Source organism: Scylla paramamosain, chromosome 3 (assembly GCF_035594125.1).
Source record: "Scylla paramamosain isolate STU-SP2022 chromosome 3, ASM3559412v1, whole genome shotgun sequence".
Lineage (NCBI taxonomy): Eukaryota > Metazoa > Arthropoda > Malacostraca > Decapoda > Portunidae > Scylla > Scylla paramamosain.
In genome coordinates this window covers 18,320,001-18,387,500 of record NC_087153.1, presented here as the reverse complement: position 1 = coordinate 18,387,500, position 67,500 = coordinate 18,320,001, and the positions used below count along the sequence as shown (strand labels likewise).

The following is a 67,500-nucleotide window of genomic DNA, read 5'->3' as shown; positions in this document are numbered from 1 at the left end:
CTCTCATCCATAACGAGGGTGGCGCTGCACGTGTCGCCGCCCATAGCGTGCCGCAGACACTTTACAGACGCCACCTGCCGCCGCGCCACACCCATCTGCCTTGCAACAATAAAGTGAAAGGACTTTGAATGGAACAATGCTATAAACTTGATATTTTATGGGTATTTTAATGGATATACAGTACTGTAGCGCACGCCATTCTCGTGTCGCACGAGAGGAATGTACGTGCTGGTATAAGAAATGCATGAAAAAAAGACTGAAAACTGGTAAACTATTCTGACACCATAGAAAAGAGTTAATCCTCAGGTAAAAAGAACTCTAACACACACACAGTATTTATTACCTTTTCATCCCTCAGGCTTATAGAAGGTTAGTTTTCTCAGTCGTACATGAAAGATAATTTTCTCATGAAAATATTAGGCTCACAATTATGAACACATTATGTATTTGGTGGAAAGAGTGTGTGATGAGTGTGTGTCTATTAAGATAATGCTTCCTAAATGACTATAACTGCAAGAGTGGCTGCGTGTCTGAGAGATGTCTGGAGGTGACCACACGTCTTTGGCACTTAGTGGCCACCGGTGGCTGTGTGGCTGTGTGGCAGGCCAGCCCCAGCCACTGCTTCTCGGTAACTCAACCACAAAGGCCGAGGAGGAGGCTGGCGACCTTACGAGTGGCGCCTTGAGGGGAAACTGACCTTTACGTCATTGTGGTTTATCGTTACGGGGGGAGGAGGGGACACAGTGAGGAGTTGGGGCGGTGATGGGAAAGAGGGGAGGGCCACTGCACTTGCACGCCTGATGGTCAGTTGAGAAAAAAACGTAGTGTTTTCTCTCGTGAGTCACTCTCTTTGTCGACTCATGATATACTTACTGGTTATAAAGTACGGAAACAGTGCTTTGTGTCCCTCATTTCTGTGAATATTTAACTTTTTTTTTCATTGCTGTAATGTTTTATTCTTTTTTGGAATGGATAGGATTATATTTCCACGGCGCCTTTACTTCTTAGAGGCAAGTTTCTTTTGATTCGCAATACCAAGCCTTTTAAAAGCAACATTTCAATAAGTGTTAGGCACTGGTATCTTTTACTCGTGCACCTATTAATACCTACTATTGTGCGATGAGAGGCGGAGGTGAGATGTAGCGATAGGAAAGTGTGAGCCAGATGTGCCCGCCAAGAACAAGCTGAGTTTGTAATTGGTGAGAGCGTCATTGTCATCATAATCATTCTCAAAAGCCCCAAGTACTCGTCTAGAATTGCAGACTGAGGCGTGCACGTACAAGAGCCTGCCCTACATAACAATTGATCGAGCAGGTGAGGTCTGGCGCACCTGAGTGGCGGAGTGACAAGCGCCATTGATCAGCGTCACGGCGGGAAACTCTTGCAGACGCATGTGAATTTTTGATGAGTACCCGTGACTCACCTTGAGGGAGGGAGGGGGAGGAGAGGTGGTGGTGGCAAGCAGGCAGCCTCACAGACAGACATTCACGCACGCACTCACTCGCTACACGCACTCACTTTCCCACTCACTCACTACACCCACTTTTTTTTTTTTATGTAAGAAGAGTAAGAGAAGTAAAAGTAAATGAAAAAAAGAGCCATTGAAGGTGACAGTCTAATAATTCTCTTCCTTTGTTTTAACTTTCTTTCTCTTTCTCCTCTCTCCTCTTTTCTTTCTCCCACTCCCCTCTCTTCCTTCTCTCCTCCTCTCTTTTCCTTTCTTTCTCCTCTCTCTTATCTTTTCCTTTTTCTTCTCCTCCTCTCTCCTTTCTTTCTCCTTTTCTTCTCCTCCTCTCTCTTTTCTCTTTCTCCTTTCTTTCTCGTCTCTCCTCGTTATTCTTTTCCTTCTCCTTCTCTCTCCTCTCTTCTTCCTTTCCTTCTCCTCCTCTCTCCTCTCTTTCTCCTTTTCTTCTCCTCCTCTCTCTTTTCTCTTTCTCCTTTCTTTCTCGTCTCTCCTCGTTATTCTTTTCCTTCTCCTTCTCTCTCCTCTCTTCTTCCTTTCCTTCTCCTCCTCTTTCCTCTCTTTCTGAGTCTGAAGAGAGTCTGAAAGCAAGTTCAGATTACATTGTGAAATGTCATTCTAGTTTCACTCGTCCTCCATTTGGTTGCACTTTCCATCACCTCTTCCCTTCCCCATTCCCCCATTCCCCCTATTCCCACATTCACTTGTTTTCCTATTTTCTTTCTCCCTCCCAATTTTCTCCTCAAAACTTCTCCGCCTTGGTTGTTTCCATAGAATTTTGTAATTTATTCATGGCTTTACTCATATCCTGTCCTGACTCATGCCTGTCTAGTCTCTCTCTCTCTCTCTCATGTCCTTGTGTATACGAGTAAAGAACGGCGTGATTAAGCAATAAGAACACAAGAACTTCAGTTTTCTAAATTTCTGTAGTCTATGCCAGTGTCTTTACGTGAAAAAAAAAGTGTAGCGGTTGAATACTAATCCTACGGTACTCCTTTTTTCCACACTTTAGTCCTTTAAAACTATCTAATGGCTCAGCTCCAACAACCTGATTACTGAGTCTATTCTTATTTCAAGTAGCGGTTCAATGCTAAAGGTTGAATACTTACCTTCTTTTGTTCACATTTTAGTCACTTAAAGCTCCTTAATGACTCGGCACCAATTGAGTCTATCCCATTCATCTGTCTGAGAAACAGTTTCATGTAGCGGTGCAATACTAATGAATACTAGCTGTGCAGTTCTAACCTTCCTCTCCTTTTGTTCACAGAGGGAATGCATCAGCGTGCACATCGGGCAGGCCGGAATCCAGATGGGCAATGCCTGCTGGGAGCTGTACTGCCTGGAGCACGGCATCCAGCCTGACGGACACTTAGGTGAGCAGAAGTAGCTTTGTTGACTCATTTATTCAGGTAATGATTGGTATTATTATTATTATTATTATTATCATTATTATTATTATTATTATTATTATTGGTAGTAGTAATAGTAGTAGTAGTAGTTGTAGTAGTAGTAGTAGTAGTAGTAGTAGTAGTAGTAGCAGCAGCAGCAGCAGTGTAGTAGCAGCAACAACAGAAGTAACGAAATAATCAAAAAGCAAATAAACAAACCCTAAAACACACACACACACACACACACACACACACACACACACACACACAATAAAATCCATGTAATCCAACCATTTGTCGCTTCTTTTACCCTGAGACAACCTCATTAAACACCAATAACATCAAAAGCAGTGTTAAAGTAAATATCTCTAGAGTCTTAAGCTTGTGGTTTTAATTTTGCTCACTAAACTAAACTCGGATTACTCAAAAGAAACAACAAACTTTATAACATTTCGAAATAATCTACATACATCTCCATTTCACCTTCGCTCTTCTCCCCACAGCTGAGGACGCCCCTACTGAGGAGAACATGTACACCACCTTCTTCCAAGAGACTGGGCGAGGGAAGTACGTGCCCAGAGCGATCTACGTTGACCTGGAGCCCACGGTAGTCGGTGAGTGACGGCGCAAGGTTTAGGGTGGCGGAGAGGCAAGGAAGGAAGTGGGTAGCTTGATGGTGACGAGCGGAGAGGAATGAAGGGAGAAATAGTGAGGGAAGGGATATAGATGCAAGCTGGTAGGTCGAAAGAAAGTAGGATGGGATAGACAGGAGGTGAAAGGTCGAAAGGAAGAAATATTGAAGGAAAACGGATGGGTGGAAGATGATAGGTTGAAATGGAGAAATAATAAGAGGAAAAAAATAGGTTGGAGGGGAGAGATCGAAAGGAATGAGGAAGGCTACTATGGGGGTGGAAAAGGAAGTACAAAGAGAAGAGGAATAGTTGAAAATAGATGAAAAAAAAAAGAAAAGAACCTTGGAAGTAAGAGGTATAGTGAGGCATGCAAAGGAAGATCGACGGAAGTGAGATGAAGAAGAGGCGGTAAGAGGAAGGGGGACCATAGAAAAGAGAATAAAAAGTAGCGAGGAAAAACCTAGCCAATAGACAAAAGCAGGATAATGGTGTATTTCATTAAACTCTACGGAATATGCATATCAATATCTGATAAATAAGTACACTAGTATAGTTGTTTGTGTGACTTGAGTTAGGTTTGATAGACACCCTGGAGGTTCTGTGCGTTTAGTCAGAGAGGGTTAAGATGAATTAGTTTTGGATGAGTTTTCTGGAACTTCTAAGTTGAATGAGGTTGGGTGTATTCCTTTCCTGAACTTCTAGAGATGATTAGTCGCGTCCTCATGGTTTTATTTATTTTTTCCTGTTGTTAATGCAGAATCCTTTTTAAACTATCACCGGAATCATGAAAACACCCTTGAAAACACCAAATAACTTCCAGTACAAGCTTGTATTCTTAAATGCTTTTCAGAGATCACAGAGATGATTAATCGGGAACTCACGGCGGTTTTTTCTGTTGATGTAAAGTCCTTGCTAAACTATCACTGGAATCACTTGAAAACCGCAAATAACTTCCACTAGGGCCTATTATATTAAGGGTACATTACAGTCCATGATCCTAAACTCTTCCACTCCTCAGATGTTGTCCGCTCTGGGCCTTACCGCCAGCTGTTCCACCCCGAGCAGCTGATCAACGGCAAGGAGGACGCTGCCAACAACTACGCTCGCGGCCACTACACCATTGGCAAGGAACAAGTGGACCTCGTGCTGGACAAGATGCGCAAGATGGCTGACGCCTGTTCCGGTCTTCAGGTAAAGGCTCCCATTCTTAAACACCTTACTCTTTCATAAGGACTACTTTTCAAAAGGCCACAGAGATGATTAGCCAGGTTCTTATTGGTGTTCTTCCTGTTGGTAATATAGAAGTGCTTCGGTCTTCAGGTAAAGGCTCGCATTCACCTTACTCTTTCATTAGGACTATTTTCCAAAGGTTACAGAGATGGTTCGTCAAGCTCTTATGGGTTGTTAATATAAAAGTGCTCTGGTGTTCAGGTAAAGGGAAACTACAAACACTTGAATAGAAAATATTTGGACTACTACATCACTCCTGCTACCAGTATTGTCTTTAAAAAAACACGCTACACTTGCACGCTAACATCACATCAAGCTTGAGCAGAGGCCATAGCTGTAAAAGAATTAACTGCTCCTCCCTATAAGAATTAAGTCGAGTAGAACATTCCATTTGTTGCTAATGATAGTATGACACTTGCTACATCATTTGAGTAACCCTAGACGATTTTAAGGAGCAAATTAATCAAACTACAGACACTTAAATTAGCAATGTTTGTACTACTCCATCACTCTGTCAGTATTGCCTTTCAAAATTATACTCTACACTTAAATCCTAACATTTAATCAAACTTGAGCAGAAGATGTAGCTGTACAGAATGAATTGCTCCTCCCTAAGAAATTGAGTAGAAGAGTGTTCCAACTATTATTTTTTTTTTTCCCCGCAGGGCTTCCTCGTCTTCCACTCCTTCGGCGGCGGCACTGGTTCAGGCTTCACCTCCCTGCTGATGGAGCGCCTCTCTGTGGACTACGGCAAGAAGAGCAAGCTGCAGTTCACGGTGTACCCCGCCCCACAGGTACTACTCGTTTGCCGGGGTTGTATAGAGGTTCAGTATATTTTGTTTGTGTGAACTGAGGTGAATGATAGGTTAGTTTTCTTTAGTTCCTTCTTATCACAGGTTTTGTCTACAAGTTCATCTAATTTGTTCGTGTGCACTGAGGTGAATGATAGCTTAGTTTTCTTTAGCTCCTTCTTATCACCGGGTTGTCTAGAAGTTCAGTACATTTTGTCTGTGTACACTTAGGTGAATAATAGTTTAGTTCTCTTCAGTTATTACTTAATCTCACGGCAGGAAACACGACTTTTAGTTATTAGTATACTTTATTATTATTTCTTCTGTAGGGCAAAAAGAAACGCTTCATTATGATTCATGATTAAGGAAAAGTGTATCAAATACCAGCGAAAGAGTTAAATTGGACCTCCCTGTTATCTGACGTTGCCTTCCCCAGACCAGCACTGCCGAGAGACGCAGAACGAGAAGAAATGTTTCAGAATGGTTTATAATTGAGGGACTGTGTGTTTAGTAGCAGTGAAACGGTTAAACCAGACCTCTCATTTACCTACCTTTGCCCTCTTCAGATCTACGCTTCCGGGAACTTTAGAACAAGAAGAAGTGTTTCAGAATGGTTTATGATTTAAGAACTGTGTTTCGAGTAGCAATGAGAGTTAAACCAGACATCCCAGTTACCTGCCTTTACCCTCCCCAGATCTGTACTGCTGTGGTGGAGCCCTATAACTCCATCCTCACCACTCACACCACGCTCGAACACTCCGACTGCGCCTTCATGGTGGACAACGAAGCTATCTACGACATCTGCCGCAGGAATCTTGGTATCGAGAGACCCTCCTACGAGAACCTGAACCGCATGATTGGCCAGATCGTGTCCTCCATCACCGCCTCCCTCAGGTTGGTTGGGTTGAGTTGCCTTAGTGGGGGGCAGTGTGTGTTGGGCTGCGAGGGAAGATTCGTGTGGTGCTAGAATTACGAAAAATCTTCTAAAACTTAACTATAACTTTCTATGGTTTGTATTCTTAAACTCCTAAACACTTTATTCCCTCATTAGGATTGTTTTCAGATGCCACAGGGATGATTAATTGAGTTCTCATAGGTATTTTTCCAATTGAGGAAGCATAATCTTTCTTAAACTATCACTAGAATCACAAAAACACCATTGGAAACCCACAGTAACCTCCACTATAGCACAGGTTAAAGGTAGAGGTGATATGACGCTGGATCATTTGAGAGTATGAACCAATGCCTGAAGAAACACTTAGAAGGATGACAGTCATACTCACTCTCCTCTGAAAGTAGTGGTAATAGAGCCATGAGACGTTTGAAAGTATGAACCAATGTCTGAAGAAACACTTGGAGGAAGATGACAGTCACACTCACTCTCCTTTCTGTGTCCAGGTTTGATGGAGCACTCAATGTGGATCTGACGGAGTTCCAGACCAACTTGGTGCCCTACCCCAGGATACACTTCCCCCTGGTCACTTACGCCCCCGTCCTCAGCGTGGAGAAGGTCTGTACTAACGCTGGTCATCGAGTTAAAAGAGACAAGAAAAATTAACTACAATAATCTGGGAAAAAATTGACACTACTTACTGATAATAACTCAATTTCTCTGTATTTCACAATGGAAAACGTAGCTCTTTATCCAGTCATTACTCTTATGTTAGATCCAGAGGTTTAGATAATAGATGGATAAAGATTAATATGTTCTATACAGGGACTGCTACGTGTAGATCTGATGGCTACTAACATCTTCCCTTATTTTCCTATGTTCTCATTTTCTTCCTAGTTCAGAGACGCTCTTCACTATGGGACAAACTTTTAGACGATATGAATAAATGCTTCCTCATTAACACTACCCATTTTTCATGCACAATCCTTCTCGTTTCCCAAGAATCAGGGATTGGCGCATTGTACGCGTCTCCTCCAGTTGTTTCTGTCTCTTGCATCTTCCTCTGTTTTCATGCAGTCACATTCGCTAAAGCAAAACGGTATTTCAGGCTTACCACGAGCAGCTGTCAGTGGCAGAGATCACCAATGCCTGCTTCGAACCCAACAACCAGATGGTGAAGTGTGACCCGCGGCGAGGTAAGTCACCATTCTGAGGCCCAGTTTCTGAAACACTTTGCTCTCCCATCACGACTATTTTCAAAGGCCATTGGAATAATTAGCCGGGTTCTCAAGAGTGTTTCTCCTGTTAATAATGCAGAAATCTTGTTAATCTGTCACTCGAACCGTAAAAAGAACCCTTAAAAATCCGTGCAACCTTAACTAAAGCATTTTGAAAGTAGTGAAGGTGCTGCGTGGAAGTGTTTCAGAATATGGACCTCAGTCACATCTGCATCCTTGCCCAGTCACTTTCCTATGTACTCAACTGGTCAGGGTTTATGAGAGAATAGTAAGGTTATGCTTCAAATGTGTTGCTCCTTCCAAAGAAAACCAGTAAAAGGAAGAGTAGACTTTTGCATAAGTTATATATCTCGAATTATTATTATTTTCTTTCATCAGAACAATTATTATAAGATTTAGTGTATTAGATAGATTTGCTTAACTGTATAACTACGGGACTATAATGAAGAAATGTCTTTAAGGAAGCATCACCGAACTGTAAGCATGCAATTATATTCACAACCATAACTCTAAGACCTTATGGACTGAAGACATGTACAGAGAACCATATGTCCGTGAGTAACCATCCTTGTGTGTGTGCAGGGAAGTACATGGCGTGCTGTCTGTTGTACCGCGGCGACGTGGTGCCCAAGGACGTGAACTCAGCCATCGCGGCCATCAAGACCAAGCGCTCCATTCAGTTCGTCGACTGGTGCCCGACTGGCTTCAAGGTGTGCACTTCTCTTTTATGTATTTGGGAGGGCGGCCAAGGTAAAAAGAATAGATAAATAAATAATAAAGTCCTTTCATAATGCCGTTCCCAAGAAGAGACAAGTAGGAAATCCAAGAGGAAGGTCAAATTCATTCAGAGCCTTCTCTTAGTGTCCCAAAAGCATTCAGATCCTTCTCTTAGTCTCCCAGAAGCATTCCAGGCCTTTACCTGATGTTTTGCAAACATTAAAAAATCTTTTATCTACTTATACAACTATTCAAATCCCTTATCAAACTTCTTACAAGTATTCCAAACGTTTATTTAACGTTTTACAAATGTTCAAAGCCTTCATCTCGTTCTGCAGTTATTTAGAACCTTTATCTAACGCCTTACAAGAATTCTAACCCTTCTCCTAGCGCCTTATATGCATTCAGAACATTTCTTGGCTCCCAACAGGTCGGCATTAACTACCAGGCCCCGACAGTGATCCCGAATGGAGACATGGCGCCCACTCAGCGGGCCGTCTGTATGATCTCCAACACCACTGCCATCGTGGAGGCCTGGGCGAGGCTCAACCATAAGTTCGACCTTATGTACTCCAAGAGAGCCTTCGTCCACTGGTTAGTCTCTCTCTCTCTCTCTCTCTCTCTCTCTCTCTCTCTCTCTCTCTCTCTCTCTCTCTCTCTCTCTCTCTCTCTCTCTCTCTCTCTCTCTCTCTAACACAAATGTGTCAAAGATAAAGAAGTCGCTCAGTATACATAGGTAGAAAGATAAACTACCTCTCTCTCTCTCTCTCTCTCTCTCTCTCTCTCTCTCTCTCTCTCTCTCTCTCTCTCTCAGTACAGTAAGCTATGAGGTTTGTGCTAAAGAGTCTTCCCCCTCGCAGGTACGTCGGGGAGGGCATGGAGGAGGGTGAGTTCGCCGAGGCTCGAGAGGACCTTGCAGCACTTGAACACGACTACGAGGAGGTGGCTCTCGACTCCAACCAGGAGGAGGAGGACACCGAGTACTAGGAATCTTCAGAATTACGAGAACAGAGAAGAAAGAAGTGAATGCAAGAACACAACCACGAAGATAACGACACCAAAAACTAGGAGGGGGAAATGAATAAAATCGATAATGAACATCTGAAAAAAAAAAAAACACACTAATTGGTTGAATATTGTGTGCGTAGTATGCATGTGGTGTAAAGCATAATGAGCGTTAGTAGTTTAGGAATGTATGGAGAAGAAAACCAGACATTATTTTAGTCTTGTTATCCATCTTGAGGCGAGCAAAGGGCGTGAACTTGGCGATTTTATATAGTTACTTTTTTCTGGGTTGTTGTGGCAATTACTGACTTTCATTATAGTTAGAGACAATTCTTTAAAATAACAATCGTCACATAAATTAAAATCTTATATGGAAATATACTCAAATGAGATTATTAGTGTAAATGATGCATAGATTTAGTCATCTACAACTATTTACGTATGTACATCTTCTATTCCTTATGACAGACCCGTGTTTTGTGGTCATTACATTTGAGTCTCTATGACAGTGTGCTGGAATTGCGAAATTGTCAACAATGGGAAGTAACAGTAGTGAGCATATGACAGTAACATACTCGTGCGTGGTTCTCTACAGCCTTTTCCATTCAACAGTTTTTGAATCATGTACTTTGCTCGGCTCTAGAGAGGAAGCACGTTTTTCGAAGAGGATGTATGGCATCGAGAAATTACATCTAAAAGGAGGAAACAGGGTAACACTACATAACTAACTTGTTTATAGATTTAGCCAAAGAAATTATCATGTAATATCACATAAATACCAAAGATATTTTCCTGTATAGAGATTCATGAGGACTGAGCAATGAGTGTTAAGCATATCCAAAGACTAGAGAAATACTGACTGCATATTGGCACGTTAGTTTTGTTGACGAGTTCCAGTGTGAGTGGAAGTGTGTGGCTGGCGCTGGCGGTCTGCAAGTGTTCTAGTGTTCACAGCAGTTTGAAGACAATTGACTAGATGTAGGGAGTGCTGTGCTGAGGATTAGTGAGTGCTGAGCTAGTGGATACAGGAAGCAGGGTCTTGTGTGCCTCTGTTTGCCTCCTTTGGCCGCTATCAAATTATCAAGGCAGGGCGCGTAGCTGCGGGTTCATTTCTCCCACGGAACGAAGCTTTGTTTTCGAGAATCCTTGGCCTTACCGCAGCCTCGACGGTGATATTGTTACTGTAAGTATTAGAGCTTCATTCAGTCTTTCAGGAACACACACACACACACACACACACACACACTGACATCGCAAATTACACTTGGAGCCCGCCAGGATCAGCGCACTGGTTTGATTGGAGTAAACCAAAACCAGCAATTTATATTGTTAGCCTTTTTTACGATAATCACATGCTTCCTAATACTCTTAACTGCAGATAACCAATAATATTCATTGACCAATTAGATGTATAACCTGTACATGAGTAGAGTGAGAGTATTACATGAGTACTTCACGGTGACAAGCTGACGGGCGTGATGTGTTTCGAAGCGATCGCTCCGCCAAACGCTCTCTGCTTCGTCTGCCTCAAATATGTGTGGTTTGAATGGTTTGGCCACAAGTGCAGCACAGCAGTATGACTGATATTCACAGTTTTACAGATCTAAGCTTTATTTGTCTGGCGAAATGGTGTTAGCTTGCAAGTGGGAAGTATTCTCCAATAATGTTCCTTGTTGCTGCACAAAATCCACAGTGTCTTATATTAGAATAATTATCCAAGTTGACATAGGTTAAGGTCTGAAGCATTTCCGACATTTTTATTAAAGAAGAAAGTTTTCTATTTCACTTTTGTATATTTATTCAATAAAGACTGAACCACAGAAACAATATGAAACGTTGTGTTACTTCAGGTACGGCAGAGTGTTCAGGCGTGTGTTATACATTTCGCTTCATGGTCGGTGTGGTCAGGGAGAAGGACTGAACCGAACTGAAGAATTTTGTTTGTTCATGTATTTGTCTTGCTTGCTTCCTAGGCTATCAAATCAATCTTAAGCAAAAAGGAGCGAGGGGTTTTAATTCTACTTGTATTTCAGCCTCATTTTTGGTCCTTGATTTGAAACTTTTAAACTATTCTCTTTCAAGGCCTACAGAGATGATTCCCACTGGCTTCCATGGATGTGTTTTTCCCGTTGTTGAGGCATTATCCATGGTAAAATATAAGTATCGTGAAAACATCCTTGAAAGCTCTTAATAACTTCCATTAGAAACTGATTGAATGGGATGCGATGCCAAAGTCTTTGAAAATGTTGTTCTATCCTACTAAGAAATATGTCAGTGGAAGCTAAATTTATCCTCGTATGTTGTTCACGTGTAACTTTCATTGATAATTTCCGTTCATGTGAGATAAACAAGGAGTTGAATTATTTTGTTTACAGTTTGGGTGTCTAAGTGGTTTTTGGAGTGAGTATTGATAATTATAACTTACAATGTACCCATCTGACCTTTCTTAGATGAAACCGAGGAGCAGACACCGATAGCCTACATGATAATGGCGTTGCAAGTGGAGGACGGGTTATTGACCTATCACGAATTAAATCTTTTAGAACGTTGCGTATCTATTTTACCCACTTCATTGCATTGTTATCAAATCTGCAGGTGAGTGTGTGCCTCAGATAAACACTCTCATTGCAGATATGCACCTTATGACCGTGTTATTTTGGCGGCTTATCCTGATTATTTCGTAGTGTTTCATTTCGTAGTGATTATTATATAGTGCGATATTTGTAGAAATACTGATGGCAAGATAAATATTTCGACATAAGAAGTTTTTGCTGAGGATCCTTACCGCTGCCACCAGTGTCATACCTGCATTTGAACACTTCATTAACACACACACACACACACACACACACACACACACAAAAAAAAAAAAAAATCTTAGGGCAAGATAGAGGCATAAGAGGCTTTCGTCAGGGCTGGAGATCGAAGTCCTGACTGGGAGAACCAAAGGAAACGTCTCAGACATCGTAAACATAACGTTCGTCATGTCTCAAGATATTTATTTTTGTTTACTACTGGTCACTATTTCAGCAGGATACAGTGGGTAGTGGGTTTTCAAGAGTGTTTGCATAATTTTAGTGATAGTTAAGCAAATTGTAGTGGAAGTTTTTCGGCTTTTCAAGAGTTTTCATGATTTTCCTGATACTTTAACACGAATTCGGTAACATCCTTAGGAAGATATACTGTGATAACTCCACTTAAGATATTTGTAACCTTTGAAAGAGTCTTTATGAAAGAAAACGTAGACATGCATGTCTACGTCGTTTTGCATGTAGATAAATCATTCCGTTCTACTGTTAGCTGTGTGTGTGTGGGGGGGCCGAGGTGAATGAGATGCAAATTAGAAGTACTCAGACTAATAGACTGCTTAAGTGTGACTCCGGGTTATGTCAGGATATATAAGACAGTTAACAGGTCATTAAGTATACAAAGATCACCATGTTCTTCTTGCTTTAGGTGAAAAACTTTGCCCATATCCAGTATGTGGATATTTTTAGGCCATTGTTGATGCACCAGCAGGATCTTGCGTTGTCAGAGCCCCTTCTCCGCCCATGCCCTGATACTCTTCACTGAATTGTGTCTTAACTTGATGCTGTCAGTCTCTTATTGAAAGATTACTGTGCGTGTTGAATAGAGTGGTGCGTGCGTGTGTGTATGTGTGTGTGTGTGTGTGTGTGTGTGTGTGTGTGTGTGTGTGTGTGTGTGTGTGTCATCTTGAGATGTGAGTTCATTAATCGTCGGGCAGCTTGGGAGGCTCACAACGAGTTACGCGACAGTGTTTTGGTGTGTCCCATATCGGTAGCGACCAGATGCGCCTCCCAATCACGCTCCCACCGCCTATCAAGTCCAGTGCGACACCTCTCGCCGCCTGGCACCCGGAATTCTTAACGCGAAATATCGATTTATGTCATGCACAGAATATCATCAGTATTTTGGCAATCCTGGTTAGCCTAAGGGTAGTGACACTAAACATGTTCTTCAGTTGTTATGTGGCCACATATACATTCGCTGAACCTTTTCCTGTATCGGAGCTTTAATTTTGTTTCGTATGTATTGTTACGTACATGCATATCAAGTTCGTTTCCCCTCGCTGCTAGAAAGTAGGAGAGGGGACAACTAGAAATGAGAGAAGGTTCGCAAAAGTACTGTGCATTACGAAATCCATGGACCGTATACATAAAGATTCTAAAGGATCTTAAGAATATGTAATGGACTGGGAGCGCTTAATTTTACGCTTAACTTTAGAATTATCTTAACTTTCAACTTAGATAAAAACAGTGAGACCAGTCCAAGCTAGCCATCCAAGTAGGTTGTAGAGGAAGTAGATAAGAGGTCGTGGGATGGGAGTGGTGTTGAGGTGTTGGTAGTGATGGTGCTGATAGTGGCAGTGGTGGTGGTGGAGGTAGTGGTTGGGTAAAGAAGTGTTTTTAAAGATCAACCGTATCTACTGATAGGCAGTAAGATCCTTTAGTTATATTTCAATTGGTCTAATTTATGAGAGGTACAGGAAAGAAGAAAACAAAGAAAAATCTGACTTTCCGTTTCATTTTATTAGTGAAGGGAATAAACAAATGAAGGTACAGATTGACTTTTGCATTATAAAGTATGACAGGTTGTGTGTGAGAATACGAAGCAAATGTGACATTATGCGTGGGAATGGGAAGCGAGTTTTTTGCCACAAAGTTCTAGTACGGAAGGTTGGGAGGCATGCAGGTAACTAATGTAACAAATGCAAATACATACAGTCCTGGTCAGAAGTCGAGTAACTTGAAGCATTTATTTTCACGATGTTTAGCATATTTCCCTCAATGTTAAAGACCTTTATTTGTTAAAAGTCGATCACTAGTCAAATTTTCTAATGAGACTATGAGCGGATCGGAGGACTAAAGCTTAAGGGAAATAGGCAAACTATTATGAAATGGACTTCTGAGCATGACTGCAACTGTAACACTAATTTACAGAGCGAGGAACTCCATTATATTCAGAGCTGTATTCAGTAATGAAACAGAATACAGCTTTGGCAATGACTATGAACACGTGGCAACCCATTCTGCAGAGGAATTATATTTGCACGGTCAGTGGTGGTGACGGGTTGGAGCAGCCAGCTTCCCCGACCCTCTGAGTGTGTTGCTGGGTCAGTTGGTGGCGGCGTTGAAGGTGTTTGACAGCGTCCATGTGAGATTAAACTTGCTGCCGGTGTAGTAACCGTGTGCGTCATCATCATTGATAGACCAGACCATGAGCCCCGCCAGGCCCTCGTTAGCCGCGAACGTGGCCTGTGGACGACCTTATGTATTAACCAAAGACCCAAGGTAAGGCAAGGCTATATGTAACTGTCACTGTAAGATTGTAATCCCTGTTCATAAGTGTTCTTTCATTAGGACTGTTTTGAAAGACCACAGAGCCTATTAGTTGAAATCTTATAGGTGTTTTTTTTTCTATTCATAATGATGAATCGTTGTTGAACTATCACGGGAATCCTAAAAAAACACCCATGAAAATTCCGGTAATGTTCAGTAGAGGATGTTACATGCATGTACGAAACAAGACGACAAAATGTGTATGTTCTTGTGGTAGACTGGAGAACATGTGTTTCCTGAGATACCATTTTCTCTTCAGTGTGTGTGTGTGTGTGTGTGTGTGTGTGTGTGTGTGTGTGTGTGTGTGTGTGTCCTCACCTTGATAGTCACAGACTCAGTATCCTCATACGAGCACCAAATTCTGCTGGAAAGGTGGTATGTGTAGGGTTCATTGCAGCCTATCTCCTTGGCGATGGTCCAGCCGTTTGCTTTTTGCGCCTTACAGATCTGCCGAGCACCGAGCATTAGGATGGCTGTAGTGTTCTATTGCTGTATATTTCCATGCAATGCTGTTACATATATTCAGATTACTTCAGCCTTGTCTAGTAGCTGAGATCACCACTTACATACATATTACACATTTGTATGTTTGGTAAATTATATTGTAATGATATTGAACCAGAAAACTGAGATAGAGCTCATTCTTAAACGTCTTGGATTCATATAAGGGCTATTTTGAAAAGCCGCGAAGATGATTAGTTGGGTTCCTGTGGATGTTCGTGTTCCATCATTGTTAGACTATGACTAAGATCGTGAAGACGCCCTTGGAAACCCTCGGTAACTTTGACAGTAGCGTGTATTTTATATCAAATTGAAATGGAACCGAAGATCAAAGCTAGGACTCATATTCTTAAAACGTGACGATAAGTAGTGGGTTTTCTGTTGGTGCTTCTCTCCCATCCTTGTTGGACTATCACTAGAATCATGAAGATACCCTCGAAAACCGCCATAACTTATATTAGAGCCCGTTAATAGTAGTTAATGTGAGGTAGAACACAGACTTGCCTCAGCGAAGGACATGTAGCCCCACTGGCTCGTCCAGGGCCCCGGTGGTCCAGCTTGAGAGGCGGGAGCGTAGTATCCTGTGTTCGTCACGCCGTTCAGCGTCCAGCAGCGGCCAAACATAGGCACACCTAACATCATCTTGTGTGCAGGCATCCCGCTTATCAGCCAGTACCGGATTGCTTCATTCTGCGATGCAACGTGAAGGATCAGAGTTACGAGAGGAGTATCAAAACGCCTCTGGAACTAAACTGGTGAACTTTTTTTTACCTCTTTCTATGGTTAACGTTTTTTGGGGAGAGAGCAGTTGGTTGAGCTAGTTTTTCTCCCTTTAATTTTTATGTTCTCTTGCCTGGTATCCTTGAAACGTGTAGAAGAAGAACTATATCTATTTTTTTTTTAATATCACATGCGTATCTGTCTCCTCAACCCTCAAACAGAGACTTCACCAGTAAGTTACTGTACATAAACTGGGTGAGCGCTGAACATCAATATTTCAAGATCCATTAGACTTAGACGATCAGGAAATGTTCGTCATAACCTCCACTGTAAAGTCTAAATAATTTTACTGCCACGGTCGTTCCTTTGTTAACATTCAGATCCCTTTAAGAAAAATATTTGCAGGGAGAAAGTGGAGGAGGTTAATTTTTCCCATTTTCCTACTTGACAAAACCGTTTAAGAGACTGCAGCGCAAAAATAGATATCTAGGAAGTTGTAGATGATTACGGGAAGAACAAAAATGCCTGCCAGTGAAAGGTTTGCACTGCTCCACCCACCGCATTCAGGTACAAGTTGTTGCCAGTGTCGTTAATGAACGGGTACAGGGCGGAGTGGTGGTGGGTGTAAGGATCCCAGGGCCCGTGGAAGTTGTAGGTCATCACACTGACGAAGTGCACGTATTGGGAGATGCTCGGGATGTGGTAAGCTTGGCTGGCGATCTCCATGGTTGGTGCTACGGATATTGTCAACACCATACCGTCGCTGGTCATCGCCACTTCCAGCTCCCGGAGTAGGTTCACGAAGTTGTCCTGAAGAGGTGTTGTGTATTGAAGTCAAGGTATTTCGAGGGAGTTCAGAGTCTCAGGACAAGACACGAAGCATAGACAGGGGACTTAATTAAGACTCTAGCTTCCTTATTCAGACTTGAGGAGCAAACATATACTCTCTCACTCCTTCATTTCTTGCGTTCTCTCGACGCGACAGAAGAGACCTGGGAGCGCTCCTCGTGTTGCCTCTGGTGATGTCGTGATTTCCTTCGCCTTAGTTCCTGGTTATGTGTATGATTGAATGATGTATTGAAAGCTTTGTTTGGTTGAATGATAGCTTACATTGATTACTGGGTAAAGCTGAATTTAGCGACATATATAGTTTATTGATGGTTTGATTGACTGATTGATGAGTTGGTTTGTATTCACTATCAATTGATTCGTGTTTACATTTACTTAAAAATTAGCGCATATACCTGAAATTTAGGTCCTCTGCAGTATAGATTGATGTATTGACGGTTTGGTGGATTGACTGCTGATTATGTTAACATTGGCTATTAGTAGATTTGTTAGTGTAGTTATCTAGAAAGTGATGCATACGTGAACTTCAGGACACTTGTAGTATTGAGTGTAGAAGGTTACAGAGTTACTTTACCTCTGACCACTGCTGTACTTACTTTGTCCTGAGGCGCCCCGCCATTTAAGGTTGGATACGTCCAACTCACATCGAGGCCGTCAAAGTTGTGTGCTCTAAGAGTGCTTATAGCTGACATGATGAACACCGACCTGGTGGCAGCAGTCGCCGCCATCTGTTGAGAGGCAGTAGTAATAAAGAAATTAATATTCCCAACGATAAATAAAATATACAGAAATAGCAATCTGGACTGCCTGATAACTATGTCCTCTTTATGTATTTCTGTTTTTGTTTCCTGTAGTTGCTATTGTATGTGCCATAGCCGTCTTTGTGTCCACCACTCCTCCACTTTTTTTGTTGAACTGTCATTACACATCAAAAGAACATAAGAGTATTACAAGGCTGCAAAAGGTCAGATGACGTTCACTTGATAACTCCTGAGTACTTAAAACTTAGCATCTATTATTGTCTTAAAAAAAAAAAAAATAATAATAATAATACAACCTCCTTTTGAATCATCTAATATTTGCGCACTTCACATGTTCTTGTTAATTTTGTTGCACTCATTTACAACCCTACTTGTGAGCCGGTCTTTGCTCATCAGCCACGCCAGTTAACAGAACAAAACATCCCCATTGCATTACCACTGAGAAAGCAGGCGAGCCGACATTCCACCCTCCCACGGACAGCAGCGTCAGTAGGCCAGCGTTCTTATTCTTCATGTCCGTGAATTTCTTGTAGCCGCACAGCCCTCCTCCGGTACACAGGTCCGCCCATGGATCATTCACCTGAAACACGCCATTTTGCTCGTACAGCCCACTGGAAATTAAACCCCTAAGCTTCTCTTCAAGGTTAAGGGAAGTATGTTGTGCAAGTTTAAAATTTTTAGGGTTAACGAGCTGGTCTGGTTTAAACTTAGAGACTTTTAAAGGTTAATAAACTAGTCTAGCCCAAATATATAGTCTTTTAAGCTTAGTAAATTATTCTGGTACAAGTTTAGTCTTTTTTAAGCTCAGAAAGGTAGTTTTGTTCAAGCTTAGAGTAATTTTAAGCTCAGTAAAGTGGCCTGGTTCAATTTTGAATCGTTTTAAGCTTAGTAAAATGAATTTGTGCAAGCTCACGCTCTTCTTAAGGAGAGTAAAGTGGACTAGTTGAAGTTTATAATGTTTTTTTTAAATTAATAAAATTGCCTGGTGCAGGTTTAGCGTATATAAGCTTAGTAGTATGCTCTCTCTCTCTCTCTCTCTCTCTCTCTCTCTCTCTCTCTCTCTCTCTCTCTCTCTCTCTCTCTCTCTCTCTCTCTCTCTCTCTCTCTCTCTCTCTCACACACACACACACACACACACACACACACACACACCTTTATCGTATTGTCGGGGTTGATGCCGGCGAAAGCATAGAGGTAGTGGGTGCAGGCGAAGGGGTCCAAGTCATCCACAGTCACCTTGCCCTCTCCCATTCTGTATATTGCCCAGGACTCATAGTAGCACAGCACAGCGCCCTCTGTACTGACAAGGAGTGAAGACGTTGTATGGATTTTTTTTTTTTTTAACAATCCGATGTCTGCTAACTCAGTAAGGTATAAATTCACTGGTAGGTGGTCAAGATTGTTTTATCACCCATAACATTCGTTAAATTTATGTACCAGTTCATAGAATTGGTGCAATATCAATAGTACATACACAATTCTGAGAGGATGAATGAAAGAAGAATTGCTAAGAGAAGATGGAACTGGATACGAAATGGAAACAGACTCAGAGGAAGACCCAGAAAAAGATTGAAGGATACAGTACAGGAAACGATGAGCAGATACAGTATGCAAGAGCCGAAAACATTTGGAAGAGAACTTGTATGACAGAATGGAATGAAAGAAGAGGCTGGCTCCACTAACAGAATATCAATTGAAAACAGAATCGGAGGAAGACTCAGAAAATTATGGAAGTATAGTGCAGGAAACGATGCGTAAATGCTCGTACAATATGCCAAAACTGGAAACACTTAAAAGATTTTGATTGATTAAATGCCGTAATATAGAATGGAATGGAGGAGGAGGAGGAGAAGGAGGAGGTGGTTGGCTGTAATCTAGGAACAGAAGTAAGAAGTTTCCCTTCACGTTTCACTATTAAAGAGGAATGCGAGTACGTGAGCAGAGAGCATCAGGCAGTGGCTGTGTTACCATATTCGCTTTTGTTCTCAACCTGGCAATACTACTGTGGCGGAGATGATGAGACAGAGTATAATGAAAATATTTCTTTCTAGTTAGTTAAAATTCACTGCATTTTCAAAACAGTTATGGTCAGTTTCCGTGTCCTCTGCTGGCGAAACTACTGTGGCGGAGTTGGTGAAACAGAATATTGTGATTTTTTTTTCAATAATTATTAGTTAAAATTCATGACACACAAAGTGCCTATAGTGCATCCTTGGAATCACACGGACTCAGAATGGTGAGGGACAGTGCATTACCGGTAACTGGGAGGGCGAGGGCGACCACGGTCAGAAGCAGCGTTTTCCACATCTTGCAAGGCGTCAGAACTGCGTCTGGACCACGCTGTCTTTACGTATATAGTTTCCCTCATCCATGTCTCCCCCTCCTCCCTTCCCCAACACCACCTACGCCCTCCAACTCGCCACTTGTTCATATCTCAAGGTTATAAATCTTCTTGGAGCCCGACTAAGGCAGGTGGTGCTGTCACAGAAGTAAAGGAAAAATTGCCTTGGAAGTGTGTCTGCGTTTATGTTTTTATCCACCGCGACACAGTAAACACTCTTGCTTGTCTCAGAGCCAATTTTCCACGGGTCTACAAACGCTGTCTTCTATTTTGTTCTCTCTTTCCTTCAGCAAGCACCACAAAGCCACCACTGCAATGTGCGCATCCATTGTTCGTTGTTCTTCATTTTCAGTTCGTATTTCAAACAATGTTAGAAATTGTCGGGAGTAAATTAAATACAATTCCCGAGAAACTGTTTCGTGAGAGGAGTCTTCTAATGAATCATACAGAAACCAGTACCATGACCTCTCTGTAATCTGGTGTATGTGACCTCTATACCCCCCCCCAACACACACACACACACACACACACACACACACACACACACACACACACACTCGGTCTAGACTCGTGATCAACAGTTATTCCCTCTTGGAGACTTAAAGCTCATTATGTTGAGATCCCTTCTATGAGCAGGGCTGCAAAGTACCTCTCACGTACCACATCATGTTACCTTTCTCCCGTAGGACAATCATTCCTCGCTACTCAATGAAAAACCACTAGCAACCTGAGCTGGGCACAAACCTCGGCCTACCAAGTGACAAGCAAGTGACAGTCATCCAGGGGCATTATGCAACGAGAGGAGCAAGTCACTTACATGGCGATAACGGATCTTTAGGCTTACATTATGTCCAGCGTGTCATGTTACCCCTACACTGCCAAGCCTGTCCCTCCTTGCACCTGCCCGGTCACTGTCCCCTTGTAGACTTTCATCATACGTGGGATATTATGTCACTGTGTTCTTGTAGACTTTCAGTATATGTGCTCTTATGTGTTCCCTTACCCCTGTGTCCTGAGGTAAGGGATATCATGTTACTGTCCCCTTGTAGACTCAGTATACGTGCTCTATGTGTTCCCTTACTCTGCGTCCTGAAGTAAGGGTTATCCACTACAGTCTCCAAGGTCAGAGGACAACGGTGAGCACTGAGGCATCGCACAACTGTAGTTTATGCTCCACAGAGTTATATAATCCACAAATCACGTCTTGTATCCCTCTGTATCGTGATGGGTGATACTGCAGTCCCCCCATCGTGCATTCTAGTATAGCTCAGTGGTATGCTCTCAACTTTGCCTTACTAACACTGCTCATAATGAAAGGGAAAACTAAGAGATCGCTATTGTACCACGTGCTTAGCGGCCGAATGGTCCACAGACGCACGGGCCACAGTCAGAAGTTAGGAAGGGCATCTACTCAGAGTGGCGGTTCCCAAATGTCAGAACCAAGGTCCTCCGTTATTAGGCACTATCTTAGACCTGATAAATCAAGAGAACCGGACGTAAAAATAAAAAAATAAAAAAAAAGTAAAGGGGAAACTGAATTACCACAAATTGACTTAAATGGAGGGAGGAAGTTGACCAATGACAAGGAGAATAAAGGTCCCAAAAATGACCTTGGGACCTTGCAATCGATATGTTCCCGATGCCCTGGGCGATGTCCTTCTATTTTTTCCAGTCAGAGTTCGATTTCTGGCTCAGGTGAATGCTTCTCATGGCTAAGGATTTATCCCGCCTTCATATCAATATCCCTGTGTCTCTGTGAAGCGCCAAGTGGTGACATGACAATGGTGGCAGTGGTAAAGATCTCCATTGAATAGTATATTGTGTAATGGTGCAAGGTATATGTTTCTGTATGTCTCTGGGCAGGGATCGCCCCACCTTCCGTTCTCTATGAAGAAGCTCCATTGGTCTTGTTAGAAAATGAGTCTAGTCTGTTCACATAAGTGCATGTCAGTATGGTAATGCGTAATGTGTAGTGTAGGCAAAGGGAAAGGATTGTATTCTTAATAAACGTTTCGGCGCTTCTTCTTCACTACTTTTATCAGGATTGTAGAGGAAGCTGCTTTGGTTTTTCATAAATATTTTAATTATTCTAGTGATTGTTTAAAATGTGTCTACATCATTAATAACAAGATAAAGAAAAAAAAAAAAAAAGAGAACTGAGAAGCTGACTAATCGTCTCTGTGGCTTTTGAAGATAGGTCTTAGGAAGGAGGAACGTGTTTGAGAACACGAACCTGCAGTAGTATTATTTCCTCACTACATATACTTTCATAATCTGATATTCTTTTTGATGTATTGTATAAAAAAAGAGATAATTAGTTACGTAAGTGGTGTCCTATCACGATAAGAGGTGCGCCACCCACCTGGCTCTTCCCACACTCACCGCAGCACGTGCATCTACGTAATGGGACATAAGACTTGCAGGAGCACCCGTTAGAGACCTGAACCCGTTACTTCTAGGACCGTATTCTCAGACATTATGTCTTACTATCTCTACTTTTCGCTCTAGTAGAAGTTATTAGGGCTTTTCAAGGGTGATTTCATGAGTTTAGCACAGTTTAGCATAGCTTAGCAAGGATTCTATGCTATCTATAGGGAAACCCTGATGAAAACTCGACCAATAATCTCTGTAGCGTTTTAAAAAATGACCTGATAAGAGAACAACGCATTAGAGAATACTAGAATCAAATGCCTAATCGTTTCGAAATCTTACCTCGACTTGTCAGGCTCTGGTGGAAATTATTGGTAATTTTAAGCGTCTTCATGATTCTGAGGGTAGTTAAACGAGGATTCTACACTGTCAACGGAAAAAAAAAAAAAAACAGCAATGATGACACGACTTATCATCTCTGTAGCCTTTGAAAATAGTTCTTGTGGGAACCCTAAAGCGTTTCAAAATGCGAACCAGTCCTGTCCTATTTGCTAACCCTATGTGTCTTGTCTGCATGCCACTTTAATGGGATGAAAATAATTTATGGAAGTAGGTTAGTATGTTTCTTATATGCAGGGACTTCCACGTGTAAGCTTGACGGCTTTTTGCAGCTTCCTTTATTTTCTAATGTTCTTATGTTCTTAAATAGTTTTTTTTCTTCACGTATGTTGAAGAAAGAAGTAGGAGGGATATGGAAAAAGAGATCGAGTAACTTAAGAATAACTGATAAAGAAATGCGAATTTTTATCACATAGTCTTTCATTCGCCGTCAGGAAAGGTACGTATAAGTAGAGACTTCCCAACCCTCTGCACTTATCACTTTAATTACACTCTTTCACTGCAGTATGTATCAGTCCACGGCACTCACACCACCGTACAGAATCTTTACAGGCAACCACAAGAAAAAAAAAAAAAGAGGGAGGGGGGGCGGGGCAACAAATGGAATGGATTTTCAAGTGGCTCGCCTATATAATGCTTAGATTTAGCTGTGGAACAAAACGACATGTCCCTGAATAGTTTGTGGGATGAAGGAGCGATGCGTCGAAAGAGAAGTGAAAAGGTTCGTCATAATCATTCTTACGACACGTTGGAAAAAAAAAGGAAAAGAAAAAAAAGAAAAACAGAGACACGTACCAATATCAGACTGAAATGAAAATGAAAGAAAAAAAAGTCATTCCAATGCAAGATCGCTTTTCTCACGCATTTGAGGGGAAAAGAAGTTGATAAGATAAATGGAAAAAAAAAAGAATGATAGCTAAATGAGCAATGAAGTGCTGACGGAAATATAGAAAGAAGGAAAGAAAAACGGAGGAAAGTCTGCCTCTGTTCTTGTTAGGGTACATACGGCATAAAAAAAAAGGCAGAAAAAGTACAATTATATATCATTATGCATGGGATTTTCACTCTTTCTCTCTCATTCCTTAGGTTTATTGTGGGAAAGTTAATTGTAATGTTTTCGCATCACGGGTACAACAACAACAACAACAACAACAATAGCAGCAGCAGCAACAACAGGAATAATAATAGCAACAACAAAAACGAGCAGTAATTATAACAATAATAACAATAATAAAGAGAGAGAGAGAGAGAGAGAGAGAGAGAGAGAGAGAGAGAGAGAGAGAGAGAGAGAGAGAGAGAGAGAGAGAGAGAGAGAGAGAGGGAGTGGGAGGGTGAGAAGTTGCATGTGAGAATTTTTTTACATAGCGGCTTGTGAAAGATACTTAAAAACATTACCAGATTTAAGCCTCCTGCCCTTGGGAGTTGCTCACTCACACACACACACTCACACACAGAAGACATGTAGATCAAGGTCGGGTGGCAGAGGACCTTACCTCCTCCACCGTGGTTTTCTTCAGGGTGAGGCACAATAAGCACGACTGGAAAATTAATGTGATCCTCCGATGATCTGGTAACGCTGGACGCTCTGATAGAACCACCACTGCTGATAGAACCACCACGCCAAACAGGTCGTCTTTAGCAGGTCGTCATTTGTTGGCTTGAAGTTGTTTACCCAGACTTTATCACAGGTTGCAGTTGGAAGAGCCACTTCAGGGCCCCCTCACACTTCTTGCTTCATAAGTTCGTCTGGAGATGTGTACTAGTGTTATCGGTGAAGTTTCCTCGTCTGATTTTAAAAAGCGCTGTGTTCTTTGCGCTTCTTGAATTATCTTCTTGTTTCGTTAATTCCTTTGTTCGAGTTATTTTTTCCCTTTATATTTTTCCTTTCTTTGTGTTGGTTTCATTTAACTTAATTAGGTTTTTTGTCTCATTAATTCCTCACTTTTTTTTTTTTTTTCAACAGGGTATTCTTTTTATTTGCTTCTTTATGTTCGTTTGATTTTATCTCATTGAGTTTTTGTTTCACTTTCTTATCCGATTGTTCGTTATTTCATGAGTACATTTTTTACGTTTTTTTTTTTTTTTTAGTTTCTCCCTTTTAACTTTTCATAAGTGATGCGCCTTCATGCTTTAGATTGAGTTAACTTAGGATTAAATTTTGTAACTTTCTTGGCAAAAGTATAATCAATTATTATTGTTACTAGTTATCATTATCTTGCTGTATTTCATATAAAGCAGCCATTTTCATGTTCTTTATTTACTTTTAAAATTAGTTTATGAGAACCATGTGTGAGTATGTATGTGTGTGTGTGTGTGTGTGTGTGTGTGTGTGTGTGTGTGTGTGTGTGTGTGTGTGTGTGTGTGGTGTTTGTGCGTGCATGTTTGTGAATATTCGTGTATTTTTCTATTTTTTTCTTTACATAAGCTAATTATCTATTGTTCTTGTTTTGTCACGCCTTCACATATAATCCGGTTATGTTATGCGCAGTTTTTTTTTTTTTTATTCTTTCTCATTAACATTCGCCCATCTATTAGATTTAATCTGTATATCAAATTCCCTGTTAGATTTTTGTATGCTCGCCTCTACTGCTCCCCATGGCCGTGCGTGACTCAACAGGGCGTCCGTGGCATTGTTAACTTATCCATGTTCCACCACAGGACACTGAGAACATAAGAACATAAGAACATGAAGGATCCACATAAATTAGGTCCGCTTTACGCACATTATCATCATGCCCATTTATAATTATACTTGCTTTTGATTGTCTGTGGTGGTGGTGGTGGTTGTGGCGGTGATGATTGTAGTGGTGGTGGTTTTAAGCCTTTCATCCCTTTTCATGTACCTTCTGCTGAGTATGTGCGGTGGTGGTAGTAGTAGTGGTGGTGATGGTAGTGGTGGTGGTAGCGGTAGTGGTTGTGATAGTTAAGATTTTAGTTTTCATTCCTATCCACAAATGTATCTTCTTTTAAGTGTATGTGATGGTGATGGTGGTGATGGTGCTAATGATGACAGCAGTGATGATAGTGGTGGTGGTGGTGCTGGTAATAACTGTAATGACAGTGGTGCTGATGGTAATGACAGATGAAATTTTAAGTCTGTCAGCACCTGTGAACAGTCTTTTTATCTCTATTCCCGTAGCCTCCCTTCTCTCTCCTCCCCTCCTCCTTGTTTTTATCCACCACCACCCCTACACAACTCTACACATCCTTACACACACATAGAGATAAGCAGGCAGTACATATAAACCCCTACACACATCAGCCTCCTCTCAGCTACAACCCGTCTTCGCCTCGTCTCCACCTGCACCATGAGGCTGCTTTCGTTGCTACCGCTGCTCGTAGCCGGATTGACCTCTGTTGGTAAGACCAGTAAGCTTGCATAGTGCCAGTCACCAGCACACTAGTAGGGTTAATGTCGTGCCTTGTATATAACATTATAATTCTTTTTGAGCTCATTATGACTCGTTAAATCAAGTTTTTACATTGTCTTACAGCAGCAGGGGAGGAATATTTAGTGGTTTGCTTTGGATGTTTGAAGTCATTCAATTCAACGAAGAACAAAGTCTAAGTTCTGAGAAGTTTTGAGGCCAGGGAGAGAACCGTGTCTGCCTCAGGTTCAGCATTCTCAGACTTCTTTCCGTCTAATCTCAGGGTACTTTTAACAAGTTTTAATGGAAGTCACTTGGAAAGGAGAGCGGAGATTTCAAAGGCAGTGCATCTTCAAACGTTTCACCGTCTCGTCTGCTTCTAACAGGCTCTAGTGGAAGTTACTGGAATTTTCAAGATCCTGATTCTAGGACTGCATTCTCGAACCTCTCGACATCTCATTTCTACAATCTTTAGCATACTCTAGTGGAAGTTACTGAGGTTTTCAAAGGGGATAGTTCAACAAGGATCTCCCATCTAACAGGCCCCAGTGAAAGTTATTGAAGTTTTCAAGAGGTTGATTCTAGGGTTGGATGCATCTCGACATCTCATCCCTGCAACCTTTAGCAGACTAGTGAAAGTTACTGAGACTCTCAAGAGTAATACTTCAGCGATGACTCCCCACCACCCATGGGCATTCGATTGATCATCTCTGTGGCTTTTGAGAATTCTCCTGATGAGACCCTGATGAGACCTGTACTGTTTCACAAGGTTATAAGAACATAGAGTAAGGGGAGCTGCAAGAAGTCATCAGGCCGACACGTGCGGCAGTCTCTGTAAACCATGTGTATCTGTGTCCACCTATCATCCCCATCCATAGATTTGTCTGATCTGATTTTCTTTTAAAGCTCTTTAATGACTTGGCAGTAACAACCTTTTTATTGAGTCTGTCCCATTCCTCTACCACTTTATTTGAGAACTATTTTTTTCCTATCTCATTTATTTGATTTGATTTTATCTAATCTTGAACCAATTCACTGCAAATGCAAACCTTTTCCTTCTGGACAACGGAAAGAGAAATCTGGCAGGGTGAGGGAGAGCATCCTTACTTTACATGAGCATGACTCACGTGTGCTTAGCCTGGAATGCACTGCTGCTCTTGATCAACCGTGCCGCCGAGCCTATCAGAAAGGATTCGAGGGCATTGTTTTCAAATATCTTTTTTCTTAAATCATGTTGTCCTCATGCATTGTGTCTGCACCTCTCGTGAGAAGGCTTAGGGATCTATTTTAGTCTGATTGAGAGAGGCTGAAGCATGTCTTTGAATCTGTCTGGTGTTGTTGAGTCACGTGTTTCTGTGCCGACTCGAGCACTGTTGGTGAAGGCACATAGTTATCGGGAATTGAGAGTGTTGTGTTTGATTGATCTCCTTTTAAAACAGTTCTCTCAAATTAACTTCTCTAAAACCACCATAAACTTCTCACATATTATCTTTCATTTTCTTTTTTGTGCTTTCTTCTCCAGTATTTAATTTATCCCATTGCTCTTTCACATTACCATTCAGAAACGAACTTACTTTTCATCTTTCCCTCACCACCGCCACGCATGCAGTAATCGCCGCAGACTCGTTCTATCACGTTACCTTTCAGAAACTAACGTATACTTTTCATCCTTTCCCCCACTCATGCAGTGCTCGCCGCGGACGCAGACTCCGGCAAGGTGGTATGTTACTTCGGATCGTGGGCTGTGTGGCGGCCTAACGATGGCAAATTTGATGTGGACGACATTGATCCTTTCCTGTGCACTCACCTTATCTTCGGCTTCGCGGGACTCAGCAACGAGACCTGGCAGATCGAGGTAGGGTGGCGCCTCCTGCAGAATCACACCTGTCAGTTGGGGGAAGAAGATCGAGGGGAAGACAGAGTGAGATGGAGGGATGGAAAAGCGGCAGAACTGCAAAGAATGGGAGTCACAGCGGAAAATGCAAGGGACTAAAGAAACTTGAGAACAATTAGGCAAGAACACACCTCCCATCCTTTTCCGACAGGTGCTGGATCCCTGGAATGAGCTGTGCCCGGACGAGGAGGGCGGGAACAACTGCGCCTATGACAGGTTCGTGGCACTGAAGGAGGTCAACCCTTCGCTGACGGTGCTGCTAGCGGTAGGCGGCTGGCGAGAGGGCTCCGTGGATTACTCCGTGGTGAGTCTAACGGGAAGAGGCAAAAGGAGTGTTCAGGACGAGAGAGTGAGTTATGGGAAAGACACACGTGGGAAGGGAGTGTTCAGGCTGATGATGAGTCGTGGCAAAGAAACAGGAAGGTTACATAAGGCTGAGATGTTAAGGAGAAGTCTGAGCAATGGTGCAGAAACAGGAAGATTACATAGGGAGGGGAATGTTCAGGCTGGTAGTGAGTTATGGCAAGGAAGCAGGAAGATTACATGACGCTGGGAAGATTGAGAGTCACTTAATTTGTCTAGCGGGAAACTGATTGAGATACGTGTTTTTTTTTTTTTTTTCACAGATTGATTTTAGAAAATCTTGCATTCGTGTCAAACGTTGTCCTATTCATCCATACCTTCCTATGTATAAATCTACTTATTTATGCATCTATCTACGTACTCCTTAAATACCTTCCTTTCCCTTTCCTTTCTTCCCCTTCGCTCCCTTTTGTCGTTCCTTTCCCTCTTTTCCTTCCCTTCTCTTCCCTTCCCTTCCCATCCCATTTCTTCCCTTCCTTCCCTTTTTTCTATGCAAGAGTAGCTCTGACCTAATGCAATCAAGATAAGAAAAAAAAGGACCACTTTACTTCCTTTCCCTTCTTTTCCCTTTCCGTGCCCACCACTCGTAGATCTTACCCGTCTCTCTCACGCCGCCTACAGATGGCTGATGACGCACAGAAGAGGAAGCTCTTCATTGACAGCACTATAGCGCTGATCCGTAAGCATGGTTTCGACGGGCTGGACCTCGACTGGGAGTACCCGGCGTCACGAGGCGGGATTCCGGAAGACAAGGTGAGTGTGAGGGAAGGTGACTGAAGGCTGGACTAGACTTTATCGTCGGTACCTCCTCCTCACGTCTTTAGACCGTGGAGGAATGGAAGAAGGAGTTTCATGAGAAGAGAGAAGAATTTTTTTTTTTTTTTTTTTATGTAAGGGGCACTGGCCAACGGCAACAAAATTTAAATAAAAACAAAAGATCCTCTGAGGTGCCAGTCCCCAAAGAAAGAAAAAAAAAGTGAGTGTAAGGGAGGGCCAAACTATTCTTTACCTCCAGCACCTTCCTTCTTTGTATTCCTCCTACCCTCTTCACCACCACCACCACTACCAACCTTGCAGGAGAACTTCGTCACTCTGATCCAAGAAATGCGGCAGGAGTTTGACAAGTTTAGCCCGCCGCTCTTCATGTCGACCGCCATGGCTGCTGGAAAACCCGTGATCGACGCCGCCTATGACATAAAGCCCCTGGTGGACCTGTTCGACAGCTTCCACATCATGAACTACGACTACCACGGCGCCTGGGAGACCCACACCCACCACAACTCCCCCCTCTGCGGCTACTACCTCGACTCTGGCATTGAGCTCTACTATAACGTGGTCAGTGTGTGTGTGTGTGTGTGGAGGGTTACCTGTTTGTGTATGTGTGGTAATGTGTATTTCCACTGATCTATTGACAGAAAATTATCTATTTTTGCGTATGCTCATCTCAAGTTGTATGCTCATCTCAAGTTGTCATATTAAGTTTCTCTCTGTATCCTCTTGATATTGAGGTTTCTGATTAATTCATCTGCGCACCCTCTTCCTCCATCAAATATTCACCATTGACCATTATCTGGAGTCTTATTGTCTTGCTGTGTCCGCGTAATGTTAGAAATCATGACTAATGCAAGGGTAAGGGTGTACCTCCTTCACATTACTCCCTTAGATTTTTTTTTTTTTTTTTCGTCTAGTTTTCCCTAGTCTGTCAGGACTGAGACGGTGTTTCCTGATGAAGGACTTTTGGATTTGGCATTTTGGAACCATTATCCCGAGTGGATGCCCTTCCTACCCTCGGACCGTAGCCAGGATTCGAGCCCGTGCGCCTGATGATCACTTGGCCCCCAAAGCTCGCGCGGTACCACTGTACCACGGCGGCTCCCACGTTACTCCCTTAGATGTCCACCATTAACTAAATTCAAGTGTTTATATTGCCTGTTTTCATTACTTTGGATTAATTGTCTTGCTGTACCCTCTTGATGTTGGAATTTATGATTAATCCAGTACCTCCTTCCCATTCCTCCCTCAGATTTTCACCATTAACTACTACATGGAGCTCGGCCTGCCCCGCGAGAAGATAGTGATGGGCATCCCCACCTACGGCCGCTGCTGGACCCTGGACTCCTTGGATGACACTGGGATGCTGGCCCCTGCGCACGCCCCTGGACCAGCGGGACCCTACATCAAGATCCCTGGCACCCTTGGCTTCAATGAGGTGAGGTTCTAACTGATTCCCTTGCTGAGCCCTGCCAAGCTCTTTAGGTTTGTCATAAGGATTATTCTCTGCCCTGCCTGACCTATTATCCGGGTTCTTAAGAGCGTTGCTCCTGTTAATAATGTAGAATCTTTGTTAATATGTCACTAGAATCTTACAAACACCCTTAAAAACACGAGTAACTTCAACTAGAGCCGTTTGAAAGTAGTCAAGGTGCGGCGCAGAAGCGTTTCAGATTTTGGTTTTAAAATCTCACTGTGAAATCAACAAGGCGGCTCGTTTTAAGTAAAGGAAGATTGGCAACAGTAGTGTATGCGCACTACGAATGGTTAGGGCGCCCTGACATTTATCCCTGAGGTGTTTGACGTTGCCCGTGACTGTCCTTCTGCTGGGAGCAAATCGAGTCATTGTTTGTGTACCAGCGGCGTGTGCTTGAATCGGTATCGGAATCGGACGTGAGGGAATCAAAAGCTGGGAACTCCATTTCGAAACTGCGGTAGTGTGTGTGTGTGTTTCTGTGTGTGTGTGTGTGTGTGTGTGTGTGTGTGTGTGTGTGTGTGTGTGTGTGTGTGTGATTTTTGCTAGTTGTGACATTTAAACCAACATTATCAACAGAAGTGCATTTATATTTGTAGTGTGTACTTCCTTAACCTTCCTTTCATTAAAAAACAAAAAAAAAAAAATCAGCATCTTGTTGCATTCGAGTCTAAATTCCACATTATTAAAGAACATGGATCTTGAAGAACCTCGTCTGGTGGAGCATTGTATACACTTACTTAGAACATTTGAGGATGAAGTGCTCCTTGTTGACTGCGATATAGTCTGCATGCCCTTGTCTTCTCGTTCAGTAACCCGCACATATTATTTCTGGCAGGTTGTGAGTAGAATGTTAATAATATGACACCTGAAAGAGAGAAATAATACAAGCATAGTGTATTTGTATCCTACATTTCCACTTTGTTACTGTGGGACCGTGGTGTCAAATGTGCCTGAGCCTCATCACGTCAACTTTGAACAGGCTCTGGTGGAAGTTATTCAGATTTTAAGGATGCCCTCATGACCGTGCTGGCAAATGCTTCGTCGCCTTATCACGTCAGCCTTCACTTAGCTCTTGGTAAAGTTGTTAGTGTTTTCAAGGATGTTTTCATGATCGTGCTCTCAAATTTTTATGTTTCAGTGCCTTACCACCCCAACTTAAACACACTATTGTGAAGGTTAGAGTTTTCAAAGATGCTCTTATGATTACACGGATAGTTTGGCCGGGATTCTGCAACACCTATGGGAGAAATATCCACAGAAACCTAACTTATCAACTATATGGTCTTAGAAAATAGTCCTTATGAGAGATCTAGGGCATCGGCGTCTTGTAGGAGAGGCTGTGACCGGAATGATAATCTCACTCTTAGCTTGCATTGTCATTAAGTTTCGGCTGCATGTCTCGGGTGCATAAAACAGATTCCAGTGGAAATGAAGAGGAAGGTTTTCAAGGATGTTTTCATGATTCTAATGACGATTTAATAAGGATTCACCAGATAAAAAAAGAAAACATGAGAATTGCACTAGTCATTTCTGTAGCCTTTGAAACACTCCTTATGAGAGCAGAAAGTGTTTAAAAAATACGGGTCCTTTGATATTTTAGCGTTATACTCCGTGATTTCCCCCCTCTCCTTCTCCTCCTCCTCCTCCTCCTCCTCCTCCTACTGCTACTGCTACTACTACTGCTACTACTGGTGACCTGTTGCCCCTCCTTCCCCTCCTCCCAAACCGTCATCTGGTAATTGAAACTCGCGCCCATCACACACACACACACACACACACACACACACGGAGTTCATGTCGTTCTGACCAATACAACTACTGCTTAATCAATTTCCACGGTTTTTCGAACACTTCCAAGTATTTTCCCGAATGAAATTTGTAATAGTAGTAGAAGGAGGAAGAAATGGGGAATGGAGGAGGAGGAGGAGGAAGAAGGAAGGAGAAATAAAGGGGGAGGAGGGGTGGAGAGTGATAAAAAGTAGTAGTAGTGTCGGCAGTGACGGTGATTGTTTAGCACTCGTTTGCCGAACTGCAGGAGTGCTTGTATGTAGATAGCTGCCAGGGGGTGAGGTCGAGGGTGGTGACAGGGCCAAGCAGGATCCTGGCCTCGCGCTTCTGTACCCTCTGCAGTATCTCTCTCTCTTTGTATTGCGTTAAGACTAAACGACCAGTCCGGTGTTGTGTGTGTGTGTGTGTGTGTGTTTGTGTGTGTGTGTAATAATAATAATAATTAATAATAAACGGTTTATCATTTAGGCAGTTAACAAACTGAAAATGTACATTGGGGGTGGGGAAATACTTAACATTAATCCTAAAGGTAAATCTTATCTAGAAGGGACTATTGATTGATGGCTCGCACCATGGTGGGAATTGCACTGAGTCTGTACCGGTCCGTGCGCGGCGCTTTTAGGGGCGTTATCTTGTTGTGGTGTCTGGTGGCACAGACCGGGCGAGGCGCGTCAGGCGGCAGCATGTTTCTGAGACGTGGATGATGCAGTAGTCCCCTTCCAAACTTCTCCAGAGCCTCTCGGTGCCTGGTGGATAGTCTGGATAGACTCAGGGTGTGTGTGTGTGTGTGTGTGTGTGTGTGTGTGTGTGTGTTTGAATGAGTGAGTAATCTAGTGAGTGAATGAGTGAATGGAGAAACGAATGAGGAGTGAGTGAAGGGGTGGATGTGGTGGGAACACCTGGCGGTAGGCGTGGCTTTTTTATTTTTTTGGTTCGTCTGTTTGTTTGCCTTTTGTGTGTTTCCTCGACTCCATTTGTTTATCATCCCTTCATTCTCTCTCTCTCTCTCTCTCTCTCTCTCTCTCTCTCTCTCTCTCTCTCTCTCTCTCTCTCTCTCTCTCTCTCTAAGTAGATTAGTGGATGAAGAACGGATGTGAGAGTTGGTGGGTGTATGGAAGGGTGGATGGGACTGGGTAGCTAGATGGTTGGATTGATTGATTTGTGGATTGTTGTGCTGATGGATAGATGGATGGATGATTGGGTGGTTGGATGCGTGAATGGGTGGGTGGGTGAATTGGTGTGTGGATGGATATTTGGCTGGGTGGATGAATGAGTGAGTAAATGGATGGGTAAGTTGATGGGTGTGTGTATGGAGGGATGTGTGGATGGGCAGACGCATTGCTGTGTGGGTAAATGGATGGATGGATGGATCGATATGTGGATGGAAGGGTGAGTGAGTGGATGATTGGATAGATGTATGGATGAATAAATAGACTGTAGGTGTGTGGGTGGATTGGCGGGTCAGTGGATGGGCCGGTGGATCAGAAGGTGAATGGTTGTGTGGATAGGTGGATAGATGAATGAGTGGGTGGGTTGATGAGTAGATAGATGGTAAATGGATGAACGATGGATGAATGGGAGTCAGTGCTTGGATGGATGGGTGGATTTGGGTTGAGTGGTTGAGTGGATGGGTGGATGTAGTTGAATGAGTAGATGGATGGTTTGGTGAACATTATATTAGTGTGTAGTATAGCAGACGTTTGAGACGTTTTGAGGACCAAGTGGTTCGGGTACAAGTGTCTCGAGTACCAAACGTCCTGAAGCCTATTTGCACTCAGGCCGACCTATCCTGAGGCATATATGACCTGAGTACCATTCGCCCCAGTACCAAATGACTAGCTCCCGAGAACACGGTGCATCTTTGACCACCTCTACTATTCTCTCCTTTCCCAAACTGACAGATCTGCAAGCGATTCCACGAGATGGATTGTACAGTGGTTCGTGACCCCGCCCTGCACGAGCCTTACTTCTACTGCCCCTCTGACAAAATCTGGTGCGGCTTCGATGACGCAGTATCAGTTTTTGAGAAGGTATGTACTTTACTGTAGGTGGAGTAATCTTAGGAACTCCCGCCTTCAGTCAGTCAGGGTTGAACTGCTTTGCCATACGGGGAGGCACATTAGTGAAGCAGGGTTGGTTCAGGTGTCTTGGTAAAGTGGGTGTGGTAGTGATGTTAGGGGTGGTTGTCTTAAGTCCAAGAACATTTACCATTCATCCTCCTCCTCTTGTTGTTGTTGGTCTTCTGTCGCTTCTCCTCCTCTTCCTCCTGCCCCGCCTGCTCCTCCTCCTCCTCCTCCTCCTTTTGGGATGCCTGTCTGCTCTTTATTAGTCGGAAGCGGTGGATAAGAGACATGACCTAAGGTTAACGATTTGTTGAAGCCAGTACACGTGAGGGCCTTGACTACAGAACGTCTCCCAACCGAAAGCTGCTTCCTGGAATGGCTCTGCACTGTCTAACTGGCAGGCACTGATGAGAGAAAAAGGAGCTGAGGAAGACGTTAAGGGTGAGAAAACGAGTTGTGGGATGAAGATCGAGAGGAGAACAGAGGGAGATGAAGGGATGGAATTGCAGTAGAATGGCAAATGATGGGAGACAGAAGAAGATGCAAAGGAGAGAAACAATTGGAGGAGACTCGTACATGGCACCAACCTCTCACTCTAAGGAAACAACGAAAGAAGATGATGACACTAAGAAGGACAGTGATGAGCTACAGGGACGAATGCTAAATTACTCTCCACATATTTTAAATAGTGAGGGCAGTGGCCATTCAAGGGAAGAGAAGACAGATTAACAGAGACTAGCATAGATTCTTGGCTGCTCTTTATGACCTTCAGATGAGAGAGGAAACAATCTTGGTAATGTAAGGCGGCCATAGTTGTCAAGTGTGGCATCCTGGCTTGTAAGTTGTTGTTGTTGTTGCTGTTGTTGTTGTTGTTGTTGTTGTTGTTGTTGTTGTTGTTGTTGTTGTTGTTGTTCATCATCATCATTACCATCATCTTGTTCTTATTCTTATTCTTATTCTTGCTGTTCTTATTCTTCTTCTCTTCCTTCTTCTTTCTGTTCTTCTTTTTATTCTTATTCTTATTCTTATCCTTGTTCTTCACCTCCACCACCACCACCACCACCACCACCACAATAATTACCATCGACTAAACAAGTTGTCCGTTTATGTGTCACTTACTGAAGTCGTTCATTGTTAAGCTCCTCACGTTTAGCTCGATTCTACTTTCCAGCAATAACTAAGGAAATTTTAACAGAATGAGTCAAGTATTATTTAGCCTTATTGATCACGTACAAGTATATATATATATATATATATATATATATATATATATATATATATATATATATATATATATATATATATATATATATATATATATATATATATATATATATATATATATATATATATATATATATATATATATATATATATATATATATTCATAATAGTAAATTGATATAAGGACGTTCACAACTCCCTCCTCTTCCTCCTCCTCTTTCTACTACTACTACTACTACTACTACTACTACTAACAACTACTACTACTACTACTACTACTACTACTACTACTACTACTACTACTAATAATAATAATAATAATAACAATAATGATAATAATAAAACGTCTCCTCCTCCTCCTCCTCCTCTCTATCCCCGCCACACCATCTATCCCCGGAGCGTCCAAGCAGGCACGCATACTGTCTATTTACAAGCTGCAGGCTCTCCTGATGCCTGTGTTTCTCGTGGTTGCTTATTTTTGTTAATTATATTGCCTTATTACTGATAGATTTTTTCTTTTGTTCATTTTATTGTATGTGTTTATTTATGTATATATGTGTTTATTTATTTAGTTAGTTAGATATCTAGTTAGGTATTTAGTTGACTGGTTGTTTAATTGGTTTGTTAGTTAGTTCGTTCATTGGTCAGTAGTTAGTCAGTTAGTTAGCTAGTTAGCCCCTGTGACCGCGTCTATACTTACTCTCGGGTTAGTAAATAGTTAATTAATTGGTTACACCCGTGGACCGCGACTCTAGTTCCTCTGGTGTCCCTCAGGCGCGCTACGCCAAGAACATGGGCCTGGCTGGCTTCTTGGTGTGGACCATCGACACGGATGACTTCAGGCCGCGCTGCTACGACCAGCCCTTCCACCTGGTGAAGAGCATGAAGGAGGGGTTCAGCCTGCCCGCCGATAATAATCTGCCGGTACGTCTCCTTTGTGTGTGTTGTTGTTGTTGTTGTTGGTGGTGGTGGTGGTGGGATGTGTGAGAAATATGTCAAAATTATGGCATGGAATATTAATGCAGTAAAAACTAAGTTGGAAAAATCACATGTGCAGACACTCCTGTTGGATTATGATATTATCAGCTTAAGTGAGACGAAAACACCACTGAATGTAAACTTGCCTGGATATGTAACTTTTAGACGTGTGAACAGTGTTTCTTCCCATCGAGGAGGAGTGGTTGTCATGGTGAAGAATTACTTAGCAAATCACGTAACTAGCATTGATTATAGTACTAATGATCAGATATGGCTGAAGCTCCGATGTGTTCCTTATGTAATTTTTGGCTTTTGTTATATTCCGCCATATGATTCTGAGTATTTTACACAGCAGTCGTTTGCAGCCATTCAAGAGAGGGTCAGTGATAGTGACTGTCAGTACTTACTAATGGGAGATTTGAACTGTAAGTTTGGTAAATATGTTCGTGAGCTACCCGCCTTAAGTGAAATGCCGAATGCTCACTCCTACGAGTACCCTGTTGTTTCGGACTGTGTGAACAACCCTAACGAGAATGCGTACGTGTTATCCTCAATATGTATAGACAACAAGTTACTGGTTGTAAATAATCTAAAAACACCAACTAACTATTTCAAAAGTGGGAAAACATATCGCAAAGGTGAAAATTGGATTTCGGAACTCGATGTTTGCTTGGTGTCATGTGAAGCTATCAGTAACGTTAAGTCCTTTCGTGTACATAATGTGGAAAGCTTGCCATCGGATCATGCTCCAATCAGCATAGATGTTAAAGTTCCACCTATTAGTATAGACTGTTTGTACAAGAGAGCTTGTTATCTTGGTGGCCATGCGTCACTAATCAGTAGTGAGGAGCGTGATCCACTGGTGCGCAGACCCGTAAAGTTTTCTCACGTTAGTCATGATACATTTCTTGTAAATGTGAATAGTCTTGATGTATCTAATTATGAAAATGTAATTGATGTAAACAACTTTGCCCAAAATATTTCTGATGTCTTGTATGAGTGTGCGAGAAGCAGCCGTGTAGTGAGGGATGAGGGTCGAGTCAGTACTCAGAGTGACAGCAGCCTGGCCCGCTGGGACAGGCTGCTTCTAGACAGGGATGATAGAAGAGTGTGGCAGGCCATTAATTGGAAAGGTTGTTTGCAGGAGGATACCCGTACAGGTGTCAGGCCTACTGATGAAGAATTTAAGAATTTCTATGAAGAATTAATGGGTGCTGCCAGAAATAATATCACTGAAGAATACAGGGACTCGTCGGTTTCGATTCCTGTTTTAGATGATCCGATCACCCTTGGCGAGGTCAGTACTCAGGTTAATAACATTAAAGCGGACAAAGCTTGTGGTCCGGACGGTATTGCACCTGGAGTTTTGAAGTTGTTACCTCTTCACTGGCTAATGCTCATCGTATCACTGTTTAATATGGTTTTTACTACAGCACAGTATCCTGTATCTTGGACTAGGGCTAAAGTTTTCACCATACACAAAAAAGGTGACCAGAGAGACGCAAGAAACTATAGAGGCATTAGTATAATAAACAGCATTTCCAAATTATTTGATATGGTGTTGTGTTCGAGGTTAGAACGTTGGTTCACGCCGTATCGGGAACAAGCGGGGGCACAAAGAGGACGCGGTTGTCTAGAGCACGTTGTGACGTTGCGTATTTTAACTGATTTAGCCAGAAAGAAGAAAAAGAAATTATTTGTTACTTTTATTGATTTTAGCCAAGCATACGATTTGGTGCCAAGGCATATTTTAATACGAATTTTGAAACGTTTAGGTTGTGGAGTGGTGATGTTGGGTGTTATTGGAGCCATGTATAGTGTGACCGAGAGTGTCATTGGTACCGCAGTTTTCGCTACCACCCTGGGAGTTCGCCAAGGCTCTCCAACATCCTGCCTACTTTTTGTAATTTATGTTAATGATTTGATTAAATTAGTGAAAGAAAACTGTGAGGATGACAGCTTTTTAAAATGGTTACACGTCCTGATACTCATGGATGACACCGTGCTGCTGTCAACATCGCGTGATAGAATGATTAGGAAGCTTTCGCTCACGAAACGATTTTGTGAGGAGTACGGAATGAAGGTGAACGCATCTAAGACGAAATTCTTTGTGATACACGGCACTCCAGAGGACAACGAGTCTCTACATATTGACGGGTTAGTGGTTGAACGGTGCACCCGCTATATATATCTGGGCTCCCCTTTCACAGCTGATGGATCGGTCTCAGCATCAGTCAGGGCTCATGCCGATTCTAAGATGGGTCACGTTATGAAATTTATTTCATTTTTAAAAAAGAATAATGATATTCCTTTTCAAATAAAAAAACGCGTTTTTGATGCTTGTTTAATGTCCGCTATTCTATACGGCTGTGAGTCCTGGCTGAATGCGGATCTAAGGCCAGTTATAAAACTCTACAATTGGTCACTTAAATGCTTACTAGACGTGAGACTTACAACGTGTAATGATGTTTGCTACCTGGAGACTGGTTATCCACCTCTACAGGCATTAGTTAGGAGCAGGCAGAGACACTTCTTTTCTAAGATGTGGAAGGAGAGACAGAGAATGCAGGATGACCCACTTGCACTGTCCTTAAAGATTTCCATGAATCATGATTACCAGACTCGAGCTTATATAGACAACTTGTTACATGTTGTACACGATGACATAGAAGAGGGAGTCAGGGAGTTAAAAGTTGGTATCTTACACTCAACTTCATCAAAGCGTATAACGTATAAAGAAATCAACCCCGACCTTTCTGTTCACTCAGTATATAAAGGAAAGACACATGTAAATGAACACCATCGAGCTGCGTTCACGAGGTTCCGTGTGTCCGCCCATTCCCTCGCAGTAGAGGTGGGAAGGTGGAACAGAAGGGGTCGGGGAAGATTGCCATTAGAAGAAAGACTTTGTCCATGTGGTGAAATACAAACAGAACCACATGTAACACAACACTGCATCCTCACCGAACATCTGAGAGAAATGTATAACTTTGCTAATATTCAAGACCTATTCTCAGATAAATATGATAATAATGAAAGATGTTGTATAATATATAAAATTTTGGATGTATTTAAGACCTAATATAGTTCGTTGTTGTTGTTTTGTAAGAAATATTGATAGTTGCTTTTATCATTATTGTTTTTAGTTCGTTGTATAATATATAAATTTCATGATGTGTTTATAACCCTTTTATAGTATGTTGATTTTCTGAGGAAATGTTGGTAGTTTGTTTTGATTACCATTGTTTTGAGTTCTTTTTTAGCTATTACTTTTTTATGTTCAATTTGTGTCTTTTATTGAAGGATGTCTTTATTGCACGCGTTTGTAATAGTGTCTTTTGATATTGCCTATGGTCTCTTTCTTATATATTCTTCTAAATAATCCTTTTAAGTTTTGTTTGTTATTGTAAATTTTTTTTTTTTTTTTTATCGTGTTAGTTGTATTAGATTTCATCTTTAATATTGTTTAAGATTTGAGATCAGTGTACGTTTTACAGTTTTATCTACATTAGTTTAATGCTTCTGTTTTAGTTTTTAGTTCTAATTTTAGTTTTCTTTTACTATCAGTTATTTTTATGGACTACAGTGGTTGTGAATTGTCTTAAAAATTAATATTTATTAATCAGATTTCTATTTGTACATTGTTGCTGTGGTCAATAAACATATAATAATAATAATGTGTGTGGGTTGGAAGGATGTAGTACTACTACTACTACTACTACTACTACTACTACTACTACTGTTGTTGTTTTTGTTGTTGTTGTTGTTGTTGTTGTTGTTATTGCTGCTGCTGTTTTTATTGTTGTTATTATTATTATTATTATTATTATTATTATTGTTATTATTATTATTATTATTATTATTATCATTGTTATTATTATTGTTATTATTATTATTATCAGTGTTGTTATTGCTGTTGTTACTACTACTACTACTACTACTACTACTACTACTACTACTACTACGTTTACCTGAAACCAACACTGCTTACATCGCATCTCTCCTTTCAGAACTGTTCGTACACACCCTCCACCACTGCTCTCCCCACCACCACCACCACTACCCCACTACCTACCACCACCCTTCCCCCAACCACCACCACCACCCCACTACCTACCACCACCCTTCCCCCAACCACCACCACAACAACACCGGAGCCTACCACCACCACCACCACTCCTTCCCCGACCACTACTCCCATTCCTACCACGACTCCTGCCCCAACAACTACCGCTGTTCCAACCACTACCCATCTCCCAACCACTACTTCGGCTTCTGTGTCAACGCCTCGCCCTCCACACCCTCGCCCTGATTGCACTAACAAGCCCAACGGAGCAGTCTTCCCCCATAAAGACTGCAATAAAGTAAGGTCGCCACACTCTTCACAATCTTGGTCACGGGGACTAAAAGTTGTATCATCGTACTTTGGCAGTCTCCACGCCAGCACTGTACAGGATTGTAATGTAGAAGTCACACTAGTTTTCAAGGATTTTTTTTTTTCGATTTTAGTGATAGATAAGCAAGATTTTTACATTTCTAAAAGGGGAAACACTCTTGAGAAGTAGGTTGGTCATCTCTGGCCTTTGAAAATAGTCGTGGTGAGAGAGCAAAGCGTTTCTAAATACAGCACCGTGTCTGAATCCTCGCATGCGGTACTGTTTAAGAATGCATATCGCTGTTAATAGTGTTTACAGAAAACAGTGTTTTGGGTTTAACTCATTGCTGATTTTTTTTTTTTCAATGGTAGTCATTTTCAGTGCCAGACTTAGTCATATCTTTAGTAAAGTCGAGGATTCACAGTCTCATTTATTAATTTTTCTTTCATAAGTCTGTTTTTACATAGACAGAGTCGCAAAAGCACAATAGAATCATCAATAACTTCAGAGTACATTACTTTTTGGCTTCACTCATCCACATAGTTCATTTGATCACTATCGTTGTCAATCACCACGTATGCCGAGACACAGAACACACTATAAAAAATCACCACATAACTTCAGAGTACACTATTTATTTATTCTTTTTTTTTTATTTCACACTTCCACTTACATTATTACAATACTATCTTCCTCAGCTGTCACAGTAGAAAAACATTACATAACAAGAGTACAAATTCAGCCTTCACACAGCCTCACAGGACGAACATCACTAATACTACCTGCAATGAACGACAACTCCCAGGCTCGATTCCAGCAAAACCATGACCCAGCGTTGCTCCTTTATCCCTCAGTACTGGGAGTGTATAAACGGCCAGGCGATTCTCCAGCTCTGCGGGCCCGGCACACTTTTCGACGAGGACCTCATGCTGTGCAACTGGGAAAACCAAGTGGACACCTCGGACTGCACTTTGTGGATCTGTGAGGTGGACAACACGTACCTGCCCCACGCAGACTGTGATAAGGTGAGTTGGCAGGGAATGTGTTTGTGCACTTATTGACGTGATACAGATGTAGAAGACGGGAACTGTTTTTGTTTGAGGTCTTGATTGCTTAATTTCTTTTTGTTTTTGTTCCTGTTCTTGTTCTTGTTCTGGCTCTCCTCCTCCTCCCCCTCCTCCTTTTCTTCTTTTTCTTTTATTGTGACCAAGGGTACAAAAAAAAGGTGTGCAGAGGTGGGGGGGAAAAAACCCGCGTATTTGCCGCACACACACACACACACACACACACACACACATACACAGAAAAATTGCAGTAGAAGAAAAAGAGTAGATTTTTATTATTATTATTATTATTATTATTATTATTATTATTATTATTATTATTATTATTATTATTAGTGTGTAGAGAAGCACAAAAAAAAAAAAAAAAGATTTTCAGACACTTTTGAAACAGTTCAAGTCACAGGAAGCGGAAAGCAGAAACAGGCGGCGAGGTCCAGAGTGTACCAGTGAAAGGGATGAATGGATGCTGGCCTGATATGAAAAGAGGTGTTGTCAGTGAGAGGGATGGAAGAGGGAAGAAACTGGTTAACTTTTGCTGGATTGACATCAGAAGTGGTGATGTGCTGCCACTGACAGGAAAAATAATTTTGTTAAACTGAGAAGCCACAGCATTCTAAGGGATGTGGACAGAAATACTTAACTCTTGCTAGCGTGATTTCAGAAGAGGTCCAGATATGCGTCCACCAATTTGAAAGACCATTTTGTTAAGCTGAGAAGCCATAGCCGTCAAAGGGAAATTAAAATAAATACTTGTCTTGATATTATTTACGTAAACCATAGAATAGTTACACCGATAATCTGTCAATGTACACATATCTTTTAAAACCTGGTCACGATGACTGAAGTCTGCATGCTCATACACTGTCAACCTACCTATTTGAAACTGTGCATTCGGTACGCTTTGGGATTACTCATCACTGTTATTAATGTATACAGACAACATTTATTATTTTATCCTGTGAATTTCAAAACTGACCATTGCGATATTTGCCATTGCTTCATGTATGTCTATTAATACCAGTGATAAGTGTCCCTAAAGCGTACCGCATGCACGGATTCGGACAGTGTTGACGGGTAGGTTGCCAAAGTACGACGAAGCAACCTTCAGTCAGCGCGGCCAAGACAATAGCAATCACAGGCAAACTAGTGAATGTTGGGTTTCCTTGCAGTACTACCGTTGCTACAGTGGCTCGCCTCACCTGGAGCAGTGCCCGAACGGCCTCTATTGGAACCAGAGCCTTTCCCTGTGCGACATGCCCTCCAACGTGGACACCAGTAATTGCAACCCAGTGTAGCAGACTTGATCCACTAGACTACATTTTCTCTTATAAGGTGCTGCCTTGTATAGGGCACCTGGCCTTTCGCAGTCTGCTTATTATATTGTTCCTATGTTATTATGTGCAGAAATATAATGCATGGTGGAAATATAAAGCCAGTTACTACATTCTAAGCATTTCATTTGCAATATCAAGAGCTGCCTTGTGTAGATCAAGTGTCCTTCCACAGTTTCCTGGTTGCCTCATGTTGTCATTGCCGTGTAAGATTCGTGTCTTGATTATGCGTGCATGGAATACGAAGTGATTTATACTTTATAAATAAATAAATATGAATATATATATATATATATATATATATATATATATATATATATATATATATATATATATATATATATATATATATATATATATATATATATATATATATATATATATATATATATATATATATATATATATATATATATATATATATATATATATATATATATATATATATATATATATATATATATATATATATATATATATATATATATATATATATATATATATATATATATATATATATATATATATATATATGTATATACTGGAGTGAAACACGTTACGAGTGATAAGATAAGAAATATGATAGCTTGGTCGCATAGTAAGAAGAGAAGAGCAGAACCGATTAAAAGATCCTGGAGAAAAATAGTTGAGGGAAGAGGATCGAGGGAAAGAGAGTGAGAGGGAGGGATGGAATTGCGGTAGAACTGCAAAGGATGGGAGTCACAGAGGAAGATGGAAGGGACAGAAGCAATTGAAGGAGACTCGTACATGGCGCCAACCCCTCACTTTAGTCCAGGAAATGGTGAAAGGAGAAGAAAAAGACAAACATTGGATCGCATGAAGATAACGGCTGGGGACGCACGATACAACTGCGTGCTGCGTGTGGCCTCAGCGCTAATCTCCGACTCATCGGTCTTTGAGTCTGGTGGGTGACATCCCTTACCCCAGGATACGAGATTACTGTGACATCCAGGTTTCAACGGTTTACCTTCTACAGATTTCCCCCAGGTGCTCATTTATCGAGCAGTCTAAAGGAAGAATGAAATGCTGGATGAGCCGTCTGCCTATTCCACCAGTATACGAACCAAGGGAGATAGAATTTAAATTATCAAGTAAACTTTTTTCCTTTCTCGTCTATTAACAATCGAGGAACATTCGCACCCAATGAGTTTGTGAGCAGGAGCTACAGTTTTCTCCTCGACAAGTTCTCGGGGAGCTGAGTGTGTGAAAACAAAGGAGTAAGGCGTGACACACATAGACACCTTGGGATCGCGTGGGTCAGGGTGTGTTGGAGGAGAGCTGGTTGTTATTTTGTTCTTTATAAACTGACACCCGGGGGAAGCTTTTGTCTGCGAGTGACCATTCTCTCTCTCTCTCTCTCTCTCTCTCTCTCTCTCTCTCTCTCTCTCTCTCTCTCTCTCTCTCTCTCTCACTGGACGTTATATATTATGTTGTGTGTGTGTGTGTGTGTGTGTGTGTGTGTGGTGACCAGAGATAAAAAGCCTTCATAAATAGTAATGATTATGATGCTAATAATAACAATAATAATTTGTGTACCTGATGCTTGTTATTCGTAGCTCCGAGGTATAATGCTTTATTTTACACCTCCTTGCCATGACTTTGATTCCCGGTCACGGCACTTTTCTTAACTCAGTCATCTCTCCATTCAAATAAACTCCTCAAGCGTCTGTGTGTGACGCTCTGAAAGGAAACATACTATACAATTATCTACGTCAAAAACTAACCAATTCAAGATTCATAAAAGGGGAGGATAAAGTTAACGATTTTATATTATTTCATACTAACTTTATTGTCTATCATACGACAAAGAGAAAGTATGAGTTACCCCTGCCCAGTAACTGTTGTATATATTAGTGGTGAGCTGAGCGTGGTGGTAGATACCGCTATGTGGTATCTATGTGGTATCTGAAACACATCTACGCAGAACATCCACTTCTTTCAAGAGGTTATTGTTGAAGCTACACGAGTTTTTAAGGGTGATTTTTTTTTTTTTTACGGTTCTAGTGACAGATTAATAAGATTTCTACATTATTAACAGGAGAGACACTCTTGAGAACCCGATCTGTATTTCCGTGGCTTTTGAAATTAGTCGTGGTGAGAATAAAAACATTTCTAAATACTGGCATGTAATCAATCTCAGCTCCCGCCACTACCATCCAGTCTACGTGTGTCAGGTGCGTACTAAACCTGCCACTACTACACCAGTACGTGCTTGGAGAAATACGTGGGTGATTCGACCGTCAACAACACTTACTGGATATAATGATAATAGTACGACCAGGTGGAGAATCGGATTGACGGTAAAAACAGCACTGACTTGAAAAAAAAAAAAAAGTTATGAGAGAGAGAGAGAGAGAGAGAGAGAGAGAGAGGGCGGGGGGGGGGAGAGGGGAAGTGGGTAAGAGCGGGGAACAGGACTTGTTGACTGAGCCGCAGCTTCTGTCACCCTCACTCTTGCCTTACCTGGTTCAGCACTAGCAACTCCGCTCTGTCCTCCCTCAGGTACGTCACTTGTCGCCGCGCACTTCCCTCGCCGTGACGCAGCGGAGGGCGTGTATCTGATCTAATCCTCTCTCTCGTGTACTCGGTTTCATTAAGAGCCACAGTAATTTTGCCACCTTAGGACATGTGGTCTTGGTAACATTGCCCTTAGCTGATGCTCTCTCATCTGCTCATTATTCTACGCGTTGTAAACTAGCGATGTATTTCTAGCAAAGGAACAGTCAGCAAATAAGAATTGGTGAAACAAAGCATACATGTCTCTTCTGGTGATGTGATCTGGTCTTACTACGAGTTTCAGTCATTCTCTTTTAGGGGAAGGGTTTTGGTGAAAATTTCGCTCTTGTCTTGTGCACTACAAAAGCGTTTGAGAGAGACTGGCACAAAGCTTCAACTTCCAAACATACACACACACACACTCTCTCTCTCTCTCTCTCTCTCTCTCTCTCTCTCTCTCTCTCTCTCTCTCTCTCTCTCTCTCTCTCTCTCTCTCTCTCTCTCTCTCTCTCTCTCTCTCTTCAAAACATCGTGTCATCACAATCCTTCAGTCGTTGGTATGTCAGCCGTTGCATGAGGCACAAGACAGCAATCAGCGCTCATTTCAGCACCTTCCTGTGTGGCACTCTACCTCTCACTGCCAGCGATACAGAAAGATAAGCTCTCGGCATCTTGAATTCTTTGACCTTTCAACATGATAAGTCATAAGTACATACGTAGAAAGAATAGAAGTTGACAGTATCAAACGAGTACCGATACCTCTTGGATTTGGGAAAGCGTTGAAGATCATAGTGTTGTAACAAACGAATCGGTGAAATGCAAATAAATGAACAAGAGCAAAGTATGGAGCAAGACAAAATCGCTGTACTTCTCCCTCCTATATAGCAATGGTTTCTTGATTATATTGATGATCTCGCTACGCCTGACTTGAAGAAAACCCTGACTCATTCCGCACACCCACCTACCCTGACACACCATACAACGCCCTCCCTTGCCATACAACACAAGTACGTATGACAACCACGAATCTCATCCAAATCACACGCTGTCTATAATCATCTCCCCTTCCCCACTCCTGGTTCACCATGCACACACGAGATGCTCATATTTCCATCAATCCAATTGTAAGTCCTGTGGAAATGAAGGAATATGGGAGCATGTTTCAGACATGCTTGTTTCAGTGAATGCAGATACGACAGGAAACTGTCAGAGGAACTTCGTGGCTGACGCGCGCACAAATGCTGCTAAACCTTGCAGATGTGACCGTAAAGTAGGGAGGGATCACCTGCACGTAATTTTGTGTTAATTTGTCCTTGCTTTTCTATTAATTTTGGTTTAATAAATCATTAATTTTGACTTTTCATTCATTTTCAATCTTCTCATTCATTTTGACTCGCTTTTCCATTCATTTTTACTCTCTTCCATCTATTTGAACTCTCCATTATTTTGACTTTTCTCCATTCATCTTGAGTCCTCTCCATTAATTTTGATACTTTTTTCTACTTATTTCGATTTCTCTTTATTTATTTTGACTTTTTTCGTTCATTTTGATTCCTTTCCATTCATTCTGATTCGCTTTTCCATTCATTTTTACTCTCTCACATTCTATCGAGCTTAAAGTGTTAATTTTAATATATGTAGCGTGGCTTTATGAAAGGTCTTCGTTACACATTGCATCTTAGCTTCTGTATTTCCCCCTAACTATGAGATGAATTCTTACAAGAGGAAGGTTTCAAGACGGTTCCCCAATTTTTAATAATCCTTTTGGATCTGTTCATTAGAGACTGATACCTCAGTGAGCCTTTATTTTTTTTCTAAGTTTTTGTAGCCCTAGACCAGTGCCCCTCTTACGGTAAAAGACTTAAACACGAATCCATCTTAAATACTCACTAATCCTTCCTATTTCCAGTCAGTACCCCAGGCCCACCATGGCTCCACTCGAGCCCAAAAAGGAAGACGTCCCTGATAGGCTGGTGATGAACAGCCTTATGCCAGCCCAGGACCACCAAGCCCCGCCGCCTCCAGACCCGGGCGTAGATATGCTTTACGGAGTGGAGGACGCCCCGCCTTGGTACCTCTCCATCTTCTATGGCTTCCAGGTGAGAGAGAAATCATGACGTAGAGTTAGTGAGGAGAGGAGGGGAGAAGGAGGTGGATGATAATTGTTGTCTCCTTTTTCTTTAACGTTTTGATTATTTGGCACATCTTCCTTTGATCACAAACCACTCTAAGGTATTTCCTTTTCTTCTGCTGCCACCTCTAAAAACCATTTAAGCCATCCACTAGAAAGCTCTTTTAATCTCTCTTTTCACTCCTTTAGGACTGTAGATGCCTTAAAAAGACCTTGGAATGTGCCTTTAGTGTTATAAATTGTTGGATATCACGATGAAAAGATTAAAAGAGGGCAAAAAAAGTAGTGTTAAGGCTGATGAAGTGTACTGTGAGTGTGAGTACGTGGCTGTTCTGTCCGCAGCACTACCTGGCTATGATCGGAGGCACCATCGCCAAGCCAATCATTCTCGCTACGTACCTTTGCATCGAGGAAAGTGACCCAGCCCGCGGCGCCCTGGTCTCGTCCATCATCTTCGTGTCCGGCTTGGTCACCCTCCTCCAGTCCACGCTAGGAGTCAGGTCAGTCCTCGCAGGGAAGGAAACAATGCCTGTTCATCCTCCTCCAGTTCACGCCAGGAGTCAGATCAGTTCTGAGAGGGAAGTAAAGAACGCAACATAGAAAGATATTGACCCCATATATATCCTGGGCCAATGGGAAAGGACAATATAAGTATCCACTAACAACGTGAACATAAATATCGTGTCCCTGATCAAATGCCTCATCAGGAGCCTCTCTCAGTCTGATCATGACACCCAATGCCTGCTGCCTCACTATGAATCAGGCGTGGTGGAGTCGGAGAAACAATGGCATTATTAAGAATATATTCTTATAAAGTTTAAAGCATGAGTGTGAGGGTTTAGGACGCTGACAGATAAGATCACCTCAGCCTCGCCGCAGCTCACAGGGAGTCTCACAGTGGATTTGACCACACTTTTCACTCACGAATTGTGCGTAATTTACATGTCACAATATAAACTACGTGTATTCTTGTACCTCATTACATTTTGAGCCATTTGCAAGGCAGTAGACACCTGCCGAAACGATAATTACTCTCAGTGAGGTCTTAAGCACTGTTCAGGGGGTGCTGTGAACTTATCATTAAACCCAGCTGTGACCTCACTGAACGTTTCCCTTTGTGTCTCACAACACAAGGGGGCAGTCACAGCCTGCCCTCTAAAGACAACTCTCTTCCTCCACACAAAACTACAAGCACCTAATAACACACACACCCTTCACTCAAAAATTTTAAAATCATCATGGCGACTCATACACCAGCCTCGGAGTCCCCATCTGGGGAGGGGACCATAAATGTCCCCAGGTCGGACTGCCTTTCTGTCGACGACCCTAAGTGTCTTGACACCCCCCTCAACTTTTCTTCATTAACTTCTGCAACAATCGCGGTCTAAGATCTAATTTTCAATCTGTAGAACACCACCTCTCCTCTTCTAAACCTCATCTTCTTTTCCTCACTGAAACTCAGGTGTCTGAGGCAATTGACAGTAGCCCCTTTTCTATTCACTCCTACTTTCTCTATCCTCATTTTCGATCCAAAGCTGGATGCTGCGTTTATGTGCGCAATGACTTAACCTGCTCTCGCGCCCACGCCCTTGAATCTTCCGAGTTTTCCACCATCTGGCTACGACTACAGAGTCACTCTCATACTAAATTTATCTGAGCTGTATACCTCACACCTAACTCCTCTGACTATAAGAAATTCTTTGACTACTTAACTTCCAAAGTGGAGCACATTCTGACCCTCTTCCCTTTTGCAGAGATCTCCATTCTTGGAGACTTCAATGTTCACCACCAGCTTTGGCTTTCCTCTCCCTTCACTGACCATCCTGGTGAACTAGCCTACAACTTTGCTATCCTCCATGACCTAGAGCAATTGGTGCAACACCCTACTCGTATTCCTGACCGTCTTGGAGATACGCCCAACATTCTTGACCTTTTCCTGACCTCTAATCCTTCTGCTTATGCTGTCACCCTTTCTTTTCCGTTGGGCTCCTCTGATCACAATCTCATATCTTTATCTTGTCCTATCGCTCCAATCCCTCCTCAGGATCCCCCTAAGCGAAAGTGCCTCTGGCGTTTTGCCTCTGCTAGTTGGGGGGACCTGAGGAGGTATTTTGCTGATTTTCCTTGGAATGACTACTGCTTCCGTGTCAGAGACCTGTCTTTGTGTGCTGAGCGCATAACAGAGGTGATAGTGTCTGGCATGGAGGCGTACATTCCTCACTCTTTTTTCTCGTCCTAAACCTTCTAAACCTTGGTTTAACACAGCTTGTTCTCGTGCTATACATGATAGAGAGGTGGCACACAAAAGGTACTTAAGCCTTCTATCACCAGAATCTCATGCACTTTATATTTCTGCCCGGAACCATGCCAAGTCTGTTCTCCAACTAGCCAAAAACTCCTTCATTAACAGAAAATGTCAAAACCTTTCAAGATCTAACTCCCCTCGTGATTTCTGGCATCTAGCCAAAAATATCTCCAATAACTTTGCTCCTTCTTCTTTCCCTCCTCTATTTCAACCAGATGGCACCACTGCTATCACATCTATTTCTAAAGCTGAACTCTTCGCTCAAACCTTTGCTAAAAACTCTACCTTGGACGATTCTGGGCTTGTTCCCCCCTCTCCTCCACCCTCTGACTACTTCATGCCACGTATTAAAATTCTTTGCAATGATATTTTCCATGCCCTCGCTGGCATAAACCCTCGGAAGGCTTATGGACCTGATGGGGTCCCTCCTATTGTTCTCCGAAACTGTGCCTCCGTGCTTGCACCTTGCCTAGTCAAACTCTTTCAGCTCTGTCTGTCAACATCTACCTTTCCTTCTTGCTGGAAGTTTGCCTACATTCAACCTGTTCCTAAAAGGGGTGACCCTTCTAATCCCTCAAACTACCGTCCTATTGCTTTAATTTTCTGCCTATCTAAAGTTTTTTAATCTACTCTCAACAGGAAGATTCTTAAACATCTATCACTTCACAACCCTCTATCTGATCGCCAGTATGGGTTCCGTCAATGCCGCTCTACTGGTGATCTTCTGGCTTTCCTTACTGAGTCTTGGTCATCGTCTTTTAGAGATTTTGGTGAAACTTTTGCTGTTGCCTTGGACATATCAAAAGCTTTTGATAGAGTCTGGCACAAAGCTTTGATTTCCAAACTATCCTCCTACGGTTTCTATCCTTCTCTCTGTAACTTCATCTCAAGTTTCTTTTCTGACCGTTCTATTGCTGCAGTGGTAGACGGTCACTGTTCTTCTCTTAAATCTATTAACAGTGGTGTTCCTCAGGGTTATGTCCTGTCACCCACTCTCTTCTTATTATTCATTAATGATCTTCTAAATCAAACTTCTTGTCCTATCCACTCCTACGCTGATGATACCACCCTGCACTTTTCCACGTCTTTTCATAGACGTCCAACCCTTCAGGAGGTAAACATATCACGCAGGGAAGCCACAGAACGCCTGACTTCTGATCTTTCTAAAATTTCTGATTGGGGCAGAGCAAACTTGCTATTGTTCAATGCCTCAAAAACTCAATTCCTCCATCTATCAACTTGACACAACCTTCCAGACAACTATCCCCTCTTCTTCAATGACACTCAACTGTCCCCCTCTTCTACACTGAACATCCTCGGTCTGTCCTTTACTTATAATCTGAACTGGAAACTTCACATCTCATCTCTAGCTAAAACAGCTTCTATGAAGTTAGGTGTTCTGAGACGTCTCTGCCAGTTTTTCTCACCCCCCCCCCCCAGCTGCTAACTCTGTACAAGGGCCTTATCCGTCCATGTATGGAGTATGCTTCACATGTCTGGGTGGGGTTCCACTCATACTGCTCTTCTAGACAGGGTGGAATCAAAAGCTTTTCGTCTCATCAACTCCTCTCCTCTAACTGACTGTCTTCAGCCTCTCTCTCACCGCCGCAATGTTGCATCTCTAGCTGTCTTCTACCGCTATTTTCATGCTAACTGCTCTTCTGATCTTGCTAACTGCATGCCTCCCCTCCTTCCGCGGCCTCGCTGCACAAGACTGTCTTCTTTCTCTCACCCCTATTCTGTCCACCTCTCTAGCACAAGAGTTAACCAGTATTCTCAATCATTCATCCCTTTCTCTGGTAAACTCTGGAACTCCCTGCCTGCTTCTGTATTTCCACCTTCCTATGACCTGAATTCCTTCAAGAGGGAGGTTTCAAGACACTTATTAATCAATTTTTGACCACTGCTTTGACCCTTTAATGGGACTGGCATTTCAGTGGGCATTTTTTTTATTAGATTTTTGTTGCCCTTGGCCAGTGTCCTTCCTACATATAAGAAAAAAAAAAAGCTGCGACCATTTTGTATGTTGTCAGGGCGTCCCGAAGAAGTCAGACCCACTGTAGTGTCTCTTTTCCTTTTCGCAAATCAGGTTTTTCAGGGAATGGATTCGGTAACATGAGCCTCGTTCCCCCACAGACTCCCCATCATCCAAGGAGGGAATTTCGCCTACGTGGTGCCCATCATCGTCCTCCTGAACACGTCTTTCGAGCCGTGCAGCCAAGTCCCTATAGCCAACATGACTGCGCCGGAGAAGCAGGAGTTGTGGCAGGTGCGCATGCGTGCCGTCCAGGGTGCCATCACCATGTCGGCGCTGATGCAGGTCATCGTGGGCTTCACTGGTGAGTCGCTGGTGCTGCTGACGGCGAGTTCTGGCTGGAAAATATGAATGATCCTGTTTTGATTTTGTATTGATTTACCTATATATTTATCTATTTATCAATTTATTTGCTTGTTTATTGTATTTATAACTTATTTTCTTATTTGTTCGTATGCATTTCATATAATTCGTGTGTTTTATTTAAAAATGAGGGAATTACGTATACCACTCGAGGAACGAAAAGGAAGAGTGAGGTACAGTGGTAGTCATATTGCAGGGAGCGTTGATCGTGAGTTACCGTTTTCTATCTCAGGATTCATAGGAATACGAGTACAGCTACAACTCAAGGGACGAAAAGGAATAGTGAAGTATAGTAGTAGTTATATCGCAGAGAGCGCTGATCATGAAGCACTTGTTTCTATCACAGGTGTCATAGGAATACTGCTACGGTGGATCACTCCCCTCACTGTGGTGCCGACCGTGACGCTGGTGGGCCTCTCGCTCTTCGACGTGGCCTCCCTCAAGGGTTCTGAGCACTGGGGAATCACCATCATGTGAGTACTGCTGATGGCCTCTTGAAGCTTCCCTTATGTTCCTGTTCTTAATTAATTCTCTTTCGTTCTCCGTCAGGGTGATCGGCCTGACCATTGTGTTCTCCCAGCACATGCGTGACATTACCGTGCCCTTCCCCATGTACAAGCCAGGGAAGGGATACTACAACATCCCGTGCCAGCCGTTCAAAACACTCTCCGTAAGTGACACGGAGAATGAGACTCCTTAGGGACTATATTCTGAGACACTTTTGCGCCGCACATCCACAACTTTCAAAAGGCTCTAGTTAAAGTTACACGGGTTTTTAAGGATTTATATATATATATATATATATATATATATATATATATATATATATATATATATATATATATATATATATATATATATATATATATATATATATATATATATATATATATATATATATATATATATATATATATATATATATAGTTTTAGTAATAGATTAACAAGATTTCTACATTATTAACAGGAGAAACAGTCTTGAGAACCAGGCTTATCATCTGTGTGGTCAAAATCTTTATTGAAGAACCAGTAGAATAAAGAAAACACTCTTAAAATCACGAAGAACTCCCACTAGAAACTTTAATGTAGGTAAGACGTGGAAACCTTTAAAAATACAGTCCATGGCTTCTAAATACTCTTTAAGACAGTTTACATCTCAAGTCACCAGAGATGAGAGACTGAAAATAATGGCCAATATGCATAGAAATCATGATATATATATGGTGGTGGTGGGCGTGGGAACTTAAGAATGCAGTCCATTGTTCAAAGATAATTTTAGGGACGCTTTCATCTCCAGTTACCGGTGACAGAGATGGTACACTAGAAACAATGACCAATATGAATAAAAATCATGATATATGTGGTGAGTGGCGCGGAAATTCTTAAGAACACTATCCATGGTTCCTCCAGTCACCAGTAGTAGAGATTATACACAGGAAACAATGACAAATATGTATAGAGATCATGGTATAGGTGGTGGTGGTGGTGGATTTGACAGCTCCTCCTCGCTGCGATGATCACATGGGGGCTGTGTGGCGTCCTCACCGTCACAGAGGTCCTGCCCGAGGGATCCGGAGCCAGGACAGACAAGGCCAACACTCTGATTGCAGCCACACCCTGGATCCGCTTCCCCTATCCTGGTATGTACCGTCCCCTGCCGTAAACCCTCTTCCAGACTTCGGTCCGTATTCTGAAGCACTTCTTCCCCGCACCACCACTACTTTCAAGGGGCTCTGTTTGGTGTGACGCAGGCTTTTAAGAGTGTTTTTACTGTTCTAGTGATAGTTTAACAGTATATCGACATTACGAAAAGGAGAAACACTCTTGACAACAACCTGACCAACAGTCTCTGTGGCCTTTGAAAATAGTTATGGTGAGAGAGCAAAGTGTTTAAAAATACGGGTCTTGCTTCATATATTCAGCAGTTATGTCACATCCTACCTGATGATGGCTAAACACAACACAATAATGAGTGTCCCCTCCTTTGGCAGGTCAGTGGGGGCTTCCGACTCCGACTGTTGCGGGCACCTTAGGCATGATGGCTGCTGTCTTCGCCTCCATCATTGAAAGCATCGGCGACTACTACGCCTGCGCCAGGGTGGTGGGTGAGTTGGAACCAAAGGCTTTTTTTTTTTTAAGGGACACCGGCCAAGGAGAACAAAAAGGAAGAAAAAAGAAAAGAAAGAAAAGCTCACTGAGGCTCCTGTCCCTAAAGAGAAAGCCAGAAGGATTATCCAGAATTGAAGGATAAATGTCTTGAAGCTTCCCTCTTGAGAAAGTTCAAGACAGGTTCACTCGTGGTCGTAGCAGTTAAGTAACCTGCCACACTTATTCCCATTGTGTTTTGTGCTTTCTCTCAGTCTTTAGCTTTTTTCTCTGCTGACGATTTAACAAAAGCTGATAATTGATAGATTCTTAGCATTTCAGAGGACTTATGATTGAGAGAAAACGCTAAATGCAGTGGAAGTGAGTGCGATATATTATACTCTGCTATTGACGAGGACTGCACACCGAGAATTTGCTGACTCGTTATAATATTTCTCACTCGTTCTCAGGATCAACATTCGTATTTTGAAATGCTTTGTTCTCACAAGGGTTATTGCCTTAAATGGCAAAGATTTCTTTTACGTTGGTGGTGCAGAATTATTCTTAGACTAGAATTATGAAAACATCCCTGAAAACCTCAGTTACTTCGACTAGAACCTCTTCAAAGTAGTTGAGTCAAAATGCCGACATGTTTGAGAATGGGGTGTTCGCAGTTAGCACAAGATGGGATATGGCAAGTGTGAGGTTCAGCCAGCGCACAAGTGTTTCTCGCCTGTTACGTAGTCAAAAGTGGGGAATGTTTTGTGTGTATGTTTTGTCCTATTTTTTCTGTAAAATCTCAGCCTTAATATATTATAGTGCTCAGAGATGTAAAGATCCTTAATTATTATTATAAGACCTGACACTGATTGTGGCTCGATGTCCAAGGCACTGTTCTTTGTTCTCCTCTTCAGGAGTTCGATCCCTGGCGAATTTATCCGGCCTTTAGATAAACTCTCAAGTGTTTTTATGAAGTGCAGTGCAACTCTCCCAGCAGTTCTTCCTTCCTTCGGATTAGTTAATACGTGGGTGCCTGGGAAAACCTGGGGAAGGTAAACTGTTAAAGCTCAGATATCACAGTGGTCGTGTGTCGCTGGGTAAGGGATGTCACCCACCACAGATTTAAATGCCAATGAGACGGAGATGAGCTGCCCCAACGTTATCTTTACCTACTTCCTTAATTAGTATTTATGATCTCAAACCACTTGTGTAGCCTCAAACCAGGGCACAACCAGAACAAATGCACTACACCGAAATACTGAGCAATTCATCTGAAACCTCAAAATACCAATGTACATCTGAACTAAAGAAGAGAGGTGTCGTGTCGGGGGTCGAACCTGAATTCCGAGCATGAAAGCCCAACGCGTTACAGTCAATCAATGAGGGTAACTACTCTATATTCAAGCAGGGTTGTAGGAACTTTACCTCGTTACACTTACCATGGGAGGATTGGTGTATTCTTAATGAGACTTCATTTTCGTACAGGATGCAAACAGCCTCCTTCCCATGCCATCAATCGAGGTATTGGTGTGGAGGGCATCGGCTGCTTGCTAGCTGGGCTCTTTGGCTCGGGAAGCGGGACCACATCTTACTCAGGCAACATTGGTATTCTCTCCATCACTAAGGTAAGGCGCTATTAAACTCGCAAGTGAGAGAAATAGTAGACCTTTATACTCGTTAAGCCATATATGAGGCTTCTATAACGCCATCTCCTTTCCTTTTCCTCTTGCTGTGTTTATTTAAGTTCATCATATGTATATACTGAACTAGCAGAAACAATATACGTTTATTTATGATATTCTTCATGCAATAACCAGCAAAATTTTCACATTGATAAGGGATATTTTGAACTCGTGGAATTTAGTGCCCTGGCTGGTGAGAGGTTAGCGTCTGGCCAGAGGTGTATTGATACTGTAGATCAGTGCATTACGGAAGTGACAAGAAGATAAAAAAAAACAAAAAAAAAAAACAGATGGGTAGAAGACCAGAAACAGATTAAAAGAGCCCGAAGAAAACCATTTGAGTGAAGATCGATGGGAAGACAGAAAGTGAGATGGAGGGATGGAATTGCACTAGAACTGCTACGGGTGGGAGTCAGAAGATGCAATAGATAGATAATTGGAGGAGACTCGTACGTGGCGCCAACTCCTCACTCTAGGGAAACGGCAAAAGGAGATCAATCTGTACTTTGGTTGCAGGTAGCCAGCCGGCGGGTGATCCAGTACAGCGGCATCATCATGCTGGTGTGCGGCGTGGTGGCTAAAGTGGGAGCTACCTTCGTCACTATCCCTGCACCTGTCATTGCCGGCATCTTCTACATCAAATTTTCCATGATTACTGCCGTGGGGATAGCGACCCTCCAGTACATCGATTTCGGCTCCTCCAGGAACCTCTTCATCCTCGGCTTCTCCATTTTCTTCGGTCTCTCCTTCCCAAAGGTAAAGAAATTATGAAAATGCTCTGCTAAAAGCTACGATAATACTCCCCTTGGGCACTTCACTGATATTTATATTGATTTATGCCTTGACTATAAGACACCGTACTGACCTACCTCATGTGAAAGTGAACTGAAGCCTTAACAAAGTGAAGCCTTAACAAAGTAGCTATTACCTTGAAATCATTTTTTATTTCCCTCTTGTGGATCCCGATAGAGAGTTCAAATGGACATGAGATACACTATTTTTCTTCCCATCTTCTCTCACTGACAGTGGTTAGAGGCAAACCCAAATGCCATTCAAACCGGAGTGGCGATGCTGGATCAGACCATTGGTGTCCTGCTGCAGACCTCCATGTTCCTCGGAGGACTGATTGGCCTCATCCTCGACAACACCATTCCAGGTAGGCCTGAAAAAAGGTCGTCCATAATTAGTCTTTATTTTCAGTGTTTCAATCTTTCAGGTGCTCAGGTCCTGCCTTCTATAAGTCAAGCTCCTTTAGTGGTCTCCTTTTCTGTTGTTCTTGCGTTCTTATACCTAGGAATGTGTAGCTCTATTGGTTTCTTGTAACTTCCCTTCTATTCTTATGTTCTTATTGTCATGTTATTGGCCGAGTTTACCTTGAATGGGATCACGTTTTCTTAGTGTCCCCGTTTCCGGTTACCTGCCATTCGGGCATTATCCTTATTATTGTTATAAGTAGTGTACGGCTTATTTACCCATTTTATATCATGTAGTATTATTCTCTTCATAATTTAACTTCTCTATATCTTTGTATGTATAAGGAAGGAAGTATAATTGAGGTGAAATACGTTGAAAACGAGGGGAGCTTGAGTGGGCAACAACACATTCCAAAGAGGGGAAAGGCAGAGCGCCTTAGGTCGTGAGGAAAGGTGGAGGGAAGGCTTCTCTCAGGGAAGGATCTTGGTGCGGATTGGTGATGGAGTGAGTTTGTGGAGGTATTAGTGGTGTAGCGGTATAACCTTGATATCCAGGATCAGGTTAGTGAGTCTTTTGTGGTACCAAGAGCTCTTGTCCGCTGAAATTCGGTTGTAGAGTTGTGCCGGTGACGCTGTTGGAAGGGGTCATAGGTCAAACTGGCAGCCATTTTGTGAGTGGAGGTTGTGGTGTTAACCTTGGGAGTTGGTGTTGTGGTGTATTGGTGATTTTAGGGACGATGTTATGGTGTTATGGGTAATCTTTGGTGATGATGGTAATCTCCTGTGAGGCTTGAGGAGGTGAAATACAGGAATTATTGTCTGGGGACGCGGTAATGGCGTCCAGGTAAATTCCTGCGGTTGAGGGGAAATATTTCTGTGACTGGTGGAGGTGTAAACGGGTTCTGGTGATGTGGGAAGTGACGAGAACGTCATGTAGTAACGTGTACTACCTCATGTTGTTTGTGAATTATTATTAGTATTAATATATGTGCTTGTAACATAGAATAATCGTGTTTTCTACTCCCCCCCCAACATTAATCTGGTATTAGAGGTAATTCCAGGTGTGCTGAGTCAAGGTAAAGGTAGAGTGAGAGATAATTCTGGCGATTTCGGATAGGTCGGGTAGGCACTCGAAGCCTTTAAAAATCCAGACCTTTAAAACTTTCCGGGATCAGTGTAACCCACTTTCTTGGAGAGATAACCGGGATCGTACGATCGCAGGTAAGTAAGCGATCGTGACATTATATTGTCATCATCATGTCAAAGTACACTGACTGAAAATCTTCCACTAGGCACAGACGAGGAACGAGGCATCCTGCAATGGAATGGAAAGATATCTGAAGAGAAGCAATACAAAGATTCGAAGATCTCTTCCCCTTCCTTCGAGACATCATCAATACTGCCATCATCCTCATACTCACCTCCATATGATTTCCCCTACGGCATGGATCTCATTAGAAGGTACGGTCAACTGTACAAAGTTTAGTCACAACTGTCGGTAGGTTTGCCCGGTCTCGACCCCTGGCAGCTACACGCTCACTGATCAATTATGTAAACTTTTTGATAACGTAGAAAACTGCAGAAAATGTAAGATACACCGAAAGGCTCGTATTTCGAAGTGTTTTGGTCTCTTACAAGGGATGTTTTTAAGAAGCCACACTGTGATTTGTCAGGTCGTCTTAAATATTTTTTTTTTCCACTGATAATGTAGAATCCTTATTAAACTACCACTAAGATCACGAAAACACCCTTGAAAATCCCTGTTAATTTCACTAGATCCTATTGAAAGTGGTCGAGATCAGACGCTGACACGTTTGAGAATAAGATTATAATATAAAGTCTTACAATGTGCATGCATGAACCAAAAGTGATGTGTAATGTAGAATCTTATCTTCATTCCAGTACCAAGTGGCTTCGTTACGTCCCTTTCTGCCCTGTGTATGAAGGGTTTAGGAGGAAGAAATCTCAAAGTCAGGAGAGTTCATCACAAGAGTCTTGTTAAGTGGGTTCTATTGCGTAGACGTGTCAGCTTCGGCGACAACGATGGTTTGAGGACGAGACTCCCCATAGAGCAGCAGCATCCCTGACTCAGCATCTGTGAATGATGTACGTGATCGTGTGATGGAACTAAGGAAATAAAAGACCATACTGGTTACAGGAGAATGTACAAATCCCACATAAAGAACCAAAGAACAAAAACGTTAAATGTAACTAAAGTAGTGCACACTAATACTGAGATTACTTAAGTAGTTAGCAGTGTTAACAAAGAGTGACAGTATACAAATGATGGTACGATGGTTGGTGTAATCAGTGTTGAGAGGATGGATCTTCACCAACCACATCCGCGAGAGGATCAGATGAAGAAATAAAGCAATGGTCCTTCGCATCACGTCCCGATAGAAGAGCTGGTTGGTGTATTCCTGCTACGGTACATCATTACATGCCAATCCGCATTCCTCCATTTAATTTCATCACACCGCATTGATCATACCAGACTTATTTCTGATGGCAAGTTCCATCTAACCTTCTTGGCCTGTATACAGGAGTGCCCTTACTATCTATCATATTCTTTATCGATCGTCCTCATTTCTTTACTCTGCTGGTTGTCTTACTGTTTTGCCCATTTTTCAACAGAACCATCGCACAAGTCTTCAACGTATACTGAGGCGACCTCCTTTCTTTTTAACCACGATATTATATTTTCTTCGTCATTATCATTCACTACCACTAATCTAACTATTTCATCCCTTCACTTGCCTTCACTAAATATCCCTTCACCTTGCTGTTCTGTACATTTGAATCCTACTTCCTCCTGACCGTCTCCAAACATTCAGCTTGTCATGACTCACTCCTAGTTTTTGTCCTCCGCATCACTTTCCTGCCTTAGTGCCATGAAACCTTAGTTGCCTCTGCTGCCTAGATTCACTCACTCACCCACTCACTCAGTCACGTTCAATGCGGGTGAATCCAATTTCAAGGCCGCGTCCCATTTGTCCATTTGTGCTTCAACAGCTCCACTTCATTCGGTCCCTCCACCCACATCAACTCGGCTTTATTCCATAGGCATCTCTCTCTCTCTCTCTCTCTCTCTCTCTCTCTCTCTCTCTCTCTCTCTCTCTCTCTCTCTCTCTCTCTCTCTCCTCCTCCTCCTCCTCTTGAGCAATCTCTTCAGTTTCTCTTTCATATTATTGTATCTTCCTTCACACACACACACACACACACACTGTACTAGCTAGTTTCTAATTTGACAGCTTTGTTTAGGATCACCAGCAATGTACGAGTATGCAAGCAATGTACTTTTGTTAATTAAGTCTGGTTCATGGATATTAGCACCCTTCCGCCCAGACATTAGGGTAGCCGGGGTGAGAGTGACCACCGACAATGACTGTTAAGTATTTTTTATTTAATTAACAATTTTTTTTTTTCCTCGCCGGCTACACAAGGCAGTTCTCACTCACTGGCAGTCGTATAGAAGTGTTCGTCTCTAGACCGCTCATCTCAGTCCGAGGTTTGTTGTCCTGTGTTAGGAGTAGGAGAAAGCCGTCACTCTAGACTCTATTTCTAATAGGTAGGAGTGATATTTCTGGTATCTGATGATTACTTTAGTGTGTACATAAGTGTAAATAGAATATTGTTGGGGTTACTTGTGTGTTTACATAAGCTCCTCGTGATAGTGATGCGAGCGATACAGTTTGTTGTACGTTAAGCCCTGGCTGTTTGATTATCCCACATCTTCCTCCTTTCCAGTCTCTCTTTGTCAATATTTAGCGCAATTTCCTGTTTTACAGGCATTTCCAGATGTTTCCACTCTCAGGTAGGATTAAGAGTAGGAGAAGGAAGAAGGAGGAGGAGGAGGAGGAGCAGGGAGAAGAAAGATAGAATGGAGGAGGAGGAGAAGGAAAAACAAGAAACTGCTAAGAAGGCAATATCCAACTTAATTATCAGTATTTTCCAGACATTTTTTTCGGTGTGAAGGTAGTAGTAGTAGTAGCAGTAGGAAAAGGAGGAGGAGGAGGAGGAGGAGAAGGAGGAATGTATGAAGGAGTTGGCACCATACTTGGCCTGCCAGATTTACTAAGGTGCGGTGTGTGGGGCGCCGGCTCTGGTGCGGCACTGGTTTGAAGCGGCAAGGAGTGATTGGTTTGGAGCCGTTTTTGAGTAGAATACGTTTTTTTTTTTTTTTTTGGGGGGGGGGGATGGGATTTTGGAAGGGAATGTGTTTTGGTATGTTATGGAAGATAATTGTGCTTTTTTTTGGGGGGAGGTGTATTTTAAGGGATTGGAATTTTTTCTGTTTTTGACTGTTTTTTGGGGAAGGAAAATTATGTTTCTAGGTATTTTTGGGTGTTTGATGGTGATGCAGAGTGTGTTTGTGTTTATCTTGCCCTGTCTTTCATTGTATTACAGATGGTAATGCAGTGTGTGTGTGTGTGTGTGTGTGTGTGTGTGTGTGTGTGTGTGTGTGTGTGTGTTGCCCTGTCTTTCATTGTAAATACATATTACATTCGTGTAGTTCGTGTGTGGATGCAGGAATTCTCTAGGTTTAGTCGTCACAGCCAAGGATAATATCATACAAGTGGCGGTTCCTCGGCTGCTGGATCTCCGTTACCTCTTTCAGTGTTGAATATTTTTTCCCATATTCACTTACAGCTTTATAGACTTTATTTATTTATTTATTCATTACTCAATTCTTTTATTTATATTTTTTTTTACTACAGATCTTTCAGTAGCTTTCCAACCTAGACAGCGCAATTTTTTTTTCCTCGTGTCCGTGAAAACATTCTTTACAGAGCTTTGAATGTAAACAAAAGGCGACCATAGTACTTAAAAGATTATGTTATACTAGTATGTGATAAGATTATACTGATGTCAAGGCCGAAAATGACACCATGCATTAAGGAAACACTGTCTTTCTTTTTCATTGATAAACTACATTCAAGTATTTCAGTTTAAACCTACCGGTATATATATAAAAAGAAAAAAAAAACGCTTTTATGGATTCCACCGAGTGACAAGATAATTAATCAGTAGAAACATGAAGCAGGAGAAATATCATAGCAACGAATATCTACTTCTAGGTAATTTGTAGTAGTAGTAGTAGTAGTAGTAGTAGTAGTAGTAGTAGTAGTGTATGTACCATGTAGGCTTATGTATGATAGTCTTTATTTCTACTTTGTAACACAGGCATATCCAAGCATCTGTAGCACTAATTTGCACACAGTTGTACTTGCACAAAAACAAATAAAAGCTTGAGAATGGTTTGAGATCAAGAAAGAAAAGAAAGATTTTTCTTGTCCCTTTCAACAAACCTCTAAAAGATACGTATACGAATACACTACTTCAACCAGGGAAACTTATCTGAGGGATACTCATTGCCGAGAAAATCAGATTTATGTGTGTCATGCTGAATTATTTGCGTTTACTACTAAGCTGCTGATGGCTAGATACTTCCTTTATCTTATCACGTGTGGCAGGGAAGGGAAAGCCTGTGATGTGTGTGTGTGTGTGTGTGTGTGTTGCTTCTTGTTTTGTTTTTGTTGTTCTCCTCCTCCTCATTCCTCTTCCTCGTTCTCATTCCTCCCTCCTCCTCCTCCTTCTTCTCCTCCTCCTCATCTATCTCTTCCACACTAAGAAAATATGGGTGTGACTCTTCCTCCGCCCTACACCACACTACCCTACCGTTCAATAATAGTTACTACAATACAGTTTCGTAACTGAATGTAAAGGAAAAGTCTCAGACAAAGGACAGTGTATCCTCAGGATGCCCTGCCCTAAATCTCTCTTGCTTTTAGGTCGGGTGTGGTCATTAAGACGTTCCGATAACACACACACAAACACACTGAAGAGAGAGAGAGAGAGAGAGAGAGAGAGAGAGAGAGAGAGAGAGAGAGAGAGAGAGAGAGACCTTGTAAACGGATGAAAAATATACTAAAAAAAAGACAGATGAAGCCTCCACAGACTCTCTCTCTCTCTCTCTCTCTCTCTCTCTCTCTCTGGACCATCATATTCTGAAACATTTTTGCGTCACACCTCCACTACTTGAAGTTACATGAATTTTTAAGTGTTTTTTTTTTTTACTGTTCTAGTGACAAATTAACAAGATTTCTATCAACATTGTTAACATGAGAAAACTCTTGAGATCCCAGGTGATCATCTCTGTGGTCTTTGAAGATAGTCATGGCGAGAGAGCTAAGCGTTTCTGAATACGTGCCTCTGTCTCTCTCACACATTTTTAGACTCTCAGTGAACTTTTGAAGGAATTGTTCAACTCTTTTATGCGCGCGGGTCTTGCCCTTCCTTCAGGAAATGACTAGGTTATGTATCTCACAGAATCCTATTACTAATGAGATTATTATGTTAGTATGCTCTCTTCATGTCCTTCCAAGATTCGTCAGCATGGCTTTTGAAGGAATAATAATAATACTAACCACAAACATACTACCGTAGAAAAGAGAAACATTCGTACTCTTTACCTTGAGAACCAACATAAGAAAAAAGAATAATAAAATTTACCACCTTAACTTGTCAGATTCTACCGTCATGAACTGAAGTAAACTTAATCAAATTCCTCTAGTGTCATAACTCCCCCCCTCTCCCAACCCACAACCTCCCCTCCTGTAAACCTCCGTTTGACGTCAGCAACTCCGCCACATCACTCCACCACCTGCCTTGCTAAGAGAAATCCAATTCCACAACTATAGTATCCGAAAATATAAAAGTATGTTCAGTTCCTTATTGTCGATGCTTTGAACATCCCTAACCTGCAGTTGTCAGTGTGTACAGGAGTCTATGTCCAGCTGTTTCATTTACAACAAGTCTCGTCTGCAGAAGGAAAGTCAAGATGGTTATTGTGGCTGCCCTGGCTCACTAAATACAGCTGGAGGGAGGAGCAGGCGCCAAGCAGATAACAGTGGGTGCTGCCAGCCTGACTTGACTCCTATTTGTTGTTAAATGTTACCATGTTGCCTGGCAGTGAGGCGCCGGCAACACATGCACCCCTGCCTCACGCCAACAAGTATAATTTACAGGCACAGCAGAGAGGCCGTGAGCCTGTGTGCCGTGTGCGTGGTGCTATATAAAGTAACTTATATGAAGTGTAACGCTAATAAACAGGATGAAGTCACCTTGAGATCTGTACGTGACTCTACATATGCTATGAGTGTGTTTCTGGAGGTCTGGTAAATGAAGGTTGGCCGCTCAACCCTCCATCCTCTGGTCCGTTCAGCATTGCCCGGCGGGGTGACCACCACAACTCAGCAGGAATAGTAACTGTGTGTGTATTTACTATTACTATGTGCTACTACTTGTAGTTCATGTTGAGGGTAATTTCACCTGCTAATGTAACTGATAAACTCATTTGCTTTCGTGGAGAATTGGGGTGCCCTCGTCAGAAGGAGGGCACTCATGAAGAATTTGGGTCCTGGGCTGGCTGGGCCTGTGGCTTGCCGGTATGAATTGCCAGTTGTGCATTTCTGTTGCAGACTTGCAGTTTTACTATGTTGGGAGAGTGAGACACTGGCTGGGAGAGGCTACCAGCTGATGGAGCTTACACGCTTTTTATCAATTTATTTATTTATTTATTTTGTTTATTTTATTTTCACTCAGACATTCCCACAACATATTTCTTGCCTAGAGAGAGAGTGAAAGAGTGAATGGTATGCATTTCCTTAGATACCACACACATCATGTAGTGTAGTGGTTAGCATACTCACCTTACAACCAAGAAAGCCTGGGTTCAAGTCCTGGGTGCAGTGAAGCAAATGGGCTACCCTGTTGATGTGTTGCTCTTACTCACATAATGGCAAGTAGGTACAGGCTGTAACCTGAGGGTTTGTAACCTTGCTGGCCTGGTGTGTGAATGATCTCATTCTTACCTAAGGATTGGTCAGTATGAGCTCTGAGCTCCTTTCATAGGGGAACAGCTGGCTAAGTGACCAGCAAACAACTGTAGGTGAATGACACACACATATGATGACTTTCTTGTGATGTAAGAGTGATCATTATCTCTTGCCTGGAGAGAGAGAGAAGAGAAGAGAATGGTATGCATTTCCTTAGATACCACACACTAAAGATATCCATCTTGCGATGTAAAAGTGATCATATCTCTTGCCTGTCGAAAGAGAGAGAAAGTGTGAAAAAGAGGGTGTTTATAGCTCTATTAGCTGGTAGTCTCTTGCCTAGTGTGGCACTCACCCAACTTCAACAGAAATGTGCAACTGGCAACTCATACCGACAGGCCGTGGGCCCAGCCAGCCCGGGACTCCAAACAGTTATGGTCACTTCTGATGCTTAAAAGTCATGTAATGAGTGCTCACAAAATTATTCTTTTATTTCACCACAGTGCTGTAGGGAATTGAACATGTTATTTTCCTTTACCTGATAAACTCTGAGAAAGTTTTACTTCATGAATTTGTATCAGAAATTAATAATAATGAGAGCAAAATTTTGAATATTGTCATCTGAAGCCAGCTCATGTTGTATAACATCTAGTTAGGCGGAGGTAGTCCGCCTGACGGGGTCATGTTCTCATTGGTTGTCCCTTCCATTCGGACTACTTTTTTATCATTGGATATGTCTTCCCTTCTGCGTCTCACAATTATACCTATCCTAAATCGTCCTCAGCCTGGTTTTGGGAGAGTTACCACAGATAATCCTTTTGCCAGTTAACTCCCATTTGGTAAAGAACCAGAGACATAAAGTGCATGAATTCAAAAGCAGGAGAGTTGTATGGAAGTGGAGAGATTTTCATGGAAACTGCCCTTGGGTTTATATTCCATGATGACTCTTCTTGGGTAGTCCTGCAGAGCCCAGGATTTCCTTGGGCTCCACTGATCCTCCAGGGAGTGTCCAGTGTTCTCAGCTTCTCAATTCAGCTGCAACAAAGAAAATATTGGAGTTGGCCTGTCCTACACTTCTGTGTATACCTGGTGCTCTTCACTACCAATCTGTGGGAGTTCCTGAACTCTCATTTATGTAATGTCTTGCAGGTTGCCTTATATAAACAGGTCACTGCTTGATTTCTTCCTCTCCTTCCTTGGGAGGATATGAGCTCCTCAGGCTCCACTGTTAATGGGTTTATCCCACAGTATGGTTTCATTTTGTCTGCTGCTCATTGCACATGTGTACTGTCTCAATTTTTCAGACATGTTCTGTTGATACTTTAAGAATAAAGTTCAGTGTATATATATATATATATATATATATATATATATATATATATATATATATATATATATATATATATATATATATATATATATATATATATATATATATATATATATATATATATATATATATATATATATATATATATATATATATTCTCTCTCTCTCTCTCTCTCTCTCTCTCTCTCTCTCTCTCTCTCTCTCTCTCTCTCTCTCTCTCTCTCTCTCTCTCTCTCTCTCTCTCTCTGAACAATTACAAAAAACGAATAGAGAAGGATGTGATTAGAAATTCATGTGCAGTGTGTATCATATTTCACTTTGTGTACAAATTAGAGTAACTTTTCTCTCCACTGTGTAATGTTTCCGTGTGTTTCTTCTAATAAGTGTTTACTTTGTCCTTTCACCAGATAAGGCACCATGATGCCCCAGGTGGTGAGGGCACTTGCCCTTCTTGTCATCTTGGCAGGGGTGGCCTGGTGTGAGTTTCACCCCATTGATGTGGAGCCGATGATGAAGAAGGAACAAGCAGATTTTGAAGTGAGCTATGCACATATTACCCCTTGCAGTATTAAAGAGATAGTCTTCAGAAAAGTTTTTGATATCACAGCTCAGTAAGGTCATAAATTTGGAAAGTTTTTGCAATACAAATGCAGATATATTGAATCCAG

At 42.1% G+C, this 67,500-nt stretch overlaps 5 protein-coding genes across 8 annotated transcripts in view; 4 read left to right on the top strand and 1 right to left on the bottom strand.

Annotated features, from left to right (window-relative positions):
* The window catches only part of LOC135092150 (tubulin alpha-4 chain-like), a 55,175-nt gene extending 43,986 nt beyond the window's left edge, over positions 1 to 11,189 (top strand). The window contains exons 2-11 of the mRNA XM_063990414.1: positions 2,730 to 2,835; positions 3,354 to 3,464; positions 4,501 to 4,673; positions 5,378 to 5,506; positions 6,198 to 6,397; positions 6,902 to 7,013; positions 7,504 to 7,591; positions 8,216 to 8,343; positions 8,781 to 8,944; positions 9,211 to 11,189. Of these exons, the coding sequence (XP_063846484.1) occupies positions 2,730 to 2,835; positions 3,354 to 3,464; positions 4,501 to 4,673; positions 5,378 to 5,506; positions 6,198 to 6,397; positions 6,902 to 7,013; positions 7,504 to 7,591; positions 8,216 to 8,343; positions 8,781 to 8,944; positions 9,211 to 9,337 (1,338 nt within the window). The 3' untranslated portion in view covers positions 9,338 to 11,189. The remainder of the gene's footprint in view (positions 1 to 2,729; positions 2,836 to 3,353; positions 3,465 to 4,500; positions 4,674 to 5,377; positions 5,507 to 6,197; positions 6,398 to 6,901; positions 7,014 to 7,503; positions 7,592 to 8,215; positions 8,344 to 8,780; positions 8,945 to 9,210) is intronic.
* Positions 11,190 to 13,884: 2,695 nt separating this feature from the next.
* LOC135092156 (acidic mammalian chitinase-like) lies at positions 13,885 to 19,963 on the bottom strand. Its single transcript, XM_063990427.1, has 8 exons — positions 19,802 to 19,963; positions 18,699 to 18,841; positions 17,983 to 18,126; positions 17,382 to 17,513; positions 16,495 to 16,746; positions 15,721 to 15,906; positions 15,034 to 15,162; positions 13,885 to 14,631 (listed from the first exon to the last, which is right to left on the bottom strand). Exons 1-8 carry the CDS (start codon positions 19,851 to 19,853, stop codon positions 14,491 to 14,493), a joined length of 1,179 nt encoding a protein of 392 aa, XP_063846497.1. The 5' UTR covers positions 19,854 to 19,963; the 3' UTR covers positions 13,885 to 14,490.
* Positions 19,964 to 25,807: 5,844 nt separating this feature from the next.
* On the top strand, positions 25,808 to 43,466 carry LOC135092144 (chitinase-3-like protein 1). Its single transcript, XM_063990405.1, has 11 exons — positions 25,808 to 26,016; positions 27,713 to 27,879; positions 28,070 to 28,222; positions 28,903 to 29,034; positions 29,359 to 29,616; positions 30,305 to 30,490; positions 34,219 to 34,347; positions 36,379 to 36,528; positions 40,593 to 40,946; positions 41,813 to 41,983; positions 43,192 to 43,466. The coding sequence occupies exons 1-11, from the start codon at positions 25,965 to 25,967 to the stop codon at positions 43,315 to 43,317; spliced, it is 1,878 nt and encodes a 625-aa protein (XP_063846475.1). The 5' UTR covers positions 25,808 to 25,964; the 3' UTR covers positions 43,318 to 43,466.
* A 2,296-nt stretch (positions 43,467 to 45,762) lies between these two features.
* Positions 45,763 to 61,370, top strand: LOC135092133 (solute carrier family 23 member 1-like). Of its 2 annotated transcripts, none has more exons than XM_063990389.1 (13): positions 45,763 to 45,876; positions 47,780 to 47,969; positions 48,344 to 48,501; positions 52,443 to 52,645; positions 53,051 to 53,177; positions 53,254 to 53,374; positions 54,203 to 54,344; positions 54,696 to 54,809; positions 56,275 to 56,414; positions 56,988 to 57,227; positions 57,498 to 57,627; positions 58,957 to 59,125; positions 59,567 to 61,370. In XM_063990389.1, exons 2-13 carry the CDS (start codon positions 47,799 to 47,801, stop codon positions 59,664 to 59,666), a joined length of 1,815 nt encoding a protein of 604 aa, XP_063846459.1. In that variant the 5' UTR covers positions 45,763 to 45,876; positions 47,780 to 47,798; the 3' UTR covers positions 59,667 to 61,370. The 2 variants fall into 2 exon arrangements, with proteins under 2 accessions (XP_063846459.1, XP_063846463.1); XM_063990393.1 differs by lacking the exon at positions 45,763 to 45,876 and adding an exon at positions 46,757 to 46,877.
* A 3,055-nt stretch (positions 61,371 to 64,425) lies between these two features.
* Positions 64,426 to 67,500, top strand: part of LOC135092124 (putative divalent cation/proton antiporter TMEM165) — a 21,940-nt gene continuing 18,865 nt past the window's right edge. For 2 of the 3 annotated variants that reach the window (XM_063990375.1, XM_063990355.1), the window contains exons 1-2: positions 64,426 to 64,574; positions 67,240 to 67,369. In XM_063990375.1, the coding sequence (XP_063846445.1) occupies positions 67,250 to 67,369 (120 nt within the window). In that variant the 5' untranslated portion in view covers positions 64,426 to 64,574; positions 67,240 to 67,249. The other variant, XM_063990366.1, reaches the window with a different exon arrangement.

What these genes read in the sequence shown, in the direction of transcription:
- LOC135092156 (XM_063990427.1), bottom strand. Translation starts at nt 19,853, where the DNA reads ATGTGGAAAACGCTGCTTCTGACCGTGGTCGCCCTCGCCCTCCCAGTT. An exon ending in ACCCCGACAATACGATAAAG is followed by an intron (nt 18,127 to 18,698) that starts GTGTGTGTGTGT and finishes GGCGTGTTTCAG; the next exon opens with GTGAATGATCCATGGGCGGA. An exon ending in GCGGGGCGCCTCAGGACAAA is followed by an intron (nt 16,747 to 17,381) that starts GTAAGTACAGCA and finishes ACACCTCTTCAG; the next exon opens with GACAACTTCGTGAACCTACT.
- LOC135092133 (XM_063990389.1), top strand. Translation starts at nt 47,799, where the DNA reads ATGGCTCCACTCGAGCCCAAAAAGGAAGACGTCCCTGATAGGCTGGTG. An exon ending in CACTGGGGAATCACCATCAT is followed by an intron (nt 53,178 to 53,253) that starts GTGAGTACTGCT and finishes GTTCTCCGTCAG; the next exon opens with GGTGATCGGCCTGACCATTG. An exon ending in CGCCTGCGCCAGGGTGGTGG is followed by an intron (nt 54,810 to 56,274) that starts GTGAGTTGGAAC and finishes ATTTTCGTACAG; the next exon opens with GATGCAAACAGCCTCCTTCC.
- LOC135092144 (XM_063990405.1), top strand. Translation starts at nt 25,965, where the DNA reads ATGAGGCTGCTTTCGTTGCTACCGCTGCTCGTAGCCGGATTGACCTCT. An exon ending in AGCCGGATTGACCTCTGTTG is followed by an intron (nt 26,017 to 27,712) that starts GTAAGACCAGTA and finishes CCACTCATGCAG; the next exon opens with TGCTCGCCGCGGACGCAGAC. An exon ending in CCCACGCAGACTGTGATAAG is followed by an intron (nt 41,984 to 43,191) that starts GTGAGTTGGCAG and finishes GTTTCCTTGCAG; the next exon opens with TACTACCGTTGCTACAGTGG.